Genomic DNA, 72089 nt, shown 5'->3' with positions numbered 1-72089 from the left:
TTCATGACCTTCTGTTGGAAAGTTGGGGCACTCTGCCAGGGAGTTCCTGCCTTGCTAGAGAGATCTATTTTAAACTATAAGTTCTATCAACATATTTTTAATTCATATGTCATTTTCAAACATTAGATGATTAGATCATTTGCACAGAACTGTTTGCTTAGTTAGGTAATCAAACAGCTATTTATTAACTTCCCATATTGCTATTGTATATTCAACCTGGATAATTTGTATATACAGATAATAATTATTTCTAGCTCTTAAATTCTTAAAGCTGAAAGAAAAGAAACAAAAACACTATTTTGCCAGGTCCTTAGATAAGCTTTCAACTCACAATGTTGTCATAGAGCACTTAAACAAATAAATCTATTCAAAAACAAATTATAACACTTTAAAAAGCACTCATACAAACAATGATGTTTAATATTGTTTAAGTTGGGTAGACAAATTATTCTACAGATGTGGCATTCATACTATCAACAATTTCTAAGATACTGTGCCTAAGTCTTGATTTCTCTTAAACCTATATGTGCAAATATGAGTTTGAGGTAGGCTCTGAGACATTTTGGTTTTTATTTGGGAATTGACTACACATTTTAAAGCCACAAAAAAACAAGGCCTATGAAGTTGCCAGATGGCATTTTCATCTTCTGTCAATTTCCTGTTCTAAAAGTGAAATTTGTGTTTTGCTTTATTTCCACCTTCCCTTACTTCTTTGTGAACCCTAGTTCCTGCTAAGAGTCCCTACTCAATGTGACATCGGATAGAAATGCTTTTAAGAGTCAGGAATAAATAAACAAACATTTCTAAACAGTGATTTTGAATGTTACGTGGTTCCTTTAGGAAGTCAACAAATAAGTAAAAGAAAGAAGGAAAAGAGAGGGAAATAGTGAAGGAAAAGTCTAACTAGAAAATATATAACTTAACTGATTGAGTTTAGTTAAATGCAAACTTAAATTTCATAGTAAGAAATCCATCAGTGTTTTAGTGAAATTATAATCATAATTCAAATATTGCTTGTTTAAATAACGGGTTTTTTTGCTGTTTGGCTTCTATCATGGAATGAGTCTGTGTGTCTTTTTAAATAAATCTTACAGATTTATTTGGTATAAATATGTTTCCTTCTGGGAATAGAAGACCAAAGGAGAGTGGGGGAAAAGTGTTTCAAATTTATTAAAATGTACATTTTCATACCTAGATATTCCTTTTCTCTCATTCTAAACCATCAGCCCAGAGGGAAGGGAAAAAGATAAAAAGGAAGGCAGACTCCTGGAATTCTAGGAATTGTTGCTATTTTCTAGCATTTTCATACCAAAGTGATAGACTATAGGACTTCATTGCCAGAAATTTGTACTCTGCCCCAAGCGGTTTCTCCTTTCTTTTTCTTTCCTTCTTTCTCTCTCTTTTTCTTTTCTTTTCTTTTCCTTCCTTCCTTCCTTCCTTCCTTCCTTCCTTCCTTCCTTCCTTCCTTCCTTCCTTCCTTCCTTCCTTTCTTCTTTCTTTCTTTCTTTCTTTCTTTCTTTCTTTCTTTCTTTCTTTCTTTCTTTCTTTCTTTCTTTCTTTCTTTTCTTTCTTTCTTTCTTTTCCTTTCTTTCTTTCTTTCCTTCCTTCCTTCTTTTCTTTCTTTCTGTCTTTCTTTTTCTTCTTTCTTTTTCTTTCTTCCCCTCCCTCCCTCCCTCCTTCTTTCCTTCCTTCCTTCCTTCCTTCCTTCCTTCCTTCCTTCCTTCCTTCCTTCCTTCCTTCTTCCTTTCTTTCTCTTTTCTTTCTTCCTCTCTCTCTCTGTCTCTCCCCCCTTCTCTCTTTATATATATATATATATGTACATGTCTGTATATATGTTGTGTGTGTGTGTGTGTGTGTGCACGCATATGTATCTGTGTGAATCCAAGTTCTAGAATTTAGCTCAGAATTACAGGGTCATATAGAAACAAAAGGGACAGTTTCAAACTGAGTCCCCTGGAACTTTGAGGTTCTTCAGTGAAGTACAAAAAGAGGAGGCCTAGTAGAAGATGCCTACTCATAATATTTTTTACCTGTTTAAAAGTGAGATTTATTGGATTTCAGAACTTAAAAACTAAAGATGTCATGTGCCTTGCCCACAACCCACATGGAAACTCAGCTTCCCTAGGCTTTCATATCAGTGCTCTTTGCACCATGCCACTTCACTTCTTACCATAGACTTTAGTCGGTATATCAAAAATCCTTAATAAGCGGGACCACAATATCATCCTTCACTAGTAGCTGCCATTATTTAAGACACCATAAATTCTTATATGAAAATTTAAAGCTTAATTTTTAAAAATTGACCTCGAGTTGGTTCTTTCTGCAATGGACAGAAAGACTGGACTGGTATCAAAGAAACTGAACTAGTAATTGAGCCCACAGCTCATAGTCAAGCTTTAATGATTTTGTGAATTAAACTTCAATTTCTTGCCAGTAAAATGAGGTTAATAAAGCATGTCATGTCTTCCTTACAAAAAATGAAGTTGGTCTTATAAGTGTCAAATAAAACAGTAACGAAATAATGCATGGAATATATGTAGAAGTACTTTGCAAGCTGCAAATATATGTAAGTTGCTTCTTATTACAATTAATTATAAAATAAGAAATATATAACTTATCTATGACCAAGTGCAAAAGTGGGCACTAGTGGGTATTAATTCTGCACAAGAGGCACCTTTAAAAGACTTCTTGTCTTTTGCATAAACATATTTTAATTCCAGATTTTCTGGCAATTTCTTTCTACCCTTTAGAATGTAAGTCTCCCCCACTAGACTGGCTTCCTATGGACACAGATTGTTTCCACAGATGTGGATCATAATCTTCATTTGATCTTCTCTGACCTACAAATGTGGCGGTTTCATATAGTTCAACCTAATAATTTAGCTTTGTATTTCTAGAACAATGTCCTACTCCAGGTAAAAGTTTTTTTTAAAAATTGCTGTATTGAACTATTGAAAGGAACTTGGAAATAAAGTTCCTTCCAAAATAACTATTCTTCAACAGGGAGTAATAGGTAAATGTGTCAGAAGTGAGAGGAATCAGATTGCCAATGATTTACTCTTTTTTTTTCCTCCTAGGTTTCTGGGATAGATATGTGCAAATAAAAAATAAAAACGAGAAGGAACTGTAACCTGATTACAAATTTGGGAAAAAGATTAATCAACACACAAAGGGAAAAGTAAACTGGTTGACAGCCCTCAGGAATCATGCCCTTTTGCCACAATATAATTAATATTTCCTGTGTGAAAAACAACTGGTCAAATGATGTCCGTGCTTCCCTGTACAGTTTAATGGCGCTCATAATTCTGACCACATTGGTCGGCAATCTGATAGTTATTGTTTCTATATCACACTTCAAGCAACTTCATACTCCGACAAATTGGCTCATTCATTCCATGGCCACTGTGGACTTTCTTCTGGGGTGTCTGGTCATGCCTTACAGCATGGTGAGATCTGCTGAGCACTGTTGGTATTTTGGAGAAGTCTTCTGTAAAATCCACACCAGCACCGACATTATGCTGAGCTCAGCCTCCATTTTCCATCTGTCTTTCATCTCCATTGACCGCTACTATGCTGTGTGTGACCCATTGAGATATAAAGCCAAGATCAATATCTTGGTTATTTGTGTGATGATCTTCATTAGTTGGAGTGTCCCTGCTGTTTTTGCATTTGGGATGATCTTTCTGGAGCTAAACTTCAAAGGCGCTGAAGAGATATATTACAAACATGTTCACTGCAGAGGAGGTTGCTCTGTGTTCTTTAGCAAAATATCTGGGGTACTGGCCTTTATGACTTCTTTTTACATACCTGGATCTATTATGTTATGTATCTATTACAGAATATATCTTATAGCTAAAGAGCAGGCAAGATCAATTAATGATGCCAATCAGAAGCTCCAAATTGGATTGGAAATGAAAAATGGAATTTCACAAAGCAAAGAAAGGAAAGCTGCGAAGACATTGGGGATTGTGATGGGAGTTTTCCTAATATGCTGGTGCCCTTTCTTTGTCTGTACAGTCATCGACCCTTTTCTTCACTACACTCTTCCACCTACTTTGAATGATGTATTGATTTGGTTTGGCTACTTGAACTCTACATTTAATCCAATGGTTTATGCATTTTTCTATCCCTGGTTTAGAAAAGCACTGAAGATGATTCTGTTTGGTAAAATTTTCCAAAAAGATTCATCCAGGTGTAAATTACTTTTGGAATCGAGTTCATAGAATTATTATATTTTACTGTTTTGCAAATTGGTGATCATGTTTATGAACACAACATAACCCACCACATGCCCCAACCATATGGATTTTTTTAATCAGTTACTTGAGTCAAAGCATGTTTGGTGAGTTAAATTATGATGCTTATAGGTAATTTCCTATTTGGGATATAGGAGGTATAATCTTTTCCATTCTTACCACGCATATCGGAACTTTGCAACTCCAGCATTTAAAGGCCTGCATTTTATATAACTTTTCCTGCCCTTAGAAGAACTGCCATGAGTTTGCTATGGTACCTTAGCTGTTCAGTGGTGGAAACTATAGGGCTGAATTAGAGGATGCAAATTAGAATGATTTTGTCATATCTGTGTACATGTCCTTGTCACATATGTGTATATGTCTTTTAGTAAAATCAACTAAAAGTACACACATTAAATGTTACTGCTAAATAAGTGTTGACACATAATTTATTTATATTGTTAATATATGTTCCAATCCTTAAATATCTTGAGTTTCATATTTTTAAAGTAAGTTTTTCTGATTCTCATACTGCTGAGAAATTTGAAAAATGAAGGAAAATAAAATATGTACAAACCAAATGAAATTTTAAAAATGTTACTCACAGCATACTTCCTGGTAAGGATTATATCATCTAAAATTCTTTATTTTATATTAATATTTTTCCTTTTCAACTTTTATTTTGGAGTCAGGGGGTATGTGTGCACATTTGTTAACTAAATATAATGCATGCTGCTGAGGTTTGGGCTACGAGTAATCCCTTTTTGTGACTGTATAATGTGACTTTGCACAGATGTACAAATATATTTTTAACCATTCCCTATTGTTAACAATTCCAGTTGTTTCTAACTTTTCTAAAAATAATATTAATTAAATGAAATTTCTGCTTTTTACCTGCTACTGAAGTCATGAAAATGTCTAGAAGGATTTTACCATGTCTTAAGGTCATATCTGGCATGATAGGGTTCAAAACACAGGCTATCTGGCATTAAACAAATTTACTTTGATGGGCTCCACAGTACACAGAAAGAGAAGCAGGCATCCATCAAAGTAGCTAAACATGAGGGCCAAAAAGAGGTATAATCAGACTGGATATACTATGGCTATTTAGATGGCATATATAAAAATAAAAAAGAGGAACAAATAATGGTTTCAAATAAGATTATCTAAAGGAAGTGGGCAAACATTCTAAATTACAAGCATTCATCAGCAATTGAGCTGATGAATACAAACTTCACATGGTCTGTTTCAGATTGAGTATCACCAGGGATTTGGATTTACCTTCGGCCCATGAATAACTTAGGGTAAGGCAGATGATTTTAAACATAACTAAATGCACACTGCTGCATATAAATTTCTGTTTACAAATCTGAGGATCTGCTGAGGATATGTTAAATCCTTCCAGAAATTATAGTCTGTTTCTGGAGTATGTGTTTTGTCTGAATGATCTGTATCAATTTTTGCTCTAGTACATTTTAAAAACGTTATGTTTTATGTTTTTAATTTAGTATACACAAGGCAAAATAAGTAGCGTCCCTAACCACTCTCAGTTTCAGAACAGTTTTTTCACCTGTGAGACCAGTTTGACTTTTTTCACCTGTAAGACCAGTCTGTCAAATTTTAAAAAGGAAACAAGCATTTAGTGAGTTTTCTATACTTTGTGGTAATTTTATGTGCTTTTCTTCATTTCCTCCCATAATTCTTCTTAAGATTACTCTGAAGTGTTTTGTACTTTTCTGTATGTATGTTTTGCCTATTCTGAATTTTTTTCTAAAACCTTTATGTTTTCTATGTAACCATTACTGCTGGTTTTATAATAAAGTTTATATTAGCTTTTCAGTTGACTGATTTGGGTTTTCATTATACAAATCATATTATCCTCAAACAAGGCTAAGTTTTATCTTCTTTCCAGTAATTATGATTCTGATTTATATTCCTTACTGTACTTCACTAGTTAGAATTTGTGAATCAATATTGATAATGGTGATAATCTTTTTTACATTTACTTTAAAGTACTATTCAGGTTTTAGCATAGATTCCACATTTATCTTGGGACAAGTTCACGACTCAAATAATTTTACATTTTTTCACTTGGTACTAAAGCTCTTATAGTCTATCTTTATTGTTGGTTTTGTTTTTAATATTCATAATACGTAATAACTGACTCCCTCAGCACAACAGGAAGAAAGGTTTGCTTCATCTTTCCATATTCCCAGCTTTGCTGTAGCTTCCCTTGCCTCATGCAGAGGTGTTTTTGTCTTTTAATTTTCCAGAGTCTATTTAACAACTGGAATCCAATTCACTTTTGAGATGTTTTTTATTCCAACTAGTTATAGTTCATTGGAATTGTAATAAAAAAATTGACCCCTGCCTCTCCCTTTAATTAAGCAGATGAGTAAATTACCCAAGCTTGTATTTTCAGACCTTTCTCTAGAATTTGAATCTCTGACAAAGGGATAGAAACAGTGATTCTTAGCAGAATAATTAGCAGAAAATAATGAAATCATGTGGGTGTTCATTTTATCCAAGTGGTAAGATCATGAGCAGACTGCTCATGGTAATATCAAGATTTCTTTCTTCCCCAACTCCAGAACTACCCACCTGTTTGTTCATTTCCAAATTCAGTTATACAGCATGGATTCCATGAGTCCCAGATAGCCTTCTAATTAATTCCCTTTGAGAATAACTTTTGGTTGCATCCACAGAAAGAACCTTAACTTGACATATAAGATTATAGCAAATACCAAGAAAGCAATTTCAATGCCACTCCTTCCCCAGGTCAAGATAACTTGCAATCAAAACCGTGTCAACTTCCACCCTTTTCTCAAAGAGGAATGTTCATATAAATTTCCACTTCAGATCAGTAAAAGAAGTGTTAGCAAGGAAGTTTGTTGGAACTGATTTAATAATGATAATAATAATGTCATCTTAAGAGATCAGTGAACTGGAATCCATCTTGATTTTGAAGTCAGTTCTTTAAGTCAATAATCCAATCTTTAGAGACTCATAAATATTTGCCAAAAAAGTAGTGCAAAGCAGATGAACTCCAATTCATTGTCGATTCTGATGAGCCACAGTTTGCCTTTAGTTCTCAATAAGAACTTGAACATTAAAGGTATAAAGAAATATGCAGAATGATTTATGGTTCTAAATCTAGTAGATGATAAAGTGTACTGACAAAATTATTATTTAGTAGTTGAGATATGCACTCAGAAAATCTGGATGATGTAAGAATCAGATTGAGAGTTTTGTTTTTTGTCTTTTGCTTTTTTAAAAGATAAGTACATATGCATTTTCCAAAGTGCTTTAATATAACTCATTGAGTATGTGGCCAGCTATAAGAAATATTGGAAGTAAACTTGACAGATCCTCACCACCTTCTCCACATCGCTTGTCCTTCTAAACCTCCTGCCCCAAGCCTTTAAGCTCCCAGTGAACTTAGGCTGCTCTAACATTCATTCCATTGAGGCTGGTTCTGTTCTGATTCAAATTAGCTTCAGCATTTCCTTTGTTTCTTTCATTTTTCACAGGGGGAAGACATTATTGACTCACACAAATTAAAATGTTCTCAATATATTTATAAATTAAAGTGATGTAGGAGCTTAAAATTAGGCCACCCACAATGATTTATCAATGGCAGGTATCCCTCTTTTTTTAAGTATACTTCTAGTTTTGGGATACATGTACAGAACGTGCAGGTTTGTTACGTAGGTATACAGGTGTCATGGTGGTTTGCTGCACCCATCAACCCGTCATCTACATTAGGTATTTCTCCTAATGCTATCCCTCTCCTTGCCCCTTACCCACTGACAGGCCTCAGTGTGTGATGTTCCCCTCCCTGTGCCCATATGTTCTCACTGTTCAACTCACAGTTATGAATGAGAACATGCTCTGTTTGGTTTTCTGTTCCTGTATTAGTTTACTGAGAATGATGGTTTCCAGTTTCATCCATGTCCCTGCGAGAGACATGAAATCATTCTTTTTTTATGGCTGCATAGTATTCCATGTTGTATATGTGCCAAATTTTCTTCATCCATTCTAACGTTGATGCGCATTTGAGTTGGTTCCAAGTCTTTGCTATTGTGAATAGTGCTGTAATAAATATACGTGTGCAAGTGAATTTATGGTAGAATGATTTATAATCCTTTGGGTATATAACCAGTAATGGGATTGTTGGGTCAAATGGTATTTCTAGTTCTAGATCCTTGAGGAATCACCACACTGTCTTCCACAATGGTTGAACTAATTTACACTCCCACCAACAGTGTAAAAGCATTCCTATTTCTCCACTTCCTCTCTAGCATCTGTTGTTTCCTGACTTTTTAATGATTGCCATTCTAACTGGCGTGAGATGGTATCTCATTGTGGTTTTGATTTGCATTTCTCTGACAACCAGTGATGAAGAGCTTTTTTTCATATGTTGGTTGGCTGCATAAATGTCTTCTTTTGAGAACTGTCTGTTCATATGCTTTGCCCACTTTTTGATGTTTTTTTTTTTTTTTCTTGCAAATTTGTTTTAAATTCCTTGTAGATTCTGGATATTAGTCCTTTGTCAGATGGATAGACTGCACAATTTTTCTCCCATTCTGTAGGTTGCCTGTTCACTCTGATGATAGTTTCTTCTGCTGTGCAGAAGCTCTTTAGTTTGATTAGATCCCTTTTCTCAATTTTGGCTTTTGTAGCCATTGCTTTTGGTATTTTAGTCATAAAGTCTTTGCCCATGCCTATGTCCTGAATGGTATTGCCTAGGTTTCCTTCTAGGGTTTTTATGGTTTTAGATCTTATGTTTAAATCTTTAATCCATCTTGAGTTAATTTTTGTATAAGGTGTAAGGAAAAAGTCCAGTTTTAGTTCTCTACATATGGCTAGCCAGTTTTCTAACACCATTTATTAAATAGGGAATCCTTTCCCCATTGCTTGCTTTCGTTAGGTCTGTCAAAGATCAGATGGTTATAGATGTGTGGTGTTAATTCTGAGTTCTCTGTTCTGTTCCATTGGTCTATATATCTGTTTTGGTACAAGTACCATGCTGTTTTGGTTACTGTAGCCTTGCAGTATAGTTCAAAGTCAGGTAGCATGATGCCTCCAGCTTTGTTCTTTTTGCTTAGAATTGTCTTGGCTACAGGCACTCTTTTTTGGTTCCATATGAAATTTAAAGTAGTTTTTTTCTAATTCTGTAAGGAAAGTCAATGGTAGCTTGACAGGAATAGCATTGAAGCTATATATTACTTTGGGCAGTATGGCCATTTTCATGATATTGATTCTTCCTTTCCATGAGCATGGAATGTTTTTCTGTTTGTTTGTGTCCTCTGTTAATTTATTGAGCAGTGGTTTGTAGTTCTTGAAGAGGTCCTTCATATCCCTTGTAAGTTGTATTCTTAGGTATTTTATTTTCTTGGTAGCAATTGTGAATGGGAGTTCACTCATGATTTTGTACTCTGTTTGTCTGTTATTGATGTATAGGAATGCTTGTGATTTTTGCATAGTGATTTTGTATCCTGAGACTTTGCTGAATTTGCTTATCAGCTTAAGGAGTTTTTGGGCTGAAACAATGGGTTTTTCTAAATATACATTCATGTCATCTGCAAACAGAGACAATTTGACTTCCTCTCTTCCTATTTGAATACCTTTATTTCTTTCTCTTGCCTAATTGCCCTGGTCAGAACTTCCTATACTATGTTGAATAGGAGAGGTGAGAGAGAGCATCCTTGTCTTGTGCCGGTTTTCAAAGGGAATGCTTCCAGCTTTTGCCCATTCAGTATGATATTGGTTGTGGGTTTGTCATAAATAGCTCTTATTATTTTGAGATATGTTCCATCAATACCTAGTTTATTGAGCATTTTTAGCATGAAGCGGTGTTTAATTTTATTGAAGGCCTTTTCTGCATCTATTGAGATAATCATGTGGTTTCTGTCATTGGTTCTGTTTATGTGATGGATTCCATTTATCGATTTGCATATGTTGAACCAGCCTTGTATCCAAGGGACAAAGCTGACTTGATTGTGGTGGATAAGCTTTTTGATATGCTGCTGGATTCGGTTTGCCAGTATTTTATTGAGGATTTTTGCATCAATGTTCATCAGGGATATTGACCTGAAATTTTCTTTTTCTTGTTGTGTCTCTGCCATGTTTTGGTATCAGTATGATGCTGGCCTCTTAAAATGAGTTAAGGAGGAATCCATCTTTTTCTATTGTTTGGAATAGTTTCAGCATTTTCTTGTCTGTAAAGGATTTTATTTCTCCTTCACTTATGAAGCTTACTTTGGCTGAATATGAAATTCTGGGTTGAAAATTCTTTAATTTAAGAATGTTGAATATTGACTCCCACTCTCTTCTGACTTGTAGGTTTTCTCAGAGAGCCACCGTTAGTCTGATGGGCTTCCCTTTGTGGGTAACCCAAGCTTTCTCTCTTCCTGCCCTTAACATTTTTCCTTCATTTCAATCTTGGTGATCTGACGAGTATGTGTCTTGGGGTTGCTCTTCTCGAGCAGTACCTTTGTGGTGTTCTCTGTATTTCCTGAATCTGAATGTTGGCCTGTCTTGCTAAGTTGGGGAAGCTGTCCTGCATAATATCCTGAAGTGTGTTTTCCAACTTGGTTCCATTCTCCCCATCACTTTCAGGTACACCAATCAAAAATAGGTTTGGTCTTTTCACATCATCCCTGATTTCTTGGAAGCTTTATTCATTCCTTTTCATTCTTTTTCTATAGTCTTGTCTTCACACATTATATCATTAAGTTGATGTTCAATCTCTGATATCCTTTCTTCTGCTTGATCGATTTGGCTATTGATACCTGTGTATGCTCCACGAAGTTCTCATCAGGTTATTTATGCTCTTCCCTAAATTGGTTATTCTAGTCAGCAATTCCTCTAACCTTTTATCAAGGTTCTTAGCTTCCTTGCATTGGGTTAGAACAAGCTCCTTTAGCTCAGAGGAGTTTGTTATTACCTACCTCTAAAGCCTACTTCTGTCAGTTCGTCAAACTCATTCTTCATCCAGTTATGTTCTCTCACTGGTAAGGAGTTGTGATCCTTTAGAAGAGAAGAGGCATTCTGGTTTTTGAAATGTTCAACCTTTTTGTGCTGGCTTTTCCTCATCTTCATGGATTCATGTACCTTTGGCCTTTGCTGTTGGTGACCTTTGGATGGAGTTTTTGCGTGGTCATCCTTTGTGTTGATGTTGATGCTATTGCTTTCTGTTTTTCATTCTAAGAGTCAGGCACCTCTTCTGCAGATCTGCTGGAGTTTGCTGGAGGTCCACTCCAGACCCTGTTTGCCTGGGTATCACCAGTGGAGGCTGCAGAACAGCAAAAATTGCTGCCTGCTCCTTCCTCTGGAAGCTTTGTCTCAGAGGGGCACCTGCCAGATGCCAACCGGAGCTCTCCTGTATGAGGTGTCTGTCAAATCCTTCTGGGAGGAGTCTCCCAGTCAGGAGGCATGGGGGTCAGGGACCCACTTGAGGAGGCCATTTGTCCCTTATCAGAACTCAAGCACTATGCTTGGAGATAAACTGCTCTCTTCAGAGCTGGCAGGCAGGAATGTTTAAGTCTGCTGAAGCAGCTCCCACAGCTGCCCCTTCCCCCAGGTGCTCTGTCCCAGGTAGATGGGAGTTTTATCTATAAGGCCCTGACTGGGGCTGCTGCCTTTCTTTCAGAGATGTCCTGCCCATAGAGGAGGAATCTAGAGAGGCAGTCTGGCTACAGCGACTTTGCTGTGCTGCAGTGGGCTCTGCTCAGTCCAAACTTCCAGGAGGCTTTGTTTACACTGTGAGGGGGAAGACAGCCTACTCAAGCCTCAGTAATGGTGGATGCCCCTCCCACACCAAGCTAAAGTGTCCCAGGTTGACTTCAGACTGCTGTGCTGCCAGCGAGAATTTCAAGCCAGTGGATCTTAGCTTGCTGGGCTCCATGGGAGAGGGACCCACTGAACAAGACCACTTGACTCCCTGGCTTCAGCCCCTTTTCCAGGGGAGTGAATTCTTCTGTCTTGCTGGCAGCCCAGGCGCCACTGGAGTATGGAAAAAAAAAAAAAACCAAAAAACTCCTGCAGCTAGCTCAGTGTCTGCCCAAATGGCCACCCAGTTTCGTGCTTGGGCCCTTTTGGTGTAGGAACCCAAGGGAATCTCCTGGTCTGTGGGTTGTGAAGACTGTGAAAAAAGTATAGTATCTGAGCCAGATAGCTCTGTCCCTCACGGCACATTCCCTCAGCACTTTCCTTGGCTAAGGGAGGGAGTTCCCCAACCTCTTGCACTTCCTAGGTGAGGCAATGCCCCCATACTGCCTCTGCTCATCCCTGGGGCTGCACCCACTCTCTAACCATTTCCAATGAGATGAACCAGGTACCTCAGTTGGAAATGCAGAAATCACCAGCCTTCTGCATTGGTCTCACTGGGAGCTTCAGACTGGAGCTGTTCCTATTTGGCCATCCTGTTCAGCAATCCCCCAGTACCCCTCTTAATAAATGTACAAGTCAGATATGAAATCACTGAGATGCCAAACTCTAAAATTTGTTTTTTTGATCAATGTTTTAACAATGTGATGTGGTAAAGTAGTATTTTGCAAGCCAGGTTGCTCCCAGGGAGATTTTAATTGAGAATATTCAAGCCCTCATCATTGAAGATAAACTATGGTGAGGAGGGCAGGCTTGGGAGCCAGATGCTATGGGTCTGCATTTCTGACTCCAATATTTATCAGCTATTATTTGGACAAAGTTACTTAAAAATGCAAAACCTTCCTTCACTCAGCTATAAAGTGAGGGCAATGATCTCACCTCCTTCAGTAGATTGTTGATTACCAGATGAGAAGTATCGCCTAGCATGGGTCTTACATGTAAAAAACCCTTGGTGAACAATGTATTATTAGTGATATTCTCTGTCATTTTATCGGTGTGTGCTGTAGTGGTGTTCACTCAGCATATGCTATGGTGTTGCACACAGAGATGTTGACATACACAGACATAACATGTCAGTTCTTTTTTTTTAAAAAAAAAAAACTAATGCAGAATCCTAGTATCCTCCTTCCTAATAAATTTTACAATTATAATTATGCAAAAAGGATAGCAGAAGATCTATTTCAAGCTCTATACAAAAGGAAGTAACCTGGTGGCACATTTGTGCATAGTCTCTGATATGTCAGTTATTTGAGAAACTGGGGGGATTTTATTTTGAAAAAACTTTATATAGCATGTATATATACACATAAGATGATTTATATAAGAAATTATTGGTATATGTATATATAATTATATAGCACATAATCTATAAATATGTAAATTGTAAAGTTATGAAAGTAATTTATATTTTGATATCAATCTGCAAAACACCTATTATCTACCAATGTAATTAAGCTTCATGAAAACTCTGTGCAATCTGTGAAGCACACTAGTGTAGAGCACTCTGAAGCATCCTGGCATATGGGGACATGCTCAGACTTTGGAACCACGTCAGCTGGGGTTAAAATCCCAGTTCTCTTTGTAGTTCCCATACTTTCCCTCCTTTGTGTTTTTGCTCCTGCAGCCCTATATGCCTGAAATGTCTCCCCCAAATCCCTCGCTGTAACTGGCTGACATCTACTCATCTGAAAGGGCTCATCTTGAGGATTGCCTCTCCAGGAAGCTCTCTGTTATCCCCTCAGGCCAGGTAAGTGTCTCTCTGAACTCTCAAAATATCCCACGCCCATCCCTGTCAGTGCATATATTCATTGTGGTGCCCTCTGCCCTCTCTAGACAGTGAATTGCAGAAGCTAGGGACAGTGATTTATTAAGCACTGCTGCACTTAGCATCATGTTTGGCACAGAGAAAGTCACTCACTGCATGTTTTTTAGCTGAATAGATAATAAATAATAAAATATCCAAGGGGACACAATTAAAAAATGTTAGAGATAGGATTTGAGCCCAAATCTGTCAGGCTATGTATTAGTCCATTTTCACATGACTAAAAAGAACTGCCCAAGACTGGGTAATTCATAAAGAAAAGAGGTATAATTGACTCACAATTCCACATAGTTGGGGAGGCCTCGGGAAACTTATAATCATGGCGGAAAGGGAAGCAAACACATCCTTCTTCACAAGGTGGCAGAAGAGAAAGAGTGTATGTAGGAGGAACCATCAGACACTTATAAAACCATCAGATCTGGAGATAACTCTCACACTATCACGAGAACAGCATGGGGAACACTGCCACCATGATCCAATCACCTCCCACCCGTTCTTTCCCTTGACACATGGGAATCATGGGGAATAACAATTCAAGATGAGGTTTGGGTGGGGACACAAAGCCTAACCACATCAGGCTACAAACTCTACCCACTTTCCTGTTTCAGGAAGTAGGGATTCATAATTTTATTCCCAATTAAATTTAAGAGAATGTGCCTATATGGGTTAAATTTTGATAAAAAGTGTATTCTTTATTAATATAATACAATTTTAAAAGCAAAGTTATTAAAACATATATTCTGAAACCATTAACTAGATTTGGTTTATGGCCTTTTACTGTGTTGGAAGCCCTAACTGCGTTGAAATTATCTGGGAGGATGGGATTGAGACTTAGAAATCTGCAGTTTCAATAAGTGACTTGGTTTCTTTGAAATGAATGCAGTTCTAAGAACCATTTATTTAGATCTTTAATAAAAAGGAATTCTAAGCTTTTAAGTGTATATAGTAGGTTGAAATTTTAGAGGAATTATGAAGACTACAATGTTTAAAACTTCACTCAGAAGCCTCGGCTATGAGCTCCTGTAGGCAGCCTCATTCATCCCCCGTCCCTGCCACAGAGCCTGGTACAGGGTTGCTGCTCGATGAACATTTGTTCAAGGAAGGGAGAGAAAAAAGATATATTGAATAGAATGCAACAATTTCAAACCAGCAAGGAAAAAATTTATTTCTAAAGTTAGTTCTTGAGATTTCAATGTTTTAATATTTTCTCAAACTAATGGTACCTTGATCGTCTAAGTCAGGGATTCCCAAATCCTCTCAGTATGAAGATTGCTGTGGGTTGTGACAAACTTTATACAGGTAATTGTAAAGTGAGAAAATCAAAACAATGTGGTGAGCTGTCCATATCGGAAAACTTACTCAATTTAAGAGACTGTTTGTTGTCTAAGATTATGTCCTTACTAAATTTCCGGGAATAATATGCTCTTTTCATTTATGAAAATATAGTGATAATAGAAGGTATTGAATAAACCTACATTTGTCCCCCTAAGTTTAAAAAAAGTTTATTAATGAAATATCAGAATGCACTATTCCAGCTTTTCAGTTGCCCTAGTGGCAAGAAAGGTGTTTGGGGCAACAAGGTCTTATAGTGGGCTTGAGAAGGACGAGGAAGACTATGGTTAGTGCCAATTATCAAGGAAAGTAAAGGCCCAGGGACTCCTAACAACCCACAGTCACAATTCACTAGAGACTGGTGACAAAGACAACAGCCAAAAGTAAATTTTTGCCACTAAGAAAAAAGTTGACCTTATTCTGTATTATTCCCTCTTTTGATGGAGGAGCTTACCTTATTCAATGTGTGCAGTATACTTACAATTTTAATATTTGAAATTACTTATTAAGGGACAAACCAAATGAGTATTTAATTAAGGATTTTCTGTATCAGCCAACCAGGGCTGAGGCATGATGTTAGCTGAATGGTTTTCCTGCAACTTCTGTTATCTTCCAGATAAGAAATTCCTTGCTCTTTGCTCATGTGCCAAATCTATAAACATTTACATAAAATAAGTAGATAGACTAAGGCACAGGTCACTGTCTTGCTTATCTTGCATCAGCTAAAGTTTTCTTTCTCAGGTTTACATTTCACCTTTGCTTAATAGTCTGAGAATTCCCCAGGTGTTTGGTTCCTCAAATAAAGTTTGGTGATAAATGTTTTCCTATCTCCACTAAGTACACCTACTTCCCCACTGACTTCTACTGTGAAATTATTTCCCATCATGATCAAAGCCAAAGAGCAGACGTGTTAATGATGCCCTCTGGTCTCTATTTACTCTGAAGTTTGACAAATAAGAATAATGTGAGAGAGATGCTGTTTATAGGAGTCTCTTTGGACTGGGGACTCAAGTTTACCAAATCACAGCTTCAAAGTGTCAAATTGTAAATGAATTGAGGTAGGCATTGGTAAACAGCCAATCAACACCTTTAATTACTTCTATAAGCAATCCTCTCAAGACTACTTTTAACAACCAGAGAGTTTGTAAACACTGATCTCAATCTCATATGCTTGAAATGTGTTGATAACTCTAAGCCCAAATGGCTTAAAGTTTTCATCTTGTCTGTGTCTTCTCCTAAGTGTGGGACATTACAGAAAGTTTTGGGATTAAGGAAGAACATACAGATCATCAACTGGTCTTCCTTCCATGGTTTATATTACTAGGAACAATAAAATAAAACACACAACAAAACACAATGAAACACCACAGTACAATGTGTTTTACAACCATATTAGACTAGAGGTAGAGTTACCACAATGCCCTATTAGAACATGTGCAGCCAGATCACAGATTAGCTCTATGTTAAAAAAAAAAAAAAAGAAAAAAAAAGAAAGAAAAGAAATGCAAAATGGCAATCATTACCTGGGTAATTAAATCATTTGAATTGTCTTCTTCATCACTCCTATTACCACCAACAAACAAAGGAAGCCAGAATCATTACTTATGATATACCTGGAAATATACTGGCCTGAGTTTGTTTTCAAACACTTGTGATGACTGGCTGCCTAGCAATGTTTCACAAGAGAAAGTGTTTTACTAAACCTCTTTAACTATCAGTTTTCTCATTTCTAGAGAAATATGAGTAATATTTATATTCATATTTAATACATAGCTTTCAAGGTTCAAATAATACATAATTTTCAGGGTTCTTATGAAGAGGTATTCATTAATTAAATTATTTATTTATTCCTATAGCTAGTATTTATTGTGCATGTATTATATGCCTATAAGTGTGTTAGCTAGATGCTAAGGATTCAGATGTGAACAAGACCAGTATGTTCTCCAACCCTCTGGAATTTCCATGGGAATTAAATGAAGTTCTCATTCCCACAAAATGGAAATTACTTGTATCACTTATTTTTTTCAGTCACTTATGATAACCTTTGCTAAATGAAGTAAGATATTTGTCATGTGCTTGAATAATGTACAGCATATAGTTCATAGCACATTGTCAATAAATTCGACTTATAATTATTGTTTACAATTCACTTCGTCACTGTACCTGGTTCATAGGTGCAGAGATAGAATTAAAACCTATATCCCTAACTGCCAATTCTGAGCCCAGATCACAGCATTATACATCATCCTATATCATTATATGATGTATTGTAGGAAACTCTGAAGCTTACTGTTGTGATCACATTCTTACTGACATCTAGTTTCCTTCTTTGACTGTCCAACCCACATAAAATATACTGGTGTTTTCCCATCAATTGGTCTTCTCCTTTGCACATGTGCTGAACTAAACCAAATCATCCCACTACTCACCCTTCTCTTCCCATGTTCTCTGTTGAATCACTCTCCTTGCAATCGCTCAGGCTGAAAACCTGGGGGTAATCCTTCACTTCTCCTCCCCTTTACTCCCCATCCACCAGTCAAGGATGGGCAATGCATCTTCATGCAAGTCTTAACTTTCCCTTCTATGGACTCTGGATTAATCTCCAAACTGGTTTTCATTCCTCAAGTCTTCACCCTTCTAGTTCATTCTCCCCACAGTAGCCACTGACTCATCTAAAACCTGAATTTGACCTTGTCTTTCTGCTGTTGAACATCCTTAAATGGTTATATATTAGTTTCTGAGTTACACCGTAATGTCCACATTTCTCAGCTGGCATGAAAGATTTTCTGTCATCTGTCTGACCTAGCTTTGTCTCTGTATCTCCTGCCCCTTTCTTACCAGTGTATTATATTTCAGCCGTATCAAGTCACCTAAATTTCCTGAAAACCCCAATGTCTTTTCAGAACTCCTAGGCTAGGCCATTCTGTTCCAACTGTTCAGAATGCTCTTCACCAAATAATTTACTTACTTGTTCTTAAGGCTTTACCTCAAGTGCAACTGTTTTCTAAAGCTTTCCTGATGTCATCCCATTCAGGCTGGGGAGGGTGTATCCTTCGCTGTTACCTAAAAGCAATTTAGGCATTGTTTTATTATTGTACATAACATATTGCATGGTGATGATTTCTCCTTACAAAAAAACAGATTTTTGTTATTGTTATTGTTTTTGTTTTTAAGACAGAGTCTTGCTCTGTTGCCAGGCTGGAGTGCGGTGGTGCAATCTCGGCCCACTGCAATCTCCGCCTCCCAGGTTCAACTGATTCCCCTGTCTCAGCCTCTCAAGTAGCTGGGCCTGCAGGCACACACCACACACCCGGCTAATTTTTTGTGTTTTAGTAGAGACGGAGTTTCACCATGTTGACAAGGATGACCTCGATCTGCTGACCTGGTGATCCGCCCAGCTCGGCCTTCCAAAGTGCTGGGATTACAGGCATGAGCCACTGCGCCCGGCCAAAAAAAAAAAGTAGTTTTTAATAAATAGATTAAAATAAGTTACAGAATAAATGTAAAGTATGAATATTAGATATGAAACTCACATTGAGCATCCTTGCAGCCTACACTCAGTTTAGGAAAAATCATGTTTTTTAAATAAATTTTTTTATTGATTTTTAGGTCTGCATACTCTCAATGTTAACTTGTTGTCAATTATATTTGGCACAAATATCTTTCCCAATGAGTAGCTTATTTTTTCAGTCATTTATTATGACCTTTGCTAAACATAATTTTTTCATCCTAATGAGGTCAAATTTATCAATCTTTTCCTTCAAGTTTCGTGCTTTTTGTGACTTAAGTAATCCTTTCCTACCACGAGATCATAAGGAAATTTCCCTATATTGTCTTCTAAGAGTTTTATAGTTATACCTTTCATATTTAGGTTTTTAACTTACCTTAATTCTGGAATTGATTCTTGTGTATGGTGTGAGATAGGGCCTAATTTCCCTTATTATTTCTGTATAACTAATTGTCCTAGCACCTTTTATTGAAAAGTCTAACTTTTCCCCTTTAACCTGTTGTTGGTACTATAATAAATTAAATTTATATACACACACACATACGTGTGTGTAGATTTTTATATTGCCAACGTGTGTGTTGGCAATATAATTTATTATTTATAATTAATATAAGTTATTATGCACACTTGGGAGAGTGTTTAGGTTCCTTAAAGGATCCATTTATCAATTTATTTATTGCTTTACAAATACCTCTAACTTAAGCCTTGAAATAAGGCTAAGAAAAATTCCTGCCAGGAGCAGTGGCTCACGCCTGCATTCCCAGCACTTTGGGAGGCCATGGCGGGCCAATCACGAGATCAGGAGTTCGAGACCATCTTGGCTAACACAGTGAAACCCTGTCTCTACTAAAAATAAATAATAATAATAATAATAATAATAATTAGCCGGGCCTGGTGGCGGGCACCTGTAGTCCCAGCTATTTGGGAGGCTGAGGCAGGAGAATAGTGTGAACCCAGGAAGAGGAGCTTGAAGTGAGCCGAGATCGCACCACTGCACTCCAGCCTGAGCGACAAAGGGAGACTCCGTCTCAAAAAAAAAAAAATGAAAAATTCCTTCACTCTATTTTCTCTTCTTTTCCTCTTTGTTTATTTCTTCATCTGAAGAATTTAGCTGTATGTAACCTTTTGTAACTCCTTATAAATTTTGGGGACAACTTGTCAAATAACATACATACACACATATATCCTCTGAGATTTTGATAGAGAGTACATTAAATCTATAGATGAGTTTGGGGAAAATTAACATCTTTACCACAGTGATTCTTTTAATCCTTCTTTAGGTGTTTGTTTATGTCTTTTGATAAAATTTAAAAATTTTTCCATAAACAACTGGCACGTGTGTCTTTAAAGGTACTTTTTCTATTTTTTGATTATGTTGTAAAGATAATTTGTATTTTACAAATTACGATTTTGCGTCCTTTCTTGTCGCTAGACAGAAAAGCAATATATTTCTGTATTTTAATTTTTTAAAAACTTTTATTTTAGGTTGGGGGGTACACATGAAGGTTTGTTACATGTATTTTAATATTCCTAACTGGCAACCTTGCTAATCTCTCGTATAAACTCTAAAAATGCATACACATACTTGGATATTTTATATAGACAGTCATATCATTTGTCAATCATAACCATTTTTTTTTTCATTTTTCTAATCTTTGTAAATTTTCTTCCAGCTTTACTACACTGGCTAGGGTCCCCAGCAAAAGCAAGAAATTGAAATGGCTTTAGAGCAAGCTTGTTCAACCTGCAGCCCAGGATGGCTTTGAATGTGGCCCAATACAAATTTGTAAACTTTCTTAAAACATGATGAGTTTTTTTTTTGCGTTCTTTTTTTTTTTTTTTCAGCTAATCAGTATCATTAGTGTTAGTGTATTTTACGTGTTGCCCAAAACAATTCTTCTTCCAGTGTGGCCCAGAAAAGCCAAAAGATTTGGAAATCCCTGCTTTAGAGGGTTCTCTAGACTTATTTCTCATCTTCAAGGAAATACTTTTAATGTTTCATCATTACATATTTGCTAAAATGCTTTTTATTTGTTTTTATAGATACCCTTCATCAGGTAAATTGCCATGTTTTCCTAGTTTGCCAAGAGGGTTTTTTAAAATCATAAATAGGTTTGAATTTTGCCATGTGTCTGTTGAGATAAGTAAATGATTATTCTCTCTTAATTTGATATTGTGATAGATTACTTTAAGTAATGTCTTTATGTCAAAAAATCAAACTATGCTTTTGTCCCTGGGGTAGACCAATGTAGGTATAATTTATCTTTTTTTTTTCAAGTAACTTGGAACTCTATTACTGTTGCATATATAGGTAAGATTATGAGTAAGATTAAACTTTAATTTTTCTGTCTTGTACATTCTTGTCAGGATTTGTACCTAGTTTATGCTATCTTCATAAAATCAATTGGCAAGTTAACCATTCTCAGTGTCCTGAATAGTTGGTGTAAGATGGGAATTATTTGTTCCTTGAATATTCAGTAGAGCTTGCCATTGAAACCATCTGGACCTGACATGGAGTTTTCTTCATAGGAATACTTAAAATGACTAATTCCTTTGTAATGGTCAAGGACTACTTACTTTGACATAATGTGCAGGTACTTGAAAAACTAGGCAGATCACCCAAGTACTGTGTAGCACTGTAGCACTGGAACCAGGGACCTAACAAAAGCAATGAGAAGCCTTACAAAAACACTAGCAGACTGAATATCTGTGGGCATTTGCACTCAGCTTCATAGTCAATATCTTGGAGCCTAGAGCTCACACTTGTTCCTTTAAATTGTGGGTCCACGTGTGCACTTAATTTCAATAGAGATCAATTTAGTTAAAAACATTAAAACTGAAAACTTAGCCTAGGGAGTGCCATTCATTATCAATCAAAAAAATTTTTCGACGCTGGAGGAAATGACTTCACAGCTTTTCCATCTCAATTCTCAGCTTCACCAGACAGCTTAATGCTGTAGAAACTTTGGCAATTTTCATGGCCACCAAAGCAGCAACTGCTCGAACTTCAGGAAGACTCGTAAGGTCTCCATATACTGTCAAGGCATTTTTTTCAATTGTGAGGTTTAGCATAATCACTTGAAAACATGAATGTGTTGGGGAAAATCATATAAGAACCAACAAATCATTCTGAATTATATTGAGATCATCCTCCTACATATCAATTAGATATGAACACGTTTTTCTTATAGAAATACAGGCTGTTGAACCACAGACTATCTTCCATTTCTTGAGTCAGTTTGCGCAAAATTCATTTTCCCCAGGATTTGTCAGTTTCACATAGGTTATCAAGTGTATCAGCAAAAGTTGTTCAACACATTTTCTTATTGCTTTTCAAATATTTGCTAAGTATGTAGATATGCCATCTTTTTAACTTCTGAGATTGTTTATCTTCCCTCACCACAACCTAGCTTTCTTAATCTTCTAACTATAAGTTCTAGGCTTTGTTGATCCTTTCTATTGTGTTGGTTTTCTGTGTCAGTCATTGCTCCAACTCTTCTTTCCTCTTGTTTCTTTGGGTTCTACACTGTTCTTTTTCTAACTTCTTAATTTGAATGATTATTGAGTTAATTTTAAGTCTTTTTTCTTTTCTAACATAAGCAATTTGAGGGAAAAATTATCCCTCTAGGTTCTGCTTTGGTTGCCTTTTTCAAGCCTTAATAAATTATTCGTTTTCCAGTTCAAAGTAAAATCTAATTTAATGTTTGGTTCTTTCTTTAGTTAATGAATTTTTTAGAAGTATGTGTTTTTTTATATCCACAGATAGGGAATATTTCTAGTTACCTTTTTGTTGACCTATTCTTGCTTCATGCTCAGAGAACGTGATATAAATGATTAAAGTTGAGAGTTTAGTTTATATTTCAACATTTTTATCAGTTTTGTGAATGTTTTGTTTACACCCGAAATGTACATTTCCTACAGTTGCTTCATACAATGTTTTACAGATTTTGCTCAGGTGTAGCTTATTTAAAATCTTACTAGGCCAGGCGCTGTGGCTCATGCCTGTAATCTCAGCACTTTGGGAGGCCTAGGCGGGCAGATCACGAGGTCAGGAGATCACGAGGTCAGGAGATCAAGACCATCCTGGCTAACACAGTGAAACCCCGTCTCTACTAAAAATGCAAAAAAAAATTAGCCGGGCGTGGTGGCAGTTTCCTGTAGTCCCAGCTACTCGGGAGGCTGAGGCAGGAGAATGGCGTGAACCCAGAAGCGGAGATTGCAGTGAGTCAAAATCATGCCACTGCACTCCAGCCTGGGGGAGAAAGGGAGATTGTCTCAAAAAAAAAAAAAAAAAAAAAAAAAAAAAAAAAAAAAAATTTAAGGCCGGGAGTGGTGGCTCACGTCCATAATCCCAGCACTTTGGGAGGCTGAAGTGGGCGGATCACGAGGTCAGGAGATCAAGACCATCCTGGCTAATACGGTGAAACCCCATCTCTACTAAAAATACAAAAAAATTAGCCGGGTATGGTGGTGGGTGCCTGTAGTCCCAGCTGCTCTGGAGACTGAGGCAGGAGAATGGCGTGAACCCGGGAGGTGGAGCTTGCAGTGAGCCGAGATCCTGCCACTGCACTCCAGTCTGGGTGACGAAGGAGACTCCGTTTCAAAAAAAAAAAAAAAAAAAAAAAAAAATTCTTACTAATGTTTGCCAGTTCCAGGCAGTGTTGCTGAATAGGAACAGTTCTGGTCTGCGGCTCCCAGAGAGACCAATGCAGAAGGCGAGTGATTTCTGCATTTTCAACTGAAGTACCTGGTTCATCTCATTGGGACTGGTTAGACAGCAGGTGCAATCCACAGAGGGCGAACTGAAGTAGGGTGGGGTGTCGCCTTACTGAGGAAGCACAAGGGGTCGGGGAATTCCTTCCCCCAGCCAAGGGAAGCTGTGAGGGAGGGTGCCATGAGGGACGGTGCTATCTGGCCCAGATCCTATGCTTTTCCCACGGTTTTTGCAACCTGCAGACCAGGAGATTTGCTCAGGTGCCTACACCACAAGGGCCCTGGGTTTCAAGCACAAACTGGGCGGCCGTTGGGGCAGACACCAAGCTAGTTGCAGGAGGGTTTTTTTTTTGTTTTTTGTTTTTTGTTTTGGTTCCCAGTGGCACCTGGAATGCCAGCTAGACAGAACTGTGCACTCCCATGGAGAGGGGGCTGAAGCTAGAAGCCAGGGAGTCAAGTGGTCTTGCTCAGAGGGTCCCACCCCCATGGAGACCAGCAAGCTAAGATTCACTGGCTTGAAATTCTTGCTGGCAGCACAGCAGTCTGAAGTCAACCTGGGGCACTCGAGCTTGGTGTGGGGAGGGGCTTCTGCCATTACTGAGACTTGAGTAGGCTGTTTTCCCCTCACAGTGTAAACAAAGCCACGGGGAAGTTCGCACTGGGCTGAGCCCACCACAGCACTGCAAAACCGCTGTAGCCAGCCTACTTCTCTAGATTCCTCCTCTCTGGGCAGGACATCTCTGACAGAAAGGCAGCAACCCCAGTCACAGGCTTACAGATAAAACTCCGATCTCCCTGGGACAGAGCACCTGGGGCAAGGGGCAGCTGTGGGAACAGCTTCAGCAGACTTAAACGTTCCTGCCTACCAGCTCTGAAGAATCTCCCAGCACAGCACTTGAGCTCTGCTAAGGCACAGACTGCTTCCTCAAGTGGGTCCCAGAACCCGGTGCTTCCTGACTGAGACACCTCATACAGGAGAGCTCTGGCTGGCATCTGGTGAGTGCCCCTCTGGGACAAAGCTTCCAGAGAAAGGAGCAGGCAGCAATGTTTGCTGTTCTGCAGCCTCTGCTGGTGATACCCAGGCAAAAGGGTCTGGAGTGGACCCCTAGCAAACTCAAGCAGACTTGCAGAAAAGAGGCCTGACTGTTACAAGGAAAACTAACAAACAGAAAGTAATAATATCAACATCAGCATAAAGGATGCCCAGGAAAAACCCCATCCAAAGGTACTCAGCATCAAAGATCAAAGATAGATAAATCCACGAACATGAGGAAAAACCAGCACAAAAAGGCTGAAAATTCAAAAAACTGGAATGCCTCCTCTCCTTCAAAGAATCATAGCTCCTTACCAGCAAGGGAACAAAACTGGATGGGGAATGAGTTTGATGAATTGACAGAAGTAGGTTTAGAAGGTGGGTAATAACAAACTCCTCCAAGCTAAAAGAGCATGTTCTAACCCAAAAGAAAGAAGCTAAGAACCTTGATAAAAGGTTACAATAACTGCTAACTAGAATAACCAATTTAGAAAAGAACATAAACGACCTCATGGAGCTGTAAAATACAGCATGAGAACTTCATAAAGCATAAACAAGTATTGATAGCTGAATCAATCAAGTAGAAGAAAGGATATCAGAGATTGAAGATCAACTTAATGAAATAAAGCATGAAGACAAGATTAGAGAAAAAAGAATGAAAAGGAATGAACAAAGTCTCCAAGAAATATGGGACTATGTGAAAAGACCAAACCTAGTTGGATTGGCGTACCTGAAAGTGACAGGGAGAATGGAACCAAGTTGGAAAACACACTTCAGGATATTATGCAGGAGAACTTCCCTAACCTAGTAAGACAGGCCTACATTCAAATTCAGGAAATACAGAGAACACTACTAGGACACTCCTTGAGAAGAGCAACCCTGAGACACCTAACCGTCCAATTCACCAAGGTTGAAACAAATAAAAAAAATGTTAAGTGCATCAAGAGAGAAAGGTCAGGTTACCAACAAAGAGAAGCCCATCAGCAGATTTCTCTGCAGGAACCTTATAAGCCAGAAGAGAGTGGGGGCCAATATTCAACTTTCTTAAAGAAAAGAATGTTCAACCCACAGTTTCATATCCAGTCAAAATAAGCTTCATAAGTAAAGGAGAAATAAAATCCTTTACAGACAAGCAAATGCTAAGGGATTTTGTCACCACCAGGACTGCCATATGAGAGCTCCTGAAGGAAGCATTAAACATGGAGAGAAAAAGTTGGTACCAGCCACTGCAAAAACATACCAAAATATAAAGACCAACAACACTGTGAAGAAACTATATCAACTAATGGGCAAAATAACCAGATAGCATCATGATAACAGGATCGAAATCAAACATAACAATATTAACCTTAAATGTAAATGGGCTAAATGCCCCCAGTTAAAAGACACAGAGTGACAAATTGGATAAAGAGTCAAGAAACATCAGTGTGGTGTATTCAGGAGACACAACTCACACGCAAAGACACACATAGGCTCAAAATAAAAAGATGGAGGAATATTTACCTAGCAAATGGAAAGCAAGCAAAAAAAAAAAAAAAAAAAGGCAGTGGTTGCAATCCTAATCTCTGATAAAACAGATTTTAAACCAACACAGAACAAAAAAGACAAGGAAGGGTATTACCTTTTGGTGAAGGGATCAATGAAACAAGAAGAGCTAACTATCCTAAATATATATGCACCCAATACAGGAGTACCCAGATTCATAAAATAAGTTCTTAGGGACCTACAAAGAGACTTAGACTCCCACACAATAATAGTGGGAGACTCTAACACCCCACCATCAATATTAGACAGATCAACAAGACAGAAAACAAACAAGGATATTCAGGACTTCAACTCAGCTCTGGACCCAGCAGACCTAATACAGAACTCTGCACCACAAATCAAGAGAATATACATTCTTCTCAGCACCACATAGCACTTATTCTAAAATTGACCATGTAACATGAAGTAAAACACTCCTTCACAAATGTAAAGCAACATAAATCAGAACAGTCTCTCAGACCACAGTGCAATGAAATTAGAACTCAAGATTAAGAAACTCACTCAAAACCATACAACTCTGTGAAAACTGAACAACCTGCTCCTGAATGACTAATGGATAAATAATGAAATTAAGGCAGAAATAAATAAATTCTTTGAAACCAATGAGAACAAAGACACAATGCACCAGAATCTCTGGGACACAGCTAAAGCAGTGTTTAAAGAGAAATTTATAGCACTAAATGCCCACAGGAGAAAGTGAGAAAGATCTAAAATTGACACCCTAACATCACAATTAAAATAACTGGAGAAGCAAGAGCAAACAAATTCAAAAGCTAGCAGAAGACAAGAAACAACTAAGATCAGAGAAGAACTGAAGGATATAGAGACACAAAAAACCCTTCAAAAAATCAAAGAATCCAGGAGGTGGTTTTTTGAAAAGATTGATAAAATAGATAGATCTCTAACCAGACTAATAAAAAAGAAAAGAGAGAGGAATCAAATAGACACAATAAAAAATGATAAAGGAGGTATCAGCAGTGATCCCACAGAAATACAAACTACTATCAGAGAATACTATAAACACCTCTATGCAAATAAACTAGAAAATCTAGAAGAATTGAATAGATTCCTGGACACACACACCCTCCCAAAACTAAACCAGGAAGAAATAGAATCCCTGAGTAGACCAATAACAAGTTCTGAAATTGAGGTAGTAATTAATAACCTACCAACAGAAAAAAGCCCAGGTCCAGACAGATTCACAGCTGAATTCTAACAGAGGTAGAAAGAGGAGCTGGTACGATTCTTCCTGAATCAATAAAAAAAAAGGACTCCTCCCTAACTCATTTTATGAGACCAGCATCATCCTGATATTGAAACATGGCAGAGACACAACAAAAAATAGAATTTCAGGCCAATATCTCTAATGAACATCGATATGAAAATCCTTAACAAAATACTGGCAAACCGAATCCAGCAGCCCATCAAAAAGCTTATCCATTACAATCAGGTCGGCTTCATCCCTGGGATGCAAGGATGAATCAACATATGCAAATCAATAAACTTAATTCATCACATAAACAGAACCTATGACAAAAATCACATGATTATTTCAATAGATGTAAAGGACTTTGATAAAGTTCAACACCCCTTCATGCTAAGAACACTCAAGAAACTAGGTATTGATGGAACATATCTCAAAATACTAAGAGCTATGTATGACAAACCCATAGCTGATATCATACTGAGTGGGCAAAAATTGGAAGTATTTACTTTGAAAACTGGCACAAGACAAGGATGCCCTCTGTCACTACTCCTAGTCAACATAGTACTGAAAGTTTGGGCCAGGGCAATCAGGCAAGAGAAAGAAATAAAGGGTATTCAAATAGGAAAAGAGGAAGTCACATTGTCTCTACTTGCAGATGACATGATTGTACATTTAGAAAACTCCATAGTCTCAGTCCAAAACTCCTGAAGCTGATAAGCAACTTCAGCAAAGTCTCAGGATACAAAATCAATGTGCAAAAATCATAAGCATTCCTATACATCAATAACAGACAGAGAGCCAAATCATGCCTGAACTCCCGTTCACTATTGCTACCAAGAGAATAAAGTACCTAGGAATCCAACTTACAAGGGATATGAAGGACCTCTTCAAGGAGAACTACAAACTACTGCTCAAGGAAATAAGAGAGGATGTAAACAAATGGAAAAACATTCCATGCTCCTGGATAGGAAGAATCAATATCACCAAATTGGCCATATTCCCAAAATAATTTATAAATTCAATGCTATTCCCATCAAGCTAACACTGACTTTCTTTACACAATTAGAAAAAAACTACTTTAAATTTTGTATGGAACCAAAAAAGAGCCCACAGAGCCATAGCAATCCTAAGCAAAAAGAACAAAGCTGGAGGCATCATGCTACCTAACTTCAAACTATACTCCAAGGCTACAGTAACCAAAACAGCATGGTACTGGTACCAAAACAGATATATAGACTAATGGAACAGAACCAAGTCCTCAGAAATAACAACACATCTACAAATAATCTGATCTTTGACAAACCTAACAAAAACAAGCAATGGGGTAAGGATTTCCTATTTAGTAAGTGGTGTTGGGATAACTGGCTAGCCATATGCAGAAAACTGAAACTGGACCCCTTCCTTACACCTTATGCAAAAAGTAACTCAAGATGGATTAAATATTTAAACATAAAATGTAAAACCATAAAACCCTTGAAGAAAACTTGGGCAATACCATTCAGGACATAGGCACAAGGAAAGACTTCCTGACTAAAGCATCAAAAGCAATGGTAACAAAAGCCAAAATTGATGAATGGGATCTAGTTAAACTAAAGAGCTTCTGTACTGCAAAAGAGACTATCATCAGAGTGAACAGGCAACCTACAGAATGGGAGAAAAATTTTGCAATCTGTCCATCTGACAAAGGACTAATATCCAAAGTCTACAAGGAACTTAAACAAATTTACAAAAAAAAAAAAAAAAAAAAAAATCATCAAAAAGTGGGAAAGGCTATGAACAGACACTTCTCAAAAGCAGACATTTATGTGGTCAACAGATATATGAAATAAAGCTCATCATCAATGGTCATTAGAGAAGTGCAAATCAAAACCACAATGAGATACCATCTCATGCCAGCTAGAATGGTGATCATTAAAAAGTCAAGAAGCATCAGATGCTGGAGAGAATGTGGAGAAATAGGAACACTTTTACACTGTTTTTGGGAGTATAAATTAGTTGAACCATTGTAGAGGACAGTGTGGCGATTCCTCAAGGATCTAGAACTAGAAGTACCATTTGACCCAGCAATCCCATTACTGGTTATATACACAAAGGATTATAAATCATTCTACTATAAAGACACATGCACCCATATGTTTATTGTAGCACTATTCACAACAGCAAAAACCTGGAACCAACCCAAATGCCCATCAGTGATAGACAGGATAAAGAAAATGTGACATATATACACCATGGAATACTATGTAGCCATAAAAAAGAATGAGTTCATGTCCTTTACAGGGACATGGATGAAGCTGGAAACTATCATTCTCAGCAAACTAATACAGGAACAGAAAACCAAACACCACATGTTTTCACTCAGAAGTGGGAGTTGAATAAAGAGGACACATGGATACATGGAGGGGAACGTCACACACCAGGGCCTGTCAGGGGGTGAGGTCAAGGAGAGGGAGAGCATTAGGAGAAATACCTAATGTAGATGATGGGTTGATGGGTGCAGCAAACCACCACAGCACGTGTATATTCATGTAACAAACCTGCTCATTCTGCACATGTATCCCAGAACTTAAAGTATAATAATAAAAAAATCTTACTAATATCGAATCCAGTTATTCTATTAATTTTGCTAGATGTATATCAAAACATCTCCCACAAATATAGATTTTGTCTGTTTTCTCTTGTAGATGTCACCTTTACCTAATATTTGGAAACTTTGTTATTAAATCTAGAAACACGTCTTCTTGGTAAATGAAACTTTTTTTTACTATTTATCCTTTTAACTTGTAACGTTTTTGGCCTTAACATATTTGTTATCTGATATTAATATGAGTATAGATGCTTTCTATGGTTTACATTTTTCTGGTATATGCTCTTTAAATCTTTTACTTTCAAATTTTCTTTGTTCTTATGTTTTAGATCTATGCTTAAGACAACTTATAGTGAGATATTTCTTCTTCTATCAAATCTGATTTTTTTGTATCAATGAGAGGAGTTGTAGGAATTGAGGTCAGATAGATATCTGAGGGCCAGATCATTCAGGATTTTATGCCAAAGTAAGAGCCTTATCTCCATTTTTAAGAAGGGAAGCCATTGGTGAGTTTTGAGGGTAATCATGTCATGCATATCTTTCTTCCTCCAGGTCTTCCTTATTTCTTTTCTTGCATCTTTCCCCCTTTTCCTCTTTCCTTCCTTCTTTTTCTTCTTTGATTCCTTTCTTCCCTTTTCCCATATATTTTCCTCATTTTTGTGGTATAATTTTTTTTAAATTTTAAATCTACTTTATTAGTGTATATTTGGAGTGGGGGAGGACACAGATAAAAATGAAGTGGGAACAGGGTATAGTAATGCAGCATAAACTGCGTTACTGAAGTCTCAAGGGGCACACCCAACAAACCTCAATGAGGAGCATCTAAGTGGCTACAAAAGCTTTCACAATGACTGCTTTAATAATTCAGAGAAGTTAACAAGTCTTTATCAGACTTAGGTAATACTAACTCTACTTATTTCAGATTTAAATGGTTAATACACATTTTAAAATATCCTTAATGTGGATTGGATTTCAGAAACAGTAGGAAACACTTCAAGCCAAGTCTCAGTGATTTGACTGGAGGATAAACTGTGATGTCTGTTTTCTATATATCATCATAAGATACAATGAGAAAAGTTAATTTTTTTTTTGACTGAAATAAAGACTGGCAGAAAGGAAATCCCAAAAGGTTCTTAACTAAGATATCATCTCTGAAAGACTTTTTAAATGTCATAAGAGGTATGAATTTTTTTAAAAGCAGTTTCATCATTTTATAATTATTCCTCAATCAACATCATTCCAGAGGTCTTAAACAGTGCAATATATTAAGAACAAAGAATTGAAGACTTAAACGATTGGAAAGGGAGAAATAAAATAATCATGATTTGCAGATAATATGATTGACCACATGGAAACCAAAAGAAGCTACAGATAAAATTTTTTTAATGATGGAAGAACTCTGCAAGTTGCCTGGATACAGCGTGGACCAACATATAAAAATCCTATTGAATGTCTGCAAATAGAACATGCCTTTTTAAAAAGTCGTAAATAAAAATTATGAGGTATCTAGAAATAAAGCTGTCAAGAAATGTACAAGACCTACTTGTAGACTATTAAGAAAGTTTACTGAAGAGTATTACATAAGACCAAATAAATGTGAAGCTAGTTCAAGTTTATGGAGAGGAAGACTTAATACTGAAGAGATGTTAATGCTATCCACTCAAGATTTAAACATAGGTTTTATGAAACTTAGAAGGCTAATTAATATAGGTGCTTAAAACACAAAAATAACCATGACACTTCAGAAGAATGAGAAGGAAAGGAAGAGAAGAAGAGGAGGAAGACAAGGAGAACAAAAAGAAGAAGTCTTGGTCTATTAATTATAAAAGTCAGCATGAAGCTATGGTAACTAAGACAATATGGTTTGTGCAACAATATACAAGTTAGTAACTTGAATTAGATGGAGAGCTCAAAAGACAGCTATGGACTTTGATATATGACATATCTGCAGAGATGTTCCATGGGGAAAGGAAGGTCTACTCAATTAGTGGAATTGCAAATAACGGTTTACATGCAAAAATTAAATTCTGTCTTTACTTCATACCACACGTAATTCCAGATAAATTAAAAAGTTAAATGTTAAAAAAGTTTGAAATTTTCAGTAGAAAATATAGATGATTATTTCTTTGACTTTGAAGTAGTGAAAGATTTCTCAAATTAAAAACACACACAAAAAACATGAAAGATTGAAATATTGAGCTATATGAAACAACTTTTGGTTATCAAAGAATACCTGAAAGGCAAAGGCAAGCTATCCACTGGGAGAATATATTTGATACATATGTAACTAATAAAAGTTTATTATTAAGGATATAAAAAGAATTTTGTTTTGTTTTGTTTTTAGACAGAGTCTTGCTGTGTCACCTAGGCTGGAGTGCAGTGGCGTGATCATGGCTCACTGCAGTCTCAACCTCCCCAGGTTCAAGTGATCCTCCTCCCTTTACCTTCACAGCTGCTGGGACCGTAGGCATGCACCACCATGCCAAGCTAATTAAAAAAATTTTTTTTTGTAGAGACAAGCTCTCACTGTGTTGCCCAGGTTGGTTTCCAACTCCTTGGCCCAAGTGATGCTCTTGCCTCAGTCTTCCAAAGCGCTGGGATTATAGGCATGAGCCACTGTACTCAGCCATAAAAGGAATTTCTATAAACCCAAGAGGAAAGAAAAATCGGCAAAAAAAGAAAAATGACAGGATTCCACAGAAGGATAAACAAATAAGGACAGTAAACACATTTTCTACCTCACTGGTAATCAGGAAAATGCAAATCAAGACTGCAATAAAATACCATGTTTTACTTGTTAAATTACTGTCACAAATTTAACTTTGAGAATATTATGTATTGGCTATAGGTCAATAGAATTTCTGCATGTTGATTGTGAGGATATAAATCAGGATAGCCATTTGGAAACACAATTTGGTTTTGTCTTTTGAGGATGAGTATTCATGTTCTTTCTGACTTTGCAATTACTTTCTCATGTATATTTCCCAGGAAATTTCTTGAATATACATGCTCCAGGAGACTTGCATTAGAATTTTCAAAATAGCACTGTTCATAGTAGCTAAAAAACTAAAAAAATAGCAATTGTTAGAAAAGATTTGTTAGATGGCAGTGAAATGAAAGAAGTGCAGCTACAAGTAATATAAACTTAAATGAAAAAATAAGACCAAAACAAATTCCAAAAGACAGTAAAACACATTCCAAAAGGCAACATGATATACATTTTATAAAGAGTTCGAAAAACAAGCCAAACAATGTTTTGATTTACTTATATACATATACACGACACAGTTATTAAATGAATACCAAAAATGATAAGCACAAAAGTTAAGAGAGTAGCTACCTGAGATGATAGGCAGAAAGTACCATAGAGATGTATGCAAGCTATTGTTAATCTAGTTGACAGTCATGTATGTTCATTTTGTTAGAAGCAAACACATAAGGAAAGCAAGACGTAATTGGCATAATTATTGTAATTAATTCAAATTCTTTGTACCTGAGTTTCATTAAAAAATGTGAACTTATGTTTATGATATACCCCTTTACTTTAGTGTAAGTTACAAAATAAGATCATATTTCTTTGTAATATTCAAATTAATTTGCATTTTTCCCATTTCCCTTGGGGGCTTGTCTTTTGGTTATATTCTCTGGGGACTGAATCCAAAGACTGTTTTCCCAGGCTGCCAGCAGGTGTCACTGTTGAAAATAGATGTCACCCTGTCTGATGATGCCATTCCGACTGCTATGATGTGGAGACACCAGGGTGTGGGGGGAAGCTGTGGTTTCTAAGGGCTTAGAAAAAACCAAGAGGAATGAGCTGGTACTCATTACATTTGCATCACTGCAGAGCTGTTATTCTTAAATCTTGTGTTCAGGATTGGAGACACTGGTTCTGAAGACTTTTTTTAGGCTCAGCTGTATATTGTTTGTTTCCAGGCTTTGATTTTAACTTTTCATCCCTGGTTCTCCTACTGCCATTTGTCATGGTCTGTCCCGAGCTAATTTTTTCAATTTTTTGTAGAGATGAGGTCTCACTATGTTGCCCAGGCTGGTTTTGAACTCCTGGGCTTGACAAGTCTCATTCTCTTTGCTCCACATAAGTTCCTTTGCGCATTAAAAATACACATTAAGTTCTAACCTTCCTCTCCTGCTTGTCTCCCATCTACATAATTAAAAAAGAACACTTAAGTAATTCTTTACAGAACCCAGGAAATTTGTTCAAAATGACTTTTGGTCTCTCCCAGAAGAAATAAAAGTTGCTGGCAACTTTTGAGTAGCAATGTGTTTTGCTATTTCTACGCTTTTGGCTAATAGGTATAAAGATTTCTTTTAAAAATACTTTCATATACATGATCTCATCTTATTGATAATATAAGTCATTATTTTATCTCATCTCATTCATAATGTAACTATAAATATGCTTCGAGATGAAAAGAGATTTTTTGTTGTTGTTCCTCTTTCACCTCTTCGAGAAGAGCTACTAGCCAGGCATGGTGGGGCATGTACCTGTAATGCCAGCTACTTGGCAGGCTGAGGCTGGAGGATCGCTTGAGCTCAGAAGTTCAAGGCTGTAGTGAGCTGTGATCATGCCTGTGCATTGCAGCTTGGGTGTCAGAACAAGACTTTGTCTCTAAAAAAGAAAAAAAAAAAAAACAAAACTACTAAGGTAGGTTCAGCCAGGACTAGCTATATCTTTTCACGAGGTCCAGTACAAAATGAAAATGTAGAGCCCCTTGTTAGAAAGTTATTAAGAATTTCAAGAGATCACATCAGAGCATTAAGTTAAGCATGACTTCTTCAAAACTCAGCTCCTTGTATGACTGCACAATCTGCACGCCCATGCAGTAGCCCTAGGCAGAGCTGACTGAGATCATACAGAGCACTGTAATTTTTATTCAAGCAGGACCCTGGTTTCTTCTAATGACCAGGGTTATATTTCATCTACATCTGGGGTATCTTGCCTCCCAAGGCTGTCCCATCAGAGCAACATGAACTTTCACATTCCAAAAGAACACAGACAAAAACGGTAGGCCCTTAAACATGAGTAGATTTAAACCAGTAGCATCTGAGACGATTTTGGTATAATCATGTGAATTATTTACAAAGATAATAATTATGCTAAATTCCTCCAGATCTAAAAGTGTTGATGAGATGAGTTCTTTTAATCACATTTATACAAAGAAAAAATGAGGAAAGCAATGGGTAAGCCCTCAGTGACTAGCATGTGAGACAAAATATGGACTGTGACTGTCAGATCTTTCTGAAATGATAGAGGACAAATGTCCATTTTTCTGCTTGAACCAGAGATCCCATCCATGTGTGGTTGAGACCAGGCTCCGTAGAACCCTGCATAACTCAAGGGCTCAGAATTGTTTTATGTAATAGCAGACTTAGAGTCTTAAATGCTGTAGGTGATAAAAACTTAGGTAAGCGGAGACTCCTGGGAGGATGGAGGAGTGGTTTAAGCTCACTGAGCTGTTAAACTTTTGAATGACAAGGATTTTGTTTTCGTTTTTTTTTTTTTCACTTTCACATTTAATACCCTTAAGACGAATTATTAAGTTATAAATCAGCACAACTCACATAGTTTAGGTCTTCTGGTTCCATATAAACATTAACAGTAGTTAGAGAAGAAACAAAGAAAACAGTTCCTCCAGTAAGGAGTTAACAATGGAATCTTCTGCAGTGACACAGGTATGTGGAAGATGAGGGATTATGAAACAAAGATCTGTGTTTTCTCTTCCTTGAGGTTTCCTTAAGGAGTAAATTTCCATCCTAATAATGCTGTCGATTGCTGGTGCATTGGGTCTTTCTTTTTGAATTTTGGTCATGTGCAGAGAGAATGTGTAGGCATGTGGAAGATTGTGGAAGGTGCAGGACTTAATATGAATCTGTAATAAAAGGCAGTCATTTTAATATGTGAACGAAATAACATGCTACCTTCTGGCATGTAACAAGTTTCCTGGGAAGAATATTTAGAACCCTAGAAAAGGTTACCTCCTTATAAGTGGCTGAGCGAATGATCTATCACTGTCTTAACTATTAAGTGTTTATAACTGTCTTAAGTATTAAGTATTAAGACAGTTACCTGGCCTTTTTCCTTACAATCCCATTTCCTCTCTTTCTTAGGAGAAATCTTTTCTGGTCAAATGTGTCCTTGAATGTGGTGATTATTTACAACAGTAAAGGAAGGAAAAAAGGAAGGAAGGAGGGAGGGAAAGAAAGTAGCTTTTGATAGCATGCTATATATCAGGCATTGTGCTAAGGCTATTCGTATTATATATTACACCATCCATTTAATATGTTAAGATTCATTAACTTTAAATATTTGATAGAAATTGAACAATCAAAAGAAATCAACAGCTTGGGTAAGGGCAAAATAATTCAAGGAAATGAGAAATAATGATTAGCTGGCAGAAAGACATAGTGAAGTCCATTAAGTCTTAAAAGTGGTTACTAGGCAGGGCATGGTGGCTCACGCCTGTAATTCCAGAACTTTGGGAGGCCGAGGTGGGCGGATCACGAGGTCAGGAGATTGAGACCATCCTGGCTAACATGGTGAAACCCCGTCTCTACTAAAAATACAAAAATTAGCCAGGCGTGGTGGCGCATGCCTGTAGTCCCAGCTACTCAGGAGGCTGAGGCAGGAGAATCACTTAAACCCGGGAAATGGAGGTTGCAGTGAGCCAAGATCATGCCACTGCACTCCAGCCTGGGCTACAGAGGGAGACTCCGTCTCAAAAAAAAAAAAAAAAAAGGTGGTTACTAAAACAGAGGAATATTTATTTACTAATGAAGCAGTAATCAAATCTAAAGACTAGGCAAAAAGAAAAGACATCACATAAGAAAACTCAGAAAATTCTGCTTCTTCCTCCCTACCCCTTAAAAAATAATAACAAATAATAAAAAATTTAGAAAAAATAGAACACTCCTTATCATTGTGCTCATGGTTCTGTAGTTTGATCACTTTCTCAGGGAATATAGAAAACACTTTTATTTTAACAATTTAGTAGAATAAAGTTTATTTATTCATAGGCGGAATGGGCAAACAATTCATTATGTTACAAATCTTTATTTCTTTGTGTCTGAGCTTCTTTTAGAAACATAGCAGCAATGGCGACAAGATCTGACTTTCCATTTAACTCTACGGCAATCCATGTATCTATAGATGCTTATGTTAACAAGTTTAAAAAATAGAAAAAATGATCCTTGAAAACTATAACCTTTAAAATACTGCTTTTACATTTAGCTTTCCTTAGACAACAAATGTGAAAGATATGGTTTTTGAAAGGTTCAAACTGATGATAAATGTCACATGAAGGAACTACGTCAAATAAATTATGAGGGATGTGATATTTAAATGGAATTAAAATTATTATTTGATGAATTCATCAAATAATCATCTGATACACCTCTCCATACTTTGTGGCATGTGTATGAGGAATTCAAGTGTGAATGTAGACATCATATTATGTGTTTCAAAGAACTTTAGTACTTAGAGCTAATTATCTAATTAAAATTTCTGACGGTTAAAAGGAAAATTAGTCAAGCTCTGCAGCCTATGACTTTAGACTTAGAAGGATTCAGCATGATTTTAACAAAAGTGGGATGGCAAGATGATTAATAATATCAAAGTGATTAAGCCAGGAACACAAAGAAGTTTGCAGGCAATTAAATCTTAAAATGTACTGTTGTTGGAACAGAAAATCAAGCACCACATGTTCTCACTCATAAGTGGGAGCTGAACAGTGAGAACACATGGACACAGGGAGGGGAACATCACACACCAGGGCCTTTCAGGGGGGGCAAGGGGAGGGAGAGCATTAGGACAAATACCTAATGCATGCGGGTCTTAAAACCTAGAGGATGGGTTGATAGGTGCAGCAAACCACCATGGCACATGTATACCTATGCAATAGACCTGCGCGTTCTGTGCATGTATCCCAGAACTTAAAGTAAAAGAAAAAAAAAAAAGTACTGTTGTGAAATTGCCTTTAGCACAAGAATGTTGAATGTGTTTTAAAAGGAGATTATTTGTTGTTGCTTTTGTTCTTTTGGTTTTTTTTTTCTTTTTTTGCATTACTTTCTAATAAGTAAAGTGATTTAAAAATAAACCAACAAATTTTGCTTTGGATTTCCTATGCTTTTTAATGAGCATACTGAAGATGGTCAGAAATCCTTTTTTCTTTTTGATAATACTGCATTTTCTCTCAGTATTTTCTTCTGTGGTGATGCCTAACTGGTCAGTAGGTGGCTAAGAAGAAATGACAAGTAACTAAAAACCTTAGTACCAAGAAGGAGGGAAATCTCTCACCTCTCTTTTGTTTTTCTTGCTATCTTTTTTTTTTTTTTCTGTGACAATGTTAGGAAGAGCAAAATGCTATATGCGCATGTTAGAAATCCCTACTTTTTAATGTGTCTGTTTTTTAATTTTAATCTTTATGTTTTTTAACTTTTATTTTAGGTTCAGGGGGTACATGTGAAGGTTTGTTACATAGGCAAACTCGTGTCTTGAGGGTTTGGTGTACAGATTATTTCATCACCCCTGTATTAATCCCAGTACCCAATACTTATCTTTTCTGCTCTTCTCCCTCCTCCCGCCCTCCTCCCCACTCCGGCCCCAAGTAGACCCCTGTGTCTGTCGTTTCCTTCTTTATGTTCATAAGTTCTCATCGTTTAGCTTCCACTTATAAGTGAGAGCATGCAGTATTTGGTTAGAAACCCCCATTTCAGCTGCTAAAAATGAATATAGTTTAATAATTGGTTGTACACATTTTAGACAGATCTGGATAAAACTGTTCTGATGAAACTCTTTCATGGATAAGTCAGCTGTTTCTGTAAACAGCATTTAGGGTGTTGGCAGAGACCTGAAATGCAGTTTGGTAGTGTTTCTATTTTGTGGTATGCAATCACCCAGGTGGCGGGTATAAAGACCTTTAGTTCTATTGCTCAAATACGTCCTGTCATATATCAGGCCGTTAGTTCTCTGCAAGTGGGGACAAGGCCCCCGAGGAGGAAGAATAACGATGAGAAAACTGCCTTGGAGTCGCCACTTGGCATCAGTTGGAGGAAGCTTTTAATTTCAAATCTGTACTCGCTCTCTTGTAACTAAATTAATTACTTTAATTAAAAAAAATCACTACCCAAATTTAAGAACAAAGCGGGAAATCTCTTTTGACTAATGCTGGCTAAGAACACTGGCTTGAGGTACAACAGTGGAACTAGCAACACTTTCTTCTCTCACTCTATTCTCCCCTCCACCCCGTATTTTCTCTGCCGTGTTTTAGGGGTCCTGAGAATTCCTTTTAGAAGGTCACGGAACACATACAGCCTTGTGTCTTTTCTTCATCCTACCTTCTGTGTAGAACAGGCTTTTTCTCTTCTGTTCAAACCCTACTCTCCTATTGAGACCCAGATCAAAGTCATACCCTTGCTGGAACATTCCTGTGTAGCCCAGCCTGAAACGATCTTGTCCATTTTTTATCTTTGATTGTACATTTTGCCTGGACCTCTTTTTGGTCAGGTAATTGCTGCTGTTGCTTTCATCTGTGGTGCAGAATCACGTAGGTTTTAAGTGTTGATGTGCTTTGTCTCTTCAGCTGCATTCTAGAATCTCTGCTGCAGGGTTTGTCTTCATGCTTTCTTCTTCCCTTCCTTGTGTCTTGCATATTGTGGCCATTCAAGAAAAATGCCTTACTCTATTTGTGATGTGCTCTTATATCAAAGAGGCCGAGAATTTATTGGTTTATCTCTTGGAAACTGGTAAGGTCTGATATGTGTGGGGTCACTGAAGGCCAAAGGCATTTCCACAATATTAAGATTTATGCTTTACAGACAGCTCTTTTTTCCCTAACATCCTTTTTAAAAAGAAAATTATTCTAACTCATGAAAAAGTTACATTTCAAATGTGTATAGAAAGAATAACATGCAGATTTTAATATGTAAATTGAGCATTCTGGACCAACACAAGGAGGGCATGTGCTTAATTTTCTTGCAGTGGAGACGGCTTGCTTTCTAAAAGTTCTCTAGCCCTCTGCTCATAGCCTTGTGTGTGGCCTACACATGGCAACTTGTCAGGCTGTCATTGCACAGGGCTCTGAGGAGGTGCAGTTGCTCTTCACAAAGAACTGAGGGTAGTCCAGCTTTGGTCTCCGCCCACCTCTGACTTAGCTGCTCTGGCTGATGCAATGCTTGTTAAGACCTCATTATTTGCCTTATAGATTGACTCTACCAGATAATTAGGGGTCATTAAATGATTCTTCCCCCTTAAAACAGCATTGGTATGAATAAAACAAAACAAAGCACAGTGAAAATAATAGAACACAAGATCGAAATTGTTTTTAAATAATAACCTCCTGATCCCACAGGTAATAGATCACAATCAAATCAAATCTCATTATATATTTCCAACTCCTTGGAGGAAGAAGTACACGTATTGTCTAATAGATATCTATTCTTCCTACACACGTAAGAGTTAGTTCAATAATTTGATTTTTCTTCTTTTCAATTTCAAAGCCTGGCATAAAGTAAGAGCTTCCTAAATGTTGGTAATATAGAGGAAAGTATGGAGTAAATAATGATCTTTTTTTTTTTGAGATGGAGTTTCTCTCTGTCTCCCAAGCTGGAGTGCAGTGGTGCAATCTCATCTCACTGCAACCTCCGCCTCCTGGGTTCCAGAGATTCTGCTGCCTCAGCCTCCCGAGTAGATGGGATTACAGGCACGTGCCACCACGCCTGGCTAACTTTTGTGTTTTTAGTAGAGATGGTGTTTCACCATGTTGGCCCGGCTGGTCTCAAACTCCTGACCTTCGGTGATCTCCCCGCCTCGGCCTCCCAAAGTGCTGGGATTACAGGCGTAAGTCACCGCACCTGGTCAATAACCATCTTTTAAGCCAATCAGGTTACAATTCTACAAAATTACAAATAAAGGTTAAAATAAGTAAATGGGAAAGATCATGAGTAATATTGCAGCATAAATCATCTTCCTTGATTCTTCTCTGCCTTTCTTGGGTTTTTCTATGAAAGCATATATAAAACATAGAATGTTTATATTCTGACAAAATTCTATCTGTTCTTTTTTTTTGAAGGAAACATTCGATTGCTCTGAATATGGAAATAGATCTTGCCCAGAAAATGAAAGGTCTCTGGGTGTCCGAGTGGCCATGTATTCATTTATGGCAGGAGCCATATTCATCACAATATTTGGCAATCTTGCCATGATAATTTCTATTTCCTACTTCAAGTAGCTTCACACACCAACCAACTTCCTCATCCTTTCCATGGCCATCACTGATTTCCTCCTGGGATTCACCATCATGCCATATAGTATGATCAGATCGGTGGAGAACTGCTGGTATTTTGGGCTTACATTTTGCAAGATTCATTATAGTTTTGACCTGATGCTTAGCATAACATCCATTTTTCATCTTTGCTCAGTGGCCATTGATAGATTTTATGCTATCTGTTACCCATTACGTTATTCCACCAAAATAACTATTCCAGTCATTAAAAGATTGCTACTTCTATGCTGGTCGGTCCCTGGAGCATTTGCCTTCGGGGTGGTCTTCTCAGAGGCCTATGCAGATGGAATAGAGGGTTATGACATCTTGGTTGCCTGTTCCAGTTCCTGCCCAGTGATGTTCAACAAACTATGGGGGACCACCTTGTTTATGGCAGGTTTCTTCACTCCTGGGTCTATGATGGTGGGGATTTATGGCAAAATTTTTGCAGTATCCAGAAAACATGCTCATGCCATCAATAACTTGCCAGAAAATCAAAATAATCAAGTGAAGAAAGACAAAAAAGCTGCCAAAACTTTAGGAATAGTGATGGGAGTTTTCTTATTATGTTGGTTTCCTTGTTTCTTCACAATTTTATTGGATCCCTTTTTGAACTTCTCTACTCCTGTAGTTTTGTTTGATGCCTTGACGTGGTTTGGTTATTTTAACTCCACATGTAATCCGTTAATATACGGTTTCTTCTATCCCTGGTTTCGCAGAGCACTGAAGTACATTTTGCTAGGTAAAATTTTCAGCTCACATTTCCATAATACTAATTTGTGTATACAAAAAGAAAATGAGTAAACTTATTCTGCATGAATAAATTGGAGCAAAAAACTAGAATTTAGAAGAATGAAGTTGTTTAAAATGTGTGTTTTTGTGCATGTGTGTATTATTTTAGCTACCATAGAAAGCTCTTGGTTTCTAAGATGAGAATAAAAAAATGGAAGCTTCTCTTTGAGCCCAAAATCCCTCCAATAATTTTCAGAATTCTTTACACATCCACTACTTCCTGGTAGAGAAAAAAGAAAGAAAATTAGAAAAATAAAGAGAACGTGGGGGAAAGCCAGAGATGGAACAAAGAGGACACACAAAACCTTTTATACTGTTCAAAAAGGGTCAAAACATAGGCTGAGCTTGGGAACTGCTTGTCCCCCACTCCACCACAGACACTTCATGTGATATTCCCATTTCATTTTTGTTCCTCAGTATCTTATCAGATGTACTTTGGAACATCAGCAACTAAAAATGATAGGTGAGTAAATATGGAAATAACAATTTCAAAAACCCATATTCTTCCAGGAGTCAGTTATGTGTTAGCCGAGAGTTAAGCCTTTGCTAGATTCTGCTGTTGTGAGAACAAACGTTTCTTAACTAAAAGAAGAATTGGCAAACTGAGTAACTGGGGCCACAGACTTCAGGCAGGTTTTCATTCAGGAGCCATCCTAATCACAGCAGCTAGTAGTTTCCATGTTACATGCAGTAGAACTCTGTTTAGTGTCTTCCTTTCCTCCATAGGCTCATCCACATTTTGTATTGCTATTTGGTGTTCTGATGTTTCAATAAATGTGAAATACCTACTTAAGTTTTGTTTTGAGTCCATCTTTCCTTTTTGCTTGATATTTATACACATACTTTTTAATAACACAAGAATGAGAGGGAGAGATAAAGAAGAAAATTATTAACTTCAGGCTGAAACTCATAAAAAACTGATGGGCTGTGACCAGTGATGTGTTGGTATAAGTTCAACACTGGGCTCTAAAAAAAAGTCCTAATTTGTAGAGTTTGAGGATTTCCATGGTATATACATTTAAAAACCCTTTCCTTATAAGTGATTTTAACCTATAAGTGTAATGTCCTGAAAAGTTAACAAACTCTTCTTGAAAATAATCATGGGTGGTTCCAGTAAACCACTGACTGCAAACAACATTTTTAATGAAAAGCAAATTAGAATAGAAGAAAATAGATAATATCAAAATACATCACTTGCACCGAGGCTAAGTATAACCTCATGAAGTTTTATTTTCAGATATATCTCTGTGAATGTGTGTGTGTGTGTGTATGTGCGTGTGTTTATATATGGTAGTGAACTGTGTTTCACTGAAATATTCCTTGTTTAATTTCTTCATTTACATTATAGCAATGAAAATTGTGAGTTTTCAAGAAGAGAGTAGTTGTATCCAGGTGCAGTTATGAAAGCAAATCTGTCAGTACCTTTTCAATGTCCTTTTACGTTTCAAAATGTAATCACCTTGCCGTGTTCTAGTGAGGATGACAGAGCGATCCAGCATCCTGCATACTTGCTGCCTTCTACCATTCACTCTGCCTTCATTTCCCAGAATTAGTAAAGTCATCTTCCTCAACACCCAGAATTTTATAGGAAGTTACAAATGCGAAAACTGAGCCTGGGGGATTTAGTGGTTTACCCTGGATTATACAACTAGTTATAAGTGCAGGACTAGAGCCCAGCTTTCTTGACTTCTTATTCTGTGTTCTTTGTTTACTGAACTTTTTAATTTTTTTGGATTTGTGACATTTTAACTGGCTTTTTTTTTAAAACAAAGATTTTCAACATTCAAACTCGTACAAATCACTGCAGTGAAAATAAAAATTCTCCCATCCCAGTACTTTCTCATTACATTTAGGAATCAAAGTATAAACAGAAACCTTTTATGATTCAGACAATTATTACCCCCTTGGATATTAGCCAGCATTTAATTGAGCCCATACATCTGTGTATTTTCAATATATGGAAATGTCTGTACTTAATCTTCCTAGAATGATCATGAAATCAGATATAAAATAGTCTTTCATTTGGAAAAAAAAAAAATAAAACAAACTGGGCCATTAAAAATACACAGGGATGCCTATAATCCCAGCACTTTGGGAGGCCCAGGTGGGCGGATCATGAGGTCAAGAGATGGAGACCATCCTGGCCAACATAGTGAAACCCTGTCTCTACTAAAAATACAAAAATTAATTGGACGTGGTGACATGCATCTGTAGTCCCAGCTACTTGGGCGGCTGAGGCAGGAGAATCACTTGAACCCAGGAGGCGGAGGTTGCCATGAGCTGAGATCGCACCACTGCCCTCGACAGAGTAAGACTCTGTCTCAAAAAAAATCAAAACAAATAAACAAACAAACAAACAAACAAAAAACCCAGGGTATTTCAGTATCTCTTGAGAAAGTTAAAAGAGTAATCCCACCGGGACTCCACAGTTAGTGCCTATCTGGAAGCTCCTGGATCTGAGTTCTCTACTCCAGTTCTCCTGAGAGCAGAAGCAAACTTATATAGGAATCAGATATCTTAATCCTCCACACTGAACTTTCCGGAATTTCCTGATATCGCACCTGTGAAGCCACAAGAAAAGGGTCATTGATTCACAACCAACATATCAGGAAAGGGAAGGTACTGGGTCAATAAAAAGAATTGGAAATGTTCTATTCTTTTTAAATTATTGCTAATTTATTCTCTTCTTCAAAATAAGTGAACAGTGATAGTTGCATTTTATAAAGAATCAGAAATTGTTGAAATGGGTTGCAATTGAGAAGATAGTTTTTAACTAAAAAATAATCATTATAATTTTCTGGTGAAAGAAAGGTCTTAATTTTTCCATAAAAATTCATTTGACAAGATTGGTAAATTTTTATATAGTGACATACAAAATACTTTTGCAAAGTACAAGAACTATGCAAGACATGATTCAGTAAACGTAGTTAGGTATTTCAACAATGCTAAAATGCACTTTCCTCTCTGCCATTATATATCAATAGTTTTAGACTTCAGTCTTAAATTCCAAGAGCCCTAGGGCTGTCAGAATTTAAAGGAGAATTATTTATGACATTATCCAAATTTGTGTTCAAATGAGAAATCTTTAAAAATCTGCTTCTTTGTACATATAATCTGAGTTAATAAATTGAAGAAGTGGAACACTAATAGCTCATATCTTCCTTTGCTTATCTTTCTTACCTGTTTTTCCAACAAGGAAAAATGAAATTATAATTTATATTGATTTATATGTTTGTACGTACATACATAGGTGGCAATGGCAATTGTAAGTTCTTTGCCCAGATAGGTAGGTTCTAGAAGAGGAGAACATGTTTTATGGCAGTAGTGACACCTTTATTTGGTGCCAGGTAGAGCACATGTACAAATGCTTGCCTCTATGGTCAGAACCACGATTACAGTCTACTACAGGTTATATGGTATTCATCCTGGAAGGCTGTGAAAATTAGATTCCTAACTTGGTGTTGCTGTTAAGTCATCTCTGCCTCCTACTAAAATGAATGTGTCCAGACAATCAAAGATTCTCTTCAACAAGCATTAACTCCATGATATATTGCATTGCAAATCTGACTTTTTCCAAAGGTATGTGGCTGGAGATATGCCAACCTTAGTCAGTGCTTAAAACTAAAACTTGAGGAGGAAAAGGAAAAGGTCCCAGCGGGAAATTATTTGTAATTATTAATATTTGAACATTTGTAACTTAAAAAATGAGAATTTCATAGAGGCTATGTGATTCAACATAATAGATGACATAAAAGTCTAAAAAAGCTAAAGGAGCTAGCATAATTTTTATGAAGAAAAGCAGGGAGGAAGGTAGGAACAATGTTAATGACCGCAAAGATCTGCATGTCAACTTCAAATGTATAAACGTATTATGAAACAGTAAAAGTTTATTTGCAAATCAGTTATTTGGAAATTAGAATACAGTTTTCCAAAAGAATATTGTTAGTTTGTTAAAGCTGGTTATTGTGAGCCTCACTGTGTTCTTACTACACAGATGCCCACTGTGGAATGTTAAGATAACGATGAGGCTAGAAACTGCACCACATAATACATATTTGTAAATATTTTATTTATGGCCTTCTCCAGTTTTGAAAGTATATGAATTTTCCTTGTGTATATAGGAAGTTGCACATAGTGAAAGATTTGGTCGCGTGTTGAAACATCTTATAGAATCCTCCCAATACTTAAAACATGAAACAGTTACTTATACGTAAGACCTATGTGAGGTTGCTTAAATGTCGTGACTGTGATCAATAAGGTCATAGGGGCAACTGGGGTGTGGCTGAGTCTCCTGTGTAATCATAAACATTAACTGCATTTAAATACTGTATGAGTTTAACTGCAAGTCTGTATTTCGCAAGAGTATTTCCTTTTATCTTTGAGAGTATGTGAGTTTTAGCTGGAAAAAAATCCCCAATTCCTCTAAGTGGTAGATAAGGTGCGAACATCACATATGGGACTGAAAAGAGCCAAGACAACCTCATCTTCACACCTCAGTGGGACACTGAGGGGTGTCATGCCACTGGCAGCAGCACCTCCCAACTGCATCTAGCTTAAATACTTCCACTTTTGTTTTCTTCTACTAACACTGTCTATCTCTGTCCAGAGTCAAAATCTCTGGTTTTCTCATGCTACAGGATCAGTAAATTATGTCTACACAAAATCTCTCAGCTCCTTCTGTCTAAATGCTGCTTTGGGAGGGGTTATTTTATAAGAACACCATCAACAATTCAATACTAGAAGAAATTTTCACAAAGTGTACTCCTGAAACGAATCCATTCATTTATAGGGATGATTTAAGCACATTGAATTAATTGCTTTTATTGAAACAATGCAGATATTTTTAAAGCAGTAATGATTTACAATTTATGTGTAGGTTTATTCATTGAAACATATGTCTCTAGTGTATACTAGAAGCCTTAACTTAGATACTGAGAATCCAGTGGTGATGGATAGATAGACAAGTTACTTGTCTCACGGTGGTGAGTTCATATATTTTTTAACACAGATATAAATTCAACAATTATTTCTCAAGTGCTATCACTAATGTGCTCAAACGGGGCCCAGGCTAGATGTTCACAACCTTTCCTTGGTGAAAACCAAAGAATAAAGAGAGGCAGTGAGTGGAGGACTATCTATAATGGAGAGAAAAGTATCCTCAATATAATTTTTAACAAGAGAAAAGCACACATGTTTATTTAATATAAATTTTACATGACACAGGATACTTCAATAATGAATACTGCCTCAAAACAGTAAAAACTGTGCATTTTTATGAACAGTCATGCAAAAGTATGACAAAAAGATATAACAGTAATAAACTGGGGGTAACTGAACAAGGCCTGTTTGTTCAGATTCTTCCTGGTATCTCTGTGTGACATTCTTTTCCCCCGAGTATAGGACACAAGAGGGTCTTATGACCTATTTTAGGAGAAGACCAGATCATTCTTTTAGGGTCTGCTTTAGGGAAGAAGTGGGAGAAGGCCAGAGTAAACTTACTTCCACTATTTCCTCAAATGCCAAGGGGCCGTGTTTTGGGGTACCCTATCCTGAACCTGATCAACTTTTCCTTTAAAATTTTTGAAATTATGATGGATACATAACAGTTGTACATATTAATAGGGTACGTGTGATATTTTGATACAGGAATTCAATGTGTAATGGTCAAACCAGAGTAACTGGAGTATCCATCATCTCAAGCATTTATTATTTCTTTTGTGTTAGGAATATTCCAATTCTACTCTTTTAGTCATTTTAAAATATACAGTAAGTTATTATCAACTATAATCATCCAATGTGCTACTTAATACTAGATTATATTCACTCCATCTAACTGTATTTTTGTACCCAATAACCATTCCCTCCTTATCCCCCTCTCCCACTATCCTTTCCAGCCTCTGATAACCATCATGCTGCTCCCTATCTCCATGAGTTCAATGCTTTTTTTTTTTTTTCTCCCTAAATGAGCGAGAACGTGAGACATTTGTCTCTCTATGTCTGGCTATTACAGCTAACATATTGTCCTCCAGTTCCACTCATGCTGTTGCAGATGACAAGATTTCATTCTTTTTTATGGCTAAATATTAACTAATATTGATCAGGCATGTCCCAGAACTGAAAGTACTATTCATTGAATCTCTGTATTGAACCCCAAACTTTATTTCATATCTCTCTTTCATCTTGTTTCTCTGCTCTTCTGTTTCTTATTTGTTTACAAGAAGATGATTTAAAATGAACCACCTTTCTGTTACCAGTGATTCCACACTTTCAGAGCTGGAGAAGCCTGCAAGGCTCCTCATCTACCCCAGCACACCTCCCATCACTGAGAGTTCACAGCTGGCTGATGGCAGAAGCTGGACTAGGAGAACTCTCAATGCAAGCCTCTTTTGCTACCTCCTCTTTGGAAGTCGCTGATGTAAACCTTTAACTTAGAGAAACGAGGGAGTCACATGCAACAGTCAGCTCTATAAAAGGTCCTCCTAAGACTTTCCAAGGAGACACCTTTCTGTGACTTGGTAATAAGAAATGTCTCTAACCAGCAAAATTCAGGTTCTTTTGTCACCAGGAAGTTCCTTTTCTTCCCTGTCAGTCGGGAAGAATGACAGAATCAAAAGCAAGGAAGGGAACTAATAGCACCTTGAGATGAGGAAGGGGTCAGTTTTTGCTCTTTCTCGGAGGTTATTTTTGTGCTCTTTCTTAGGATTCTAAAGGAAAAACTAAACTGAATCTGCCTAACTAGATGCATTTGTTAAATGTACACTGCAGTTGAATCTTTACATAACTTGGGAGAATTCATCATAGGCCCAGGGTGTCTCCTCTGTCTGATTCACTCAAGATTGAACCTACTTTTCTGTGACCCACTAAGCAGACTCCGTGCTTTGTTATAGGCACAGTGTCAAGCTTCTTTTGAGGTTGCCAGGGAGTGGCTTTTCAAGGTGATGTGTATTCCAAAGCAAATAGCAAAGCAAGTGTGACAATTCATTGGAAGTTTTTATTTATGCGATGTGTCCACCCTCCTTTAATCAGCCCACTGTGACCAAAAGGAGTCATGTGAAATTTGAGTAACTGGGTCTGTGAGTGTGGAATTTGTAATTTTTATTGGTCTCTCAGGGATGGAACGTATGACATGGCTTCACTAGTTAGAATCTCAGAGAAGCTATAAGACTTAAGAAATACAGGGAAGGAGCATGAAGAGTAGAGGACAGGAGAGGCAGAAGGGAGGACGGGAAGAGAGTAGCAAACAGAGAAGCTATGAAGCACTGACCCAGGTGCATGGTTTAACCCATAGGCACATGGCTTTCAACAGCCATGTTTCATGGTACTGCATGTTTTGGCAGCAATATGCCATTTATAACTCTTAAAACATTTGCACACTGTTTACAAATGAAGATTGCAAATTATCGAAAGAATGCCTAAAGAAAAACTTTGGCATTTCACTTGGTTTTTGTGTGTTGAGTATTTTTTATGATGCAAGAGATGTTAGCGGCCATATTCAAAACAGTTTCTAGGAATGTGTCTGTTCAAAGTGAAAGCTGACCAAAAATTCTTGAAAATCTCCCAATTCTTTACCAGGAATAAAACAGTCAATAGATAAACCTATGTTGGATACATGGATGGATGAAATAAAATTAAATAGGATAACACAAGAAAGAATACACGATTGAAAAATTTCATTTTTCTAATGCAGCAAGTAACTCAGAAAGCAAACACAGTTGATATAATTTAAAATATTTGAATAAATTGCAACTGAAGTGAATTAATAATAGATAACTTTGAACACTTTTGTACTATTAGGAGCTGAAATTTACTGGAATCATTTTAAGAAGAGAAGAAACAGTGACTCATCCTTCTGGAAAGAAATTTCAAGTGGTAAAGCACCATGGATCTAACTTACATTCCCAAAGACCTATCCAGTTGTCCAAAATTTGTAAATAAATCCTGTCCTCCCACAAACCGCTCTTTTCATATCCGGGTGATAATGTATCTGGTTATGACTGGAGTCATGATTATCACTATTTTTGGAAACTTGGTTATAATAGTTTCTATATCGCATTTCAAACAGCTTCACTCTCCCACAAACTTTCTGATCCTCTCCATGGCAACCACGGACTTTCTGCTGGGTTCTGTCATTATGCCATACAGCATGGTGCGATCAGTGGAGAGCTGCTGGTACTTTGGAGATGGCTTTTGTAAATTCCATATGAGCTTTGACATGATGCTCAGCCTGACCTCCATTTTCCACCTCTGTTCCATTGCTATTGACCGATTTTATGCTGTGTGTTACCCTTTATATTACACAACCAGAATGACGAGCTCCACCATAAAGCGACTGCTGGCATTTTGCTGGTCAGTTCCTGCTCTTTTTTCTTTTGGTTTAGTCCTATCCGAGGCCAATGTTTCCGGTATGCAGAGCTATAAGATACTTGTCGCTTGCTTCAATTTCTGTGCCCTTACTTTCAATAAATTTTGGGGGACAATATTGTTCACTACATGTTTCTTTACCCCTGGCTCCATCATGGTTGGTATTTATGGCAAAATCTTTATCGTTTCCAAACAGCATGCTCGAGTCATCAGCCATGTGCCTGAAAGCACAAAGGGGGCAGTGAAAAAACACCTATCCAAGAAAAAGGACAGGAAAGCAGCGAAGACCCTGGGTATAGTAATGGGGGTGTTTCTGGCTTGCTGGTTGCCTTGTTTCCTTGCTGTTCTGATTGACCCATACCTAGACTACTCCACTCCCTTACTAATATTGGATCTTTTAGTGTGGCTTGGGTACTTCAACTCTACTTGTAACCCTCTTATTCATGGCTTTTTTTATCCATGGTTTCAGAAAGCACTCAAGTACATAGTGTCAGGAAAGATATTTAGTTCCCATTCAGAAACTGCAAATTTGTTTCCTGAAGCACATTAATAAAAAGCTGTTGTGAAAGTGAATAGAATATTGCAAATGAGATTGTTATTATTTTGACTTGCGACATATACCTTACATCCCCAGAACACTACAAACATGATACTATTAAATTTCAGTAATTGAGGTAAGTGTTCTATCACCTACACAAGAGGTACATTCACTATCTTTGACCGGTAAATCTATTATTCAATTATTTGTTAATTGTTAACTCACTTCCAATCCACACTCACCTCTAACTGGTGAGGAAAATGTACAAAAGAAATATAAAACATAGTTCAGAATAGGTTGGCCTAGATTTACATACATGAGACAATTAAAAAGCAATATAAGAATTTTTTATAAAGTGTTGGCTTTGGTTCCTATCTGATACCATTCTAGGAATTCAGGAAAAGGAAGATCATTGCGGCCTGTGGGTCCATGAAGGAAGTGTGCCTTAAGGTCGGCCTTTATTATCAACTAGTGGCCTGCCTTATCATATGTCTTGGGAGAATCATTAACCATCATTTCATAAATTATTCAGTTATTTTATGATACCTTTAGGCTCACTACAAAGAGTTTTCCATAGGTGAGGCAGATTGATTATGAATCAACATATGCAATTTGAGCTTTTGCTTTTGCGATTATTTACTTTGTGGTTTACATTTGAAATGACTTTCTGGTTCCTGTTTCTCTAGCATCTTAATCTGCTTGGTATGTCTTCATGATTGGCCAGCAATCACAAGGTCTCTCCTTGTCCTTGTTTCAACCACTTTCTCCAAAAGTCTTCCTTAGGGTGCCCCCAAACAAATTTCATCACACCATAATACCTACAATCTATATCAGATCATTACCTTTGGTGAACATTTTTTCAGTGACTTTTCTGTGAAGCATTAAGAGATCAACAGAACCTTCATGAGTTGGGAAATACATGAGCACATATGTCAGTCATGTCCACAATCCCCTCATACCTGGGATTATGTTGTAGGAGGGAGAAGAGGAAAAGGAGAAGGAGACTAGAATATTCCCTTTTCTTCCTTTTTTTTAAAAAACAATTTAAGTTTTTTTGTAAGTTTGTTTTTGAGACAGGGTCTCACTCTGTCACCCAGGCTGGAGTCCAGTGGCACAATCTCAGCTCACTGCAACCTCCACCGCCTGGGCTCAAGCAATCCTCCCACCTCAGCCTCACAAGTAGCTGAGATTACAAGTGTGTGCCATCACACCTGGCTAGCTTTTGTAGTTATAGTAGAGACAGGGTTTCGCCATGTTGTCCAGGCTGGTCTTGAACTCATAGGCTCAAGCAATCTGCCCTCCTCAGCCTCCGAAAGTGCTGGGATTACAGGCATGATCCACCCCCAGTGCACCCAGCCGAATGTTCCTCTTTTCCTGACCGAGGTCAGCCTTAGGTCAAACTTTGAAATAGGATATTTTAATTTTGTATTTTTCCTGTCTCTTTTCTAAGTTGTTTTCTCTCAATACCCAAATACTCTTTGTCCTAGATCCAATCATGGAAAATTATCCAGGCTCAACTTCCATCTCAAAGGGCATTGTAAGTCAGTAAGGGCTACCTCCCTGTCACCATTGTTACAGTTTTTATTCCCTCTACTTGTTAGGCAAATAGTAAATGTGCCTAATAAATGCATAATTGATAGCCGTAAAATATTCTCATTTTTACCAAAGGATATTTACCTTTGCATAATTACCAACGGATAATCCAGTCTAAGGGCTGATCTAGATTTGAATAATTTTGGCTCTATCTAGGAAGGGACATTAGGGTGAGAAGCACTGCCAAGTGCCTTCTTTCTGACAGTCTCACAGGACAGTAGACATCACCCAGCCAGCCCTCTCCCTTCACAGGTGAGGACATTAAAATTAACTTTCTCCACTTCTGTAGTGATAGATTGTTTATACCCGGTGGTCCTTCTACTTTTGGCTTCTTTTCAGTTCCTGTTTTAAAAATTCATATTTGTTTCTCCACTTATTTATTTATTTAATTTGGAGGGATATTTATTTAAACTTTTATTTTAGAATCAGGAGATGCATGATCAGGTTTGTTACCTAGGTATATTGCACGATGTTGATGTTTGGAGTATGGATGAATCCGTCATCCAGGTAGTGAGTATAGTGAACTGTAGGTAGTTTTATTCAAAACTTACTTCCCTCCTTGTCCTCTCTTGTATTCCCCAGTGTCTACTTTTACCATTTTTATGACTATGTGTACCCAGTGTTTAGCTCCTACTTATAAGTGAGAACAGGCGGTATTTGGTTTTCTGTTACTGCATGAGTTCACTTAGGATAATGGTTTCCAGCTACATACACGTTGCTGCAAAGGGCATGATTCCATTCTTTTGATGGCTGTATAGTCTTCCATGGTGTGTATATACCACATTTTCTTTATCCAATCAACTGTTGTTGGGAACCTGGGTTGATTGCATGCCTTTGCTATTGTGAATAGTGCTGAGATGAATATATGGGTGCATGAGTCTTTTTAAAAAATAATTTCAATGTTTACCTAAGATTCAGGGGGTACATGTGTAGGTTTGTTACACAGGTATATTGTGTGATGCTGAAGTTTGGGATATAAATAATCCCATTAGCCAGGTAGTGTCTACATCTTTACTCTAAAAACTTCAGTATATATGTTTATCTCTTTGTGTGTGTGTGCGTGTGTGTGTGTGTATGTGTGTGTGTGTGTGTATGTGTGTGTGCCCATGTACTACTCTGGAAGCAGCATTAGATAATTTAAAGAGGGGAGGGAGCAGTATAGGGACAGCTGGCTTCAGTATTGGGACACTGGCACATGGCTGTTAGAATGAGAACTGTCTGTAGGTATAAATATACCTAGATAGACCTGGGATAATCTTTTTGGATAGACTTAGCTAAGTAGCTGCATGAAACCTATAGCTGTAAGGTTATATGGGATCTGTGTATATTCATTAAGATAGACATTGAGTACTCATTAAAGAATATAAATATTCATTTGGAAATTCATCTGTAATGTGCCTTGCCTCCCACCCCTGTCTTCTTCTCTCCAGTTTCACAGCTTTCCAATAGATTCTGCACAGTAATCTAGCATTGACACTTTTCTTTTAAGTATTTTAAACAGTTTCTATGCTAGATCCTTTCATAGGCCCCAAGCCTTCTCCACCCAGTCTGGGTAGGGGGTTGGCCTGTACAAACTGGATTAAGGAGTTCTCCTGCTCAAGGTTTCAGATGACAGTTCACCATTGGGAAGCACCTGCAGGAGATCAGCTGGTGGAAGGAGGGTGAAGTCGGGTACTTATCCCAGGCAACCTTTCTGCCACATTGCCCTGGGGCTGGTTGTGTTCCTCTAGGAAAGGCCATTTGGAGTCCCTCTCCATGCAGTCATCCTCTCAAATCTCCCATAACTGCTTCCTTCCCCTGCCACTTCTGGTCTAGCTGAGGTGGTGGTTCCCTGCTATTGCTACCCCTGGCTATGAGACTGCTTTTTTCTAGTTCCCTTAAACACTGCCCACACCACACCCTAGTAAATGGTCCTTTATTAAGCTCTCCTCAATCAGCCAGGTTGACTGTGCCATCTGTTTCCTGTCGGAGCTGACGAAGGTAGCTTTTCATTGCTCTGAGATAAAGTTTTGAAATTCTTCCCAAAGGCATCACATTTTGCACGTACTCAACTTGGTCTTCTTTGTCCTTGCACATCGAATGTCTCCTCCCAGCTGCATACTCCTCTGAAGGAATCATTGCCCCCTCAGTTAGTCATTCACCCTGTTTGCCCTATGTGGGGGCTATTCACCATCCTCTTCCATTTGGCTAATTTCTTTTTTAATTTTTAAGATCAGTTTGAGTTTTCTGTGTTCTTTTTGTGTATAGAAAAGATATGTCAGCCTGGCACGGTGACTCATGCCTGTAATCCCAGCACTTTGGGAGGCTGAGGTGGGTGGATCACCTGAGGTCAAGAGATCAAGACCATCTTGGCCAACATGGTGAAACCCCGTCTCTACTAAAAATACAGAAATTAGCTGTGTGTGGTGGCGCACTCCTGTAGTCCCAGCTACTCAGGAGGCTAAGGCAGGAGAATTACTTGAACCCGGGAGGCAGAGGTTGCAGTGAGCCGAGATCGAGCCACTGCACTCCAGCCTGGCAACCGAGAGAGACTCCATCTCAAAAAAAAAAAAAAAAAAAAAAAAGAGAGAGAGAAAAAGAAAAGAAATGTCAAAGTAATTTTGGCTTTTATAACCAATATTTCATTTAGAAAATAATATTGAAAAGCCTAGATCTTCCTTAAAATTTTACTTAATATGTAACTTTTATTTAGCTTCTAATTTATAAACTTTATTTAATTTATAACTTATAAACAGAAGTTATTCTGTATATACATTTAGCAACTTTTAACAGCTTTCAAGTGGCAGTTACAGACTAGTGAATTTAATTCCCTTAGTATTTTATCTGAATTTATTAAATAAGTTCTCTTATTGATGATTTAATTATCAGACACATAAAAACTTCCATAATACTTAAATTGTAAACTTACTTACAAATACAGTGAATTGAAGATCCTAAAATTATAATACCTTTTACATTAAACTTCTCTTGTGCCTTTCAACTTAAAAATTATGTCTAAATCAATTATTTAATAATATATTTTAAGTGGTAATCACAAAGTTATTTTAAGTATTTTAATATGCTAAATTCTCTTAAATATTATCAATATTATAAATGACAAATATATAAAGATCATTTCCAAAATGAATACCAGCGATATCGATTTCCCTTGTCATTTCTTTTTTTTTTTTTTTTTGAGAGAAAATGTATTGATTATATGCACATAATACATTCATGCAAATGCACATATCCTAAGATTTACAATGGGAAAAACTGGCTTTGATTGACTATTGTTTGTACTAAATAAGAATACTAATTTTGCATCATTAGATTTGTCCCAAATAATTGCTGACAATTTTCTTTTCTTTTCATTTCTTTCTTTCTTTTTTTTTTTTTTTTTTGAGATAGGGTCTTACTCTGTCACACAGGCTAGAATGCAGTGGCACAATCATGGCTCACTACAACCTTGACCTCCGTGGGCTCAAGAAAAGATATAAATGAGCCAAACTTTTACTAGAGATTAAAGAATTCACAGGATGAATGCATTATCTAGCATTTGGTAATAAGTGGACAGAGCATGAGTTGTATTTCAACTACATTTTCTCCTTCCTCTCTCCCACCATTCTTTCCTTCCTCTCTTCCTTCCTTCCTTCCCTCTTTTTCATTCTTCCTACCTTTGTTCTTGTGTGAGGCTAGTCCTTGTTGTCCCTCTGAGGTCATAGCAATGTTTGCACAGAACAGAAGCCCCCTCCCAGGGCCATTTCTCTAGTGACTTAGTCTAATCTCTTGCTGGCAGCACACTGAAGGTTGTGAAAAGACACACTGGTCAAAAGCAGGACATAGGACACTGCCCCTAGAGGCGTATTTTAGGCATAAATACTGGTAACAGCACAGCCTGCTAGGAGCCTACCTACAATAGTGTGGTCCCAGGTTCCTAGGAAATGAGCAGGGCAGACAGCGAGAGAACACAGTGCAAATTTGCTTGGTAAGGAACCAGATAACTCACCTTTCAATGATATTAATTTCACCAGCCTAAGTAGCCAAATTTTGGCAAGCCAAAGGAGAATATATTAGGACAGAAAAAAATCAGATAGGTTTATTTTCTTCGTTTGCTATTTTTGCATGTTGAAAGATACCCCTCTTAAAATACTGACCCATAAAAATAAATCTGGCTCATTTTCTTAAATCGCTGAGATCTGAAAGAAACAATGATGCGAAGACCCACAGCAAATCTTTCTTAAGTCTAACTTACAAATAATTTCCCTTACCTATTCCACTATTGTATGGATGAGATACATCAAAGTAAGACAAAATTACTATTTTTGTGAAAGTGGCTGCAGAAGTAGATTGTTTGGGCTATGTAACCAGTAAGAGAAAAATCATGCCTGATAAAGCAGGTATGATATGTCCTCTCCTAATTTTTTTCCATTTATTTACAATGCATTGTTGAAGTAGTTGAGCTATATTTCCCCCTTTTTATTTGATGGAAATATGTATATACTAATATACTTTTAGAGTTCTAGTACTGGAGAAAAAAATTATTGCATAAAATCCCCTTTTCCTTGAAATTCCAATAATTGTTTACATTTTCAAAATTATTATTTCAGAGTTCTTGTATAATGTTTCATTAGTCTATCATCTTCTCCCTTAAAGAACTACATTTGAACTAAAAAACTATGCAATTCTTGCTCTTCTCTCCAGAATTGTCAACGGATGTTTCTTTCTGCCTCCTAGAAGAAATAACTAATAATTTCCATGGGTGGTTGTTTGCAATGTTATAATTAATTTAGCCCTTTGTTGCTGATGCTTGGGGAAATGTTATCAGTAAAAAAGAGAAAAAGGCACAATCATATCCAATGATAAAAGTGAGATGTCATAAAGGGCTTAACTTTATTTTATTTTGTTAAAAAAAATGCTGTATCTATCTTTTCCGAAGGCGAATCTCCAAATAAAAGGAATCTCTATTCTGTTAAGTTTTAAATAATAAACAAAACTCCAACTTGATTTAATTGTATAATCATTTCCCTTTAGCAAACAAGCAAGCCAGCAGTCACATTTGCATGTGGTTACTTGTTTTCATAACTTTTCGCCAAGACCTTAAGATAGGAGTTTGAAATTATTCTTATCTTTGACATTACCTTAACAATTCACCCATGTAATAATTTTAAAAATATATGTGTGTGTCTTACTCTATCTTCTTGTCTTAATCTAACACTTAAATGTTTAACCATTTCCTTAATATGTGTAACTGTAATATATGAGAGAATACTGTTAATTTCTAGAAGTTGTTTCATGCCATGTTTTTCAAATAAATAAATAAATAAATAAGTAAATTCACTTTACAAACCGAGGAGGTTAACTTATATTCTTTCAGTGAACAGATTTTCAAACATGGAACTTAAAACTTTAAAACCTATATAATGAAATGTAAAATTTTGTATGGGAAATGCTCTATTTATGAATATATAGTCACAAATGCTGAAGTGACTTTGTAGTTAGCTTTCTTAAAGGTTGATTTTTAAAAGAATTTTAAAAGAATTGAGGAAAAGTTTTTAAATTACAAATGCAGGGGAGATAAACAGCAGGCTAAATTTAACTTATTAAATAAAGTATCAGATATTAAGATTTGATTATTTGCAGCCTTTTAGAGCTTTGGAACCAAAGTGACTAGTAAACAATTTATTTTGTGTATTCTGATTGCTAGTCTGCACTTTATAAAGGAACGGAACACATCTTTGTTCTTCTTACATTTTATTTCCCTATGGTTTGGTGTTTCAAGTACAACTTAATCGTTTGGTATGTGACTGGTATTTTTTTAAAAACCCTAAAACAATTTAAGAAATCAAGTTACTATACCCAGAGCAAATAAAACATATCATAATGGTAACATTTCAAATAATACACAGATATTGGAGATAATTGCTAAGCTATTATAGCAAATAGTGAAAATAGTATTTTTAAAGGTGCTTGTATTTTTATTAATGTCTTTCGCAATTAAATCTGGTGAGGACGTGCTTGTGGGTTCATTTTCCCAATGGACCATTTAGTTTTAGCCTATTCTCAGGCCAAAGTCCATTTCAACTGGCCTTAGATCGCATTGGTCACCAGAATTACACATCCAGCTCCGGCACTGGAAAAACAAATCAAACCATGTCATACTCTGGGTGAGTAAGTCTCATTATTTTCACATTATAAGGGCAACAGTATTAATTATACAAAATGATAGATTAAGCAGTGAACACTCACACATATCACGTTTGTTATGAATATAAGACAAAAACGGGGGGAGAGGACCTCAACTTGAATTCGGATTCATGAATATAGCTGCTAAACGAAAGGAGATAAGCCACAGATTATAGAATCTTTTATTTGTGGGTTTTTCCTTTATATTTTTAATTGTTCAAGTATAATTTTGTTATCCTCAGTATATTTTTAATTTGCCATAATATAGCTCAAAACTCTAAAAACTATGTTGTTCTCCATGCTGGAGACAGAAATGTTTCCTTAATTGAATAGTATGTCATAAGTGGCAGGACGGAAAGCACTGGCAAATGCCCAAGCATAAAGCTAAAAAGAAGTATCAGCGTAATCTTCAGATCATAATTATTGATTAAGCTAAACATTAAAAAATAGTTCCATAGTTCTTCATAATCCTTGAGGAGCTTTTATTGTTTAAAAATTGTCCAATATAAGTGGGACAGGAAAAACTCAATCTGCCTACGGATTTGGAATCCTGAGTTAAGGTTAATATTAAGGTAACTGGAATGTGCATTCACCTGCATTACTGAGACGAGGATGACCTAATAGCAATCCAGTTTTCTTCAGCCCCTTCCTATTCTAGGGGTGGTTCTTGAACTAACAACACTGGCATCTGCTGAGAGCTTAGAGGCAAACTCTCAGCCCTCCCCCAGAATCAGAATCTGTGTTTTAAAAAGATGCCTCTGTAATCCCAGCACTTTGGGAGGCTGAGACGGGCGGATCACGAGGTCAGGAGATCGAGACCATCCTGGCTAACACGGTGAAACCTCGTCTCTACTAAAAAATACAAAAAACTAGCCGGGCGAGGTGGCGGGCGCCTGTAGTCCCAGCCACTCGGGAGGCTGAGGCAGGAGAATGGCATAAACCCGGGAGGCGGAGCTTGCAGTGAGTTGAGATCCGGCCATTGCACTCCAGCCTGGGCGACAGAGCGAGACTCCGTCTCAAAAAAAAAAAAAAAAGATGCCTAACTTTGTATGCATGCAAAGTTTTAGGAAGCAGTGCTCCTGGTTAGTAGGGAATTCAGACTTGGATTGTACATGCAGGCTTAATTTGGCCTCTGAAAAAAAGCTGTGCTGCTGGTGATTTGTATTGTTGTACTGTGTCTTTCTCACACAGAACTGAAAGGAACACAGCCCTTTTGAACAAGATTCATAGTACCCATAAGACAAAGACGATGAATTTGTCTGACCCTCAGAACCCCCCAACGGTACAATTTTGCTTTAGTTCAGTTAACCATTCGTGCCCTAGAAATGTGAGGCCGGTGCTGACTGTCTGGGCCATGTACCTGGTCATGATCGGGGCTATAGTGATGACTATGCTGGGCAACATGATCATAATCATTTCCATCGCTCACTTCAAGCAGCTCCACTCCCCGACCAACTTCGTGATCCTCTCCATGGCCACCACTGACTTTTTGCTGAGCTGTGTGGTTATGCCCTTCAGTATGATCAGATCCATCGAGTCCTGCTGGTATTTTGGAGACCTCTTTTGCAAAGTCCACAGCTGCTGCGACATCATGCTCTGCACCACCTCCATTTTTCACCTCTGCTTCATCTCAGTTGACCGTTCCTATGCTGTTTGTGACCCATTGCAATATGTCGCCAGAATTACCATCCCTGTCATAGAACTCTACTCATCAGTTGGTCCATTCCCATGCTTTTTGCCTTTGGCCTGGTATTCTCAAAACTAAACATAATTGGTGCAGAAGAGTTTGTTGCAGTCTTTGATTGCACAGGTTTGTGTGTGTTAATATTTAATAAGCTCTGGGGGATACTGGCCTCCTTTATAGCTTTCTTTCTCCCTGGGACGACCATGGTGGGAATTTACATACACATATTCACAGTAGCCAGGAAGCATGCTAAGCAAATTGGCACAGGTTCTAGGACTAAACAGGCTGGGTCAGAAAGCAAAAAAATGACATCCTCTAAAACAGAAAGCAAGGCCACCAGGACCTTAGGAATAGTCATGGGAGTGTTTGTGTTGTGCTGGTTGCCCTTCTTTGTCTTGACGATCACAGATCCTTTCATTAATTTTACAACCCCTGAAGATCTGTACAATGTCTTCCTCTGGCTAGGCTATTTCAACTCGGCTTTCAATCCCATCATATATGGCATGTTTTATCCTTGGTTTCGCAAGGCATTGAGGATGATTGTCACAGGCATGATCTTCCACGCTGACTCTTCCACCCTAAGCCTGTTTCCTGCCCTTGCTTAGGTTGTGTTCCTCATTCAATAGGACTCTTTTCTGGTGGGGAATCTTGGATGCCCCTTCTCCACACAAGTAGGGGCATGAATTGACTAGATAAGGAGATCCTTCCAGTTGGCGTAATGAGTATCTAGGTAGGAGTCATAGATCTAGCCTTCCAAGTATACTAAAGCTACCAAAGTGGTCCATTTCTGGGCTTTGGGGAAAGACAACTCCAATAAAAAGAATCTCTCCCAAGTCTTGCTGACTCCTGAGATTCCAAATTGGGGATCTAGAATTTGAGTCTTTTGGCTTAAATCATATAGAGATTTTCTCACTTTAACTTGAAAACATCAGATGCAAAAGCAAAGTTAGTTTCCACAATCATTGACAGCCTTGTATGTTTGAGTTATCTAAATCTTTCTTGAGATTGTCATTGCTTGTTAGGGGAGTGGGAGAGAGCCTGGGCATACAGAAAGTCTGAGTTATGGAGGATGCTTGTGACATGGAAGGGGAGAAGGACGCAGACAGTTGTAGTTACTTCCAATTGTAATGATTTTGGCTTAAACCCCTTTTCAGAAAGAATTGATGTGAGATTTGCAATATTTGATAAAATCGGACTGTCTTACTAAATGAGATAAATGAATAAAAAGTTTAGGAAAATATGCTTTCTTTCTCCCAATATACACTTTTGATACATGTATGTATGCAGCCTGTGTGTACACATAGTGGGGATGCATCCATGTCTTGCATAAGTGTGTACACAACATATTCATTATCCTCCCAGATTGAACTTTACATGGGTGTCCACAAACATTAGCTCAATTGTTTCTCAGAACAGCTCCACATGCTCTTCCTTGGCTAGGTCAAGGAGAGTGAAGCATTTTCATTCCTAAACCAAATCTCCTCTTCCCAGGACTCATCTAAGTTGAGCAGAGTAGCCATTATCTCAGGGGGAATGGTAACTTCCATAATACTTGCTCTCTGTATTAAAAGCCACTCGGTTCAATGAACATTTATTGAGCACCTACTATGTGCCAAGTGTTGCTCTGATTGCTTGCGGTTCAGAGATAAATAAAACTCAAACCCTGGCCTCACGAGAATTTTGACTTCATAGGAGAGACCATAGCTGCTCAGTTACACTACAGGGTACTATGTGTTATGGCAGAGCCAGGCACAATGAAGCCAAGACAGCATAGCAGAAGAAAATTTAGCCTGGCATGGGTTGTGGAGAGACTGCCTGCATTTTTGACCAAAGGACTGTAGCATCAGGTTTGGTAAGGGAACCAGCGCCTCTGTTAGAGTCAAGGGAAAGCTGGGGAAGTGGAGTTAGAGCATCAGAGAAGGGGTCACTAAGCCAACTTCCTGAAAATCAGCATGAGGAAGCAAGTTTAAGCAAGTACTTTCACCCACTGAAGTGAAATTGCAAAGACAGGGCATGTGGCAAAGTCTGTGGTAAGCTGTTGCCACTGGGTAGCTACTGTTCTGCATCCTTACCCAGGAATTCAGTGGTAGACCTGAGACCACTGTTGCTCAGCAACGTCAGCAGAGAGGAAGAAAACCCGGGTGCAGAGTGGAGCTAGGCCAAGGGTAACTTATAAATAAGAAGTTTAACTGGCTCAAGGTTTTGCAGTCTGTACAGGAAGAATGGCTGAGGAGGCCTCAGGGAACTTACAATTATGGCAGAAGGCAAAGGGAAAGCAGGCACATCTTACAGGGCTGAAGTGGGAGGAAGAGGCAGGAGGGAGGTGCTACACACTTGTAAACAACCAGATCTCGTGATAACTCACACACTATCAAGAGAATAGCACCAAAGGGAAAAATCTACCCCCATGATCCAATCACCTCCCACCAGGCCTCATCTCCAACACTGAGGATTACAATTTGACATGAGATTTATATGGGGACACAGACCCAAATCATATCAGACAGATTTTGAGGAATCAAGAATTATTCTGTCCTATGTGCTCTCAAAGGTAGGTAAAGACTGTCCATAGACAACATGCTATAGCAAGAGAATCTCTGAACCTGAGTGAGGATTGCCAGTTTGAGCTTGTACTAAGAACACTTCCATCTGCCTTCATAATTTCAGGTTATCATAATTAACACAGTCTCATTACAATTGATTTTGTTAAAGTTGGTGGTAATTTGAAAACAAATTTGGTTTCTAGAATTTGATAGCAACACTCCAGACCATAAATGAGAATTAAGTAACAATCTCTAAATATTCCATGAAACATTTTCAAATCCTTATGAAAAAAAATTTCTCAAATATGCATAGGTGTATTCAAAATTAGAAGGAGCTAGGCGATCTAGATAATTTTTAGTCTAGAGTACTACTCTGGTAGATTTCATGAACAGCTAACAGTACAAAGATTATATTGTCACTGGCTAGGAGACCTGGGACAAAGTTTAAAATCTGAGCACAACCATGACCCATTTTTTTTTCCTTGGAGTAAAAATATAGATTTTTTCCTCTTTGGTAAAAGTTACGCATTCTTATTACAAAGAATAAAATGAAACTTCAAGTACTCCAGAAAAGTACTTCCAAAACCAACCAGAGACCCACTGTCAACTCTCTCCATGTATACATGGACCCACAGGGATCGATTTTGCTAATTTTGTTTTCTGTCTTTTGGTATCTGTTGATTTTATTCAGGAAAATGTCATGAATATATTGGTCAGTAGCAATAGAACTATATCATTAATTTTAATGACTGCAAAAGATCTTATTGCATGAATTGTACTATAGTTACTATAGTTTGTTTAATCAATCCCCTACTAGAGCACATTCAGGTTGTTTCCATTTTTTACTACTATTAATAATGCTTCACAGAATATCCTTTAGCATGCATAGTTTATCTTGTGTGATCATCTCCCTGGGACATATTCCTTAAATTGGTACTGTTGGTTCCAAGGATTCACTGTAACTATAAGATATATGTTACTTCCACTTTCACCCCTTGTTCCAAAAGGATTTAAGAATGGCTTACATGAATGTATACAAGAAAAAGAGACCTGACTAGATTATTTTTTAAAGTATGTTTATAAAAAAATGAAAACAGAACAAAGTGGGAAATGAGACTAGGAAAGGCAACATGATGACACTGGAACCAAGAATGGTTCAAGGCCGTAAGACTCAGTCAAATGCAGCTGGAGATTAATTCCAGCCTCTTGACCCCTGGGCCTATGTTCTTCTTGTGAGTCTCATGACCATCCTCTCTGTGCTTCCTCCCTGCTCCTCTGAAACTGCTTCCTGGATCCCATTACTCTTGTGCTACCTCTGGGGGCCACAGACCCTTCTGTCCAATAAAACCTCTCCTAGAGCAGCAACATAACTTCTTTTAATTTTACTGTAAATTGGCACATAATTGTACATATGAATGGGGTACATGCATACACTGTGTAATGACCAAATTAAGATATTTAGCATATTCATCACTTCAAACATTTATCATTCCTTTGTGGTGAGAACATTCAAAGTCCTCTCCTCTAGTTGTTTTGAACATACAATACAATATTGTTAACTATAGTCACCCCACTGTGAAACAGAACACCGGAACTTATTTCTCCTAACTGCACATAGTACCTATTTACCAATTTCTCCTTACCATCCACTCCTCCCTACCCTCCCCAGCCTCTGGTAACCACTATTCTATTCTGTACTTCCAGTAGATCAGCTCTTTTGGATTCCACCATGAGTAAGACTGTAATATTTGTCTTCCTGTGACTGGCTTGTTTCACTTAACATAATGGCCTCCAGGTTTATCCATGTTGCTACAAATAATAGAATTTCATTCTTTTTATGGCTGTTTAGTATTCAATTGTGTGTATATACCTTTTTTAAAATCCATTCATCCATATATGAACACTTAGGTTGATTCCACAGTTTGGCTATTGTGAATAGTACTGCAATAAATATGGGAGTACAGATATCTCTTCAACATACTGATTTAATTTCCTTTGGATAAATATCCAGTAGTGTCATTGCTAGATCAGATAGCAGTTCTATTTTTAATTTTATGAGGTACCTTCATACTGTTATCCACAATGGCTATATTAATTTATATTCACATCAACAGTATATAAATATTCCCATTTCTCCACATCCATACCAGCATTTTTTATTTTTTGCATTTTTTATAATAGCTATGCTAATTGGGACAAAGTGATATCTCACTGTGATTTTGATATGCATGTCCCTGATAATTAGTCAGCAGTCCCCAGCCTTTTTGTCACCAGGGACCAGTTTTGTGGCAGACAATTTTTCCACAAATGGGGTTGTGGAGACGATGGTTTCAAGATGAAACTGCTCCACCTCAAATAATCAGGCATTAGTTAGATTCTCATAAGGAGCGCGTAACCTTGATCGCTTGCATGCACAGTTGACAATAGGATTTGTGCTCCTTTGAGAATCTAATGCTGCTGCTGATCTGAGAGGAGGCAGAGCTCAGGTGGTAATGCTCGCTTGCCACTGCTCACCTCCTGCTGGGCGGCCCAGTTCCTAACAGGCCACAAACGAGTACCATTACTGGTGCCATTATAAGATACATGTTACTTCCACCTCCATTTCTTGTTCCAAAACAATTTTGGAACCCTGGTCCATGGCCCAGGGATTAGGAATTGGTACCAGTCTGTGGCCCACGAGTTGAGGACCTCTGAATTAGTGATGCCGAGCATTTTTTAATATTTCTATTGGCCATTTGTATGTCTTCGATGTTTTTCTTTAGAAATGTCTGCTTCAGTCTTTTGCCCATTTCTTAATCGGATTATTTGCTTTTTCTGCTATTGAGCCGCTTAAGTTCCTTACCTCTTTTCAGATGTAGAGTTTGCAAGTATTTTCTCCTACTCTGCAGGTCGTCTCTTCACTCCGTTACTTGCTCTCTTTGTTGCACAGGAGCTTTTTAGTTTGATCCAATCCCATTTGTCTACGTTTGCTTTTGTTGTCTGTGCTTTTGAGTTCTTACCTAAAAAAATTTTGGTCAGACCAATGTCATCAAGTGTTTCCCCTATGTTGTAGCTTCAGGTCTTACATATATTAATTCATTTTGAGTTGATTTTTGTATATCGTGACATATAGGGGTCTAATTCCACTTTTCTGCATGTGGATGTTTCATTTTCCCAGTACCATTTATTGAAAGGATCTTCCTTTTCCCAATGTGTGTTCTTAACTGTCAAAAATCAGTTAGCTGTAAGTACATAGATAAAATCAGTTGGCTGTAAGTACATAGATTTACTTCTGTGTTCTGTATTATTTTGCACTGGTACATGCATCTATTTTTATGCCAATAGCATACTATTTGGGTTATAATAGCTTTGTAATATACTTTGAAGTCAGGTAATATGATGTGTACAGCTTTGCTCTGTTTGCTCAAGATTGCTTTGGTTATTCACGGTCTTTTGTGGTTCCATATTAATTTTAGGATTATTTTTCTATTTATGTCAGAAATGTTACTGTATTTTAATAAGGTTGTATTGAATTTGTAGATTACTTTGGGTAGTATGAACATTTTAACGATATTAATTATTCTAATTCGTGAACATAGAATATCTTTCCACTTATCTATGTCCTCTGAAATTTCTTTCAGCAGTGTTTTATAGTTTTCATTGCAGATATCTTTCACCTCTTTGGTTAAATGTATTCCTGGTATTTCATTTTTTGTAGCTATTGTAAGTAGGATTGCTTTCTTGATTTTCTTTTTCAGATAGTTTGCTATTAGTATATAGAAACACTGATTTTTATGTGTTGATTTTGTATCCTGCAACTTTACTGAATTTATTTATTAGTTCTAACAGTTTTTTGGTGGAGTCTTTCAGGTGTGTGTATATATATATATAATCATGTAATAACAGTACGACTTCTAAATTGAGTTGCTCCCCATGTCTCATAACAGATTTAGTACCTAAGTATTAGGAGAAAAGCTACTGATAAAAGTCACACAATGTGAGTGATCTATTCATACCATTCCTACAATGTTAGTTTGTTCAGGGACTGATCAATTACATTCAATTTGTTTTTCTTGTGACTAACAAGAACCTTAATATAATAATAACTAATAATAACACACCCAGGAACTGTGATAGGTATCAGGTCGTATTGGTGAATAAGATACAGTACATCCTCTCATGAAGGTTATACTGGATGGGGGACCAGAAGTAAATGCTAATCTGTAACCTAGTGCCTCAAGGGTGCTGTAAAAGAAGAAAGTACAGAGTATTTACAAAGCAGGTGAGTGGGACACATAGTATGGTCTTTGGGAACTGGGCACTAGTTATTTCAACCTGTGAGTACAGTGCAGAGGAGGCTACACGGGACGCAGTGGGGAGATTTAAAAGAAATCAAAACGTTCCTCTATTCAAGACCTTTAGCAGCTTGCTGCAACATTAGTGAACCCCCAAGGTAAGCGAGAAACTTTAGAAGATCCAGAATCCAATTACTTTTGCCTGTGATTGTTATGTAATGGAATGTATTTCTAAAAGTCAGTGGAAGAAGGGATAAGAGCCCTAACTTGGGAAGGTTAAGAGTTTTATGCACTAGATATCCACTGAAACTCCTGTCTGCCCAACTCAACTTTCTACATGCCAGAGGCTGCACTTTATGAATTTTAACTCATTAATATTCACAACAAAATTGTGACATAGATAATGTATTATATTCAACTAATAGATGAGAAAACTGGACACAGTGGTGTTAAGTAATCTGAGACATAGAGACCACACTAGAAACAGTCTATAAAATTCTGACTGTATATTTTCAAATACAATTGTGTTACATATTACATTTTAGTAGGTTTGATGTAATCTATCCCAGAACCAAAAACCTTTCTCTGTTTCTTCTTCAGTCCTATTCCAGCTACAAGACATTTGTTTGTGTTTTTCACAGATTCTTGGTCAAATTAAATGTAAGGTCATAGGACTCCTTAGACAATTATATGTGCATTATGACTTTTAAGCTAAAGGAGTTTCAAGGTACATAGTAATGCAATATTCTTTCTTGGTCTAATTAAGTTCTAGAGCCAGAAATTTATTTCCACACATATGAAGCTGGGATAAGGCAAGATTCCAGTGGTCACCAGGCCAAAGGAGCTTTGCCTTGGAAAACACTGGGTTTAGCCATGGATTTGTAGAGAAAGGAGAGGTGCATACCAACCTCCTTCTTTCTTTATAACCTGACCCACCTCCTTTTCCAGGCCCCTCTGGCAGATGCAATTTAGTGTCATCTCTAGAATTCTGTCATTTTTACAACTTTAGTTTGACTGATCCTGTGAAGTGGTTTCTCTGTAACCATAAAGAGGCATACCAGCTTCTAAGATATCAAGAGGCAGAGAGCAGAAAATGACTCAACATATTATTTTCCTTGATAACATCCCTGTGAAATCAAGTTACACAGGTATAATTGTACATAATCTTACCAATGGGGAAACAGAGGGAGAGGTTAGGTGATGGCACAGGAAAGGATGAAACAGTAATTTAACTATTCTTTTTCCAGGTAAACTGTTTCATCTACTATGCTTTCTTTCACCACCACAAAATACAGTGCTCAAAAAACACATAATAATGAATCCTGTGTAGAAGTCACAAACCACCCCTTGATGAAGCAAAAAACTCATGATCAATTATTCTCAGCGATTTCTCATGTTGAGAGAAATATACACAAATAACCCTAAAGCAGAAGAGAAATAAAGAAGTCACTAAAAATGAAATTAGAGAATATATAGCAGCCATTAGCAGGCAAGAATACCTTCAAAACATCCCAGAACTGAAGAACTAAAAAAGAATATATACATCCAGTGTCTTTACATTTTATCTGTAATTAATTGTCAGGGTAAGTGATTCTGTACTGAGGAACCTTAAACAACTGAGACTTGCGAATAGTGCAAACTAGGTCCCATGGTGCCTCTTCACAGCTTATTTGTATCATAGCACATGGAGGAGTAGTTTCTATTGAGAGTATAAAATCATTAACTGATTGCACATCTGTCATTGTGGCCAACAGAAGAGTACTCTAACATTCCCTATGTCCACCTGCTCCAAGAAACATTTCTTCCCAGAAAGGGATTCTGATTCCTACCTGTGTAAGTAGCTTAGAAACCCTGAATTCAATATATTAGGACTTGGTTAATAGTTCACAGATTTACGATGTTAAACAGATAAAATCATTTTGCCTATCAAATAGTTCTACCAAGATGTGTAAACGCTTTATGCTATCATCATAAAATGTGCAGCATTTAAAACTAAACTAGAGCAATTTTCTACCCTTTTAATTATTAGTATTTGCATGCTGAATTCTTCTCTTGGGAACAGTTGACATGTAGCTAAAAAGCTTAATCTGCTGATTTTATTGTCAATGTATGTAATTCTTAAAGAGGGAAACTAGAACTTACACTTTTTCCAAGGAATAATTTAACAAGAATGAATTGGTCACTTGATTCAGATCATTGCTTTAAATTTCACTTTACATTTGACAAAAAGTACCTTATCAAAATGCAAGAGACACTCTCTATTATTTAATACTACCTACTGATATAATCAAGGTTTCTTTGAGGAAACATTCAGTTTACATCCTTCTTTTCTTTCTTTAAGAATACTATGTACACTCGTTTTAAACTACCTAGTCATATAAACTAGGGCTAGCAGAAATAACTCTCATGAAACCTTGAATACCATGCTGCATTTGATTTTCAGGGCACAGTTGATTCAGTACCCAGGGACATGCACTAGGTTCCAAATTGTACTTTAGTTTCCTCCTCTTCATTTCACTTTGTGAGTATTTAGCAGATAGTTTTTTTTTTTTTTTTTGCCCCGCAGTGGAGAAGGTGGCCAGTTCTCAGACAGAGGAAGAGTGGAAACCATAAATGAGAGCTGTCTTTATCCAAGGTGCTGAAGAGCACCCTGCGGCATTCTGCTACCAGGTGAATGGGTCTTGCCCCAGGACAGTACATACTCTGGCCATCCAGTTGGTCATCTACCTGGCCTGTGCAGCAGGCATGCTGATTATCGTGCTAGGGAATTTATTTGTAGCATTTGCTGTGTCCTACTTCAAAGCGCTTCACACACCCACCAACTTCTTGCTGCTCTCCCTGGCCTTGGCTGACATGTTTCTGGGTCTGCTCGTGCTGCCCCTCAGCACCATTCGCTCAGTGGAGAGCTGCTGGTTCTTCGGGGACTTCCTCTGCCGCCTGCACACTTACCTGGACACCCTCTTCTGCCTCACCTCCATCTTCCATCTATGTTTCATTTCCATTGACCGCCACTGTGCCATCTGTGACCCCCTGCTCTATCCCTCCAAGTTCACAGTGAGGGTGGCCCTCAGGTACATCCTAGCAGGATGGGGGGTGCCCGCAACATACACTTCCTTCTTCCTCTACACAGATGTGGTAGAGACAAGGCTCAGCCAGTGGCTGGAAGAGACGCCTTGTGTGGGCAGTTGCCAGCTGCTGCTCAATAAATTTTGGGGCTGGTTAAACTTCCCTTTGTTCTTTGTCCCCTGCCTCATTATGATCAGCTTGTATGTGAAGATCTTTGTGGTAGCTACCAGGCAGGCTCAGCAGATTACTACATTGAGCAATAGCCTGGCTGGGGCTGCCAAGCATGAGAGAAAAGCTGCCAAGACTCTGGGCATTGCTGTGGGCATATACCTCTTGTGCTGGCTGCCCTTCACCATAGACACGATGGTCGACAGCCTCCTTCACTTTATCACACCCCCACTGGTCTTTGACATCTTTATCTGGTTTGCTTACTTCAACTCAGCCTGCAACCCCATCATCTATGTCTTTTCCTACCAGTGGTTTCGGAAGGCACTGAAACTCACACTGAGTCAGAAGCTCTTCTCACCGCAGACACGCACTGTTGATTTGTACCAAGAATGATTCCTTCTTCTAAATGCAGGCAAGGAGTAGAACCTCACAGGAAGGATAAGCGGCACTGTGACCGTGGGCTGTGTGGTGTTGGGTTTGTGGGCATGCTTCCAGGACAGCATGGGTTAAGTAGAAGAGAAAGACAAGCTCCTTAATTTGGAAAAGGGTAAGCACTTCCCTCATTCAATGGTATTATAGTACTTTGGAGGAAAAGGAGAGCAAGAAATCATCTTAATATCCACTGGATAAGCCTGAACACTGTGCACGTATTTGATTCCTCATTCATTGCTTCCTTGAAACAACTAAGATGCAACGATGGAAGGAACAGAGCACTGCGGTCTGGCTTCCTGAGTTCTCACACTGGTTCTGCCACATGGAGCAGTCGGGAGAGATATCAACAATCTTTGAATCCTCCCTCCTCCCACCACAGAGTTTCCTCGACTAAAATTAGGTGTTTGTACTATTTCCTTTCTACTAGGTTCTTAAGTGAAAATATGGCATAATCTAACTTCAGGAAACCTGGTTTGAATCATAATTTCATTTCATATTTCCTAATCATAATCAAGTGTCTAGAATGTCTTTTTCTCAAAGTGTTCATTTTAGAATCCCCATCTCCTAAAATCCCAAGCACTAGGCTGACTTGTCAGCCAGGTTTGTCCATTGTGGTAATCACTGAGTAAAAGTATCATATTCTTGAAGGAATGTTTTTCTTATCTTTTTGAATAATTTAAACCTGAACATACTTGGAATATTTTAAGTGGTAATTATCCACATCTTTTCATCTTATTATTTCTTCCTTTAAATTTTTCTCACACAAGTTAGACCTGCTATCTTTCCAGGAATACCAGCACATGCTTTTGGTTTTGTTTTTTGTAAAAACAAGCTCCTGTGCCACATGCCTGCTCAGAATTGAACCAAAGGTTTCTCAGCAGCGATTACTAGTAAAGGGCCTGAGCACCTTTATATACAGCCTGCCTGTCTTCTCCTGAATATTTCCCTAAAGCCTCTAATCACCATTCCTTTATATTTATTACTGAGATTTTTTTTCCAAATTAATAATTGCTTATTTGAAAAACTTTTTTATGAATTAATTCAAAGCCTCAAAGCCTCTCAACTACAGATGCACAGATAGGTGTAGCTATAGATACAGATACAGGTGTATCAATCTCAACAGGTAAACTTAGACAATGAAGGAGCAAATGTGTTTCAAGAGCAATTCATATGTCAATAGTCAGATAAGCAGCCATTAAACAAGTACTTAAAACAACCATTCACATTTCAATAATAATCATTAAAGGAGTGACTGGGTGCAGTGGCTCATGCCTGTAATCCCAGAATTTTGGGAGGCCGAGGAGGGCAGATCACCTGAGATCAGGAGC

General features: G+C 37.5%; 5 protein-coding genes across 5 annotated transcripts in view; all 5 read left to right on the top strand.

Moving 5' to 3' along the window:
- The window catches only part of TAAR1 (trace amine associated receptor 1), a 15805-nt gene extending 9823 nt beyond the window's left edge, over positions 1-5982 (top strand). Inside the window, exon 2 of the mRNA XM_038000885.2 lies at positions 3078-5982. Coding sequence (XP_037856813.2) covers positions 3207-4223 — 1017 coding nt within the window. The 5' untranslated portion in view covers positions 3078-3206 and the 3' untranslated portion in view covers positions 4224-5982. The remainder of the gene's footprint in view (positions 1-3077) is intronic.
- Positions 5983-40989: 35007 nt separating this feature from the next.
- On the top strand, positions 40990-41952 carry TAAR2 (trace amine associated receptor 2). Its single transcript, XM_008007909.3, is given in 1 exon segment — positions 40990-41952. A coding segment is annotated over 1 exon segment (921 nt). The 5' UTR covers positions 40990-41031.
- A 403-nt stretch (positions 41953-42355) lies between these two features.
- On the top strand, positions 42356-70803 carry TAAR5 (trace amine associated receptor 5). The gene is made up of 4 exons (XM_038000693.2): positions 42356-42403; positions 49735-49912; positions 50498-50594; positions 69662-70803. Exon 4 carries the CDS (start codon positions 69709-69711, stop codon positions 70720-70722), a length of 1014 nt encoding a protein of 337 aa, XP_037856621.1. The 5' UTR covers positions 42356-42403; positions 49735-49912; positions 50498-50594; positions 69662-69708; the 3' UTR covers positions 70723-70803.
- TAAR3 (trace amine-associated receptor 3) lies at positions 49811-50851 on the top strand. The gene is given in 1 exon segment (NM_001329794.2): positions 49811-50851. A coding segment is annotated over 1 exon segment (1032 nt). The 5' UTR covers positions 49811-49819.
- On the top strand, positions 59720-60883 carry TAAR4 (trace amine-associated receptor 4). The gene is given in 2 exon segments (XM_008007013.3): positions 59720-60294; positions 60297-60883. Coding segments are annotated over 2 exon segments (1038 nt in total). The 5' UTR covers positions 59720-59843.
- Positions 70804-72089: the final 1286 nt, after the last annotated feature.

Source organism: Chlorocebus sabaeus, chromosome 13 (assembly GCF_047675955.1).
Source record: "Chlorocebus sabaeus isolate Y175 chromosome 13, mChlSab1.0.hap1, whole genome shotgun sequence".
In the NCBI taxonomy this organism is placed as follows: Eukaryota; Metazoa; Chordata; class Mammalia; order Primates; family Cercopithecidae; genus Chlorocebus; species Chlorocebus sabaeus.
The sequence above is the reverse complement of the archived record's forward strand: the minus strand, read 5'-3'. Positions and strand labels throughout refer to the sequence as shown.

Excerpts from the sequence above, each read along its gene's own strand:
- TAAR5 (XM_038000693.2), top strand. The coding sequence starts at position 69,709 with ATGAGAGCTGTCTTTATCCAAGGTGCTGAAGAGCACCCTGCGGCATTC.